Here is a 72,089-nt window from a genome sequence, read left to right on the forward strand (position 1 = left end):
ACTTATGTAAAAATCTAGATGACGAAGGAGAGTATGTCCCTATCACTATTGGGGAATTCTACAGCCTATCACCATGTAGCACTGATTCTAAGGAATATGAATTTGACTCCCTTTCAGAAGCAACTACAGATAAAGATATTGACCAAGTTTATGTCTATGAAAACCAACTCGAAGTGGGTGAAGCATCTAGGGTTATGTCGAATAGGTTTGATCCAACTAGTTTCCTTAAGTCTTTGGTTGATGACATTAGTACTCAAAGGCATTCGAACACACTTGTGGACGAATTTGCTCTAGGTCTTGAATTTCTGGTCCAAGCATTTAATGACTATATAGTGAATGCAATCGAACCTACCACTACTCTTTCACTCACATATCTTGAGCTTATAGATTGGAATCCTAATGCATCTAGTGAAGTCCCCATTTTCCAGTATGACTATGCTCTTGCCTGCTACCTAAACACTATCGAACCTATAATGTCTTCCACCAGTGAACATAACATCAACATGAATGAAGCTAACATCAAATATCTTAGTCATACAATTAAAAATAATAAGCATAGAAGGTCTGATGGTGAGAACCACATTTTGTTAGTGTCAAAACCCAAAAAAGTAAAAACAAAAGACATATCCAAGGGTGAAAACCTATTTGAGGCACCTGCAGATGAGATATTTGATGCACTTCCAAGTCACTTTTAAGAGAGATCATCCATGTTGATAGAGCTGACACAACCGATCAACCTAGGCACAGAAGAACATCCTCATATGATACATCTGGCACAGTCATTATCTCTAGGAGAAAGAGAAGAATTCATTTCCTTCTTCCGAGAAAAGAAGATAAATTTTTCTTGGACATATTTTGACATGCTAGGACTAGATCCTAATCTCATTATGCATCATTTATCCATCACACCAGGTATTAAACCAGTTAAAAAAAAACTTTGAAAAATGCATCCTCATGTTGCATTGCTCGTCAAAGCTGAACTGGAGAAGCTTATGAAAGCTAGATTCATATGTGCAATTGATTATGCTAAATGGATATCCAACATTGTTATGGTTTCCAAGCATGATAAATCTATCAGAGTTTGTACTAACTTCCATGATCTCAACTTAGCATGTCCTAAGGATGATTTTCCACTTCTGAACATTGATATGATAGTGGACATGAAAATAAGATATGAGATGTACTCACTCATGGATGGATTTTTTTGGCTATAATCAGATAAACATTGTGCCAGATGATCAAGAAAAGACTGCTTTTACATGTGCATGGGGAACCTTCTATTGGAACATAATGCCATTTGGCTTGAAAAATGCTGGTGCTACCTATTAGAGAGTGGTAACTACAATTTTCCATGACATGATGCACAAGACCATGGAGGACTATGTGGATGATACCTTGGTCAAAAGTGCAAAATACAATACTCGTTTGCAAGATTTGGGACTCATCCTAAATCACATGGAAAAGTTCAGTCTCAGGCTCAATCCTAAGAAATGTGTATTCAACGTTGCATCAGGGAAACTACTAGGATACATTGTGTCTACAAAAGGAATCGAGGTGGATCCGGAGAAGGTTCAAGCAATTATGGATATGCCTCCACCCTGTAACATCAGTCAGATGAGAGGTCTACAAGGAAGACTCCAATCTATTTGTAGGCTCATCTCATAGTTGGCAAATAGATCACAACCTCTTACAAAGACTTTACATAAGGGTGTGAAATTCAACTGGAGTCAGGATTGCGAGCAAAGCTTGACACAGATAAAACAATATCTTGCTAATCCACTAATCTTGATGCCTCCTATCTATGGAAAGCCTTTGATTTTGTATATTTCAACAACTGAAACATCTCTAGGAATCTTATTATTTTTTGAGTTGCACACTAATCTCTTATGAGAAGAATTACAACATGATTGAGAAAGCTTGCTTGGTAGTTGTCTTTGCTTCCCAAAAGTTGAGACACTACATGCTTTGCCACAGTACATGGCTAGTGGCTAAAATAGATCCACTAAAGTACTTCCTTAATAAGGCAGCTCTCATAGGACGATTAGCTAAGTGGGTTATGATACTCAGTTAGTTTGACATTTAGTATGTTAAACAAAAAGCTATCAACAAGGGACAAGCAATTGTGGATCAGCCAGTAGATACACCTATGTAAAGTCTTCTCTTAATGAGCATTGATTTCCTTGATGCGTCAATTCTGACACTCACACACCAAACGTGGGTGATATTCTTCGACGGGTCCTTCACACAACAGGGATCTGGTGTTGGATTACTCTTCATAATGCCAAAGAGATATTCATTACCCAAAGCATACAAGATTATGTTTCCTTGTAAAAACAACATTGTTGAATATGAGGCTTTGATTAATGGCATGAAGATTGCAGTCGAATGGAGAGTTGATTAGTTAGATATCTTTAAGGACTTCCAGCTCATAATCAACCAGGTTAATGATGTGTATCAAAGAAAGGATGAGAAATTGATCCCTTACAAACACATGGTTGATGACTTAAAGAAGTATTTTGTGCACATCACCTTCTAGCAAATAACAAAGTAGATGATGTAATGGCTACTTTGGCCTTCTTGCTACAAATGCCCAACAATGATCTCCAACTTGAGTTCTTGGTGGAAGCGTTACACTAGCTAGCCTATGATACCCCTGATTCTAGGATGATCTATTCTATTGTAGGACAAGACTCATCTTGCTACCATCACATTTACTCTTATCTCCATAACCAAACCATTATGGATGGTTTAACCCAGAATGAAAAACGTAACCTTATCCATAATGCTTCACGATATGTCATTATTACTGATGACTTGTATAGGAGAGGTCTCAATGGAACACTCCTTAGGTGTTTAAAACTTGAAGAGTCCAAACGTGCATTAATTAATTTTCATGAGGGCATTTCCAGATCCCACTCAAATGGCTTGACACTAGCTTGCAAACGCATTAGAACTGGTTACTATTGGCCTAAAATGGAGCAAGAGGCAATCAAGTATGCCAAGTCCTACAAGTAGTGCCAACTCCATGGGAATCTAATTCATGCTCTAGCCAGGGAGTTGATTCCATCTGCCACAATGTGGCCATTTCAACAATGGGCCTTCGACTTGGTGAGTTAGATTCACCCATCTTCTTCTAATGGACATAAGTTCATTATTATAGCTACAGACTACTTCACTAAATGGGTAGAGGCAGTACCCCTCACAATAGAAAATGGAAAAACTGTAGCTCTTTTTATCACAAATTACATCATATGTAGGTATGGTGTACCATGCTCCATCATTATTGACAATGGAGGATAGCTCAAAAACAAAGACCTCAAGGAACTATGCAAAAGATTCAAAATCACACAACATTGGTTTTCTATCTATTACCCCCCGGGTAATGGTCAGGCAGAGGCATCCAACAAGGTGATCCTTAAGATCCTCCATTGCACAGACAACAAATCTGGGACAGACTGGCACCTCCATATTAATCTATCTTTTTGGGCATACCGGACAAGCATTAGGACTCCAATGGGTACAATACCCTTTGCTTTGGTTTATGGAGCAGATGATGTGCTTCCAATAGAGGTTGAGATTCCTACTCTGAGAATCTCTATGAAAGGCCTTATTACTGATGAAGATTATCAAATAGCTTGGCTTCAAGAGCTAGTACTACTAGATGAATGTCGACAAGTGGTTCGTGATCATCTGCGAGCTTATCGACAATAAATGTCTAGAAGCTACAATAGGAAAGTTAAGCCACGTGACTTTGAACTGGGTGATCTCATCTTGAGAGGGAATCCTAAAAATCAACAACAACAATGAGTCCAAAAAGGGAAGTTTGAACCAAACTAGCTTGGTCCTTACATAATTACTGCAGTGTATGGATCTGGTGCTTACCAGCTTTCTACAGTTGAGGGAGAAGTGCTCAAGGAACCTATCAACACTCTCCACTTGAAGCGATTTTATAGCTGATATGATCTCAGAAGTTCTTTGTACATATCTAAATGTCCTAAAAAAAATCTAAAAATTGCAAATAGTCCTAAAAAATAAATCATTATCTTGGTGAAAACCTAGCAATAGGCACCTTGGTAATACCAAAAAATATTAAAAAGTTTCAAAAATACAATAAAAGAGAAAAGGGAGAAAAATACAAAAAAATTGAAAACAAGAAAGTGCCATTAGTGAAACCCTCGAAACAAGCATCATGGTAGCAAAAAAGAAGAAGAAAGCCTTGCTAAGAAGGTGAAAACCTGGCAAACAGGCGCCTCTTGTTCCCAATGCTCCATGTTGGAGCACATCTTCTAGCTCCTTGTATAGTTGCTTTCTTGCTTTAGTTTATTGCTTTTTTTGCTCATCTATCCATGGATTGAGTCTTGTCATAGCTCAGGGGCACTACTCCCCAATGTCCTAGAATCTCTTTTGCGACAGTCACCAGTTGTTTCAATTGCATCTACCTACTGTCGCTAGTGTCATGCTTTGTTGAGATTCTCCTCATAGAATCTCTTTCACGACAGCCACCAATTATTTCTGTTGTGTCTGCCTATTTTCACTAGTGTCACTCTTTGTCAAGATTCTCCTCATAGAATCTCTTTTACAACAGTCACCAGTTCTTTTAGCTATGTCTACCTACTGTCGCTAGTGTCACTCTTTGTTGAGATTCTCCTCATAGAATCTCTTTCATGACAGTCACCAATTGTCCTAACTATGTCTACCTACTATCGCTCGTGTCACTTTTTTGAGATTCCTTAATGGTAGATTTCTCTTGCGTTAGTCACCAGCCATTCTGGCTATGTTTGTCTATTGTCACTCGATCCTCTTTAGGTTCTTCACATTGAAGATTCCTCTTTGACCTCAGTCACGAGTCATTCTAGTTGTGTTTGTCTATTGTTGTCACTATACTAAAGAGATTTCTTTCATCTATGTTCTGGACATTGACATTTGACATCAATCCCAAAAACATGAACTCAAAATGACATACTTGTTTAGACATACTGAGCATTTTATTTATTTGTTTCATTTTCACTTCATCATGTCTCCTCGAGCAACTCGATGATGTCATTTTTGACTAGAGAAGCAAGGACTGGGGGCATGATCTTTTCTTTGCTTTCTGTTTGTGGTTTAGTTCTAATGATCTGAGGCATACATATAAATGGGGTGTCCACTATAAGAGCCTCTATCTTGTATTGGATGGCCGTGTGTACCTCGACTCCATTTATATGGATAAATCAATGAGGTTGGTTCTTCTCCTTGCTTGTTGGAGTGAACTCTTTATGCTATAGTAAATACTAATACTCGTCCTGCTAAGTGAATGTACAGGTCATTACGAGTATATATGACAACTTCTGTCTGAGGTTATGGACACAAGGACTGTTGTAGACAAAATACTTTCTGATTACTTAGCATAAGAGGGATCTCTCGTGTGTCTAGTGTGTTTGCTTGTAAGAAACATTCTAGTAATCCTAGTGTTTATGCTTTGATACTTATGTTCACTTGCTATATTAAAAGGAACAAATGTTCTGGTCACTCTGGCTTCTTGTGGCTCGAATGCTTACATTTAATCTTGACAAAACTATAACATATGTCCTATTCATATTCCTATGATTGCAATATCAGTGGGGATTGTATGACATCTGGGATTCACTATACACTCAGTGATGATAATTATCAAAGCTTGGTAACTAGACCTAAGGTTGCATCTAGTTTAAGATTGTATCTAGCATAGGGCTACATTGCATATTCTGCTTGCATAAGTTCGATCATTGATTTACTTGCATTCTTTGTGATGTGGGGTTGTAAGCTTCTTCAAAGTATCATGTTTCTTCATGACTGCACAAATGATTAGTTAATCACCCTCTTGGCTACTTTATCTACTTTTAATCTATTTTTGGGATCGAATTCAAAATCTGACACACTTAAACAACTCAAAATCACATTTTAAAATTTTGGGACTAGGATGATCGAATGCTTGTATAGTCCATTTTTTTTTGATACTTTGTGAATCTTGAAATCTTTTCAAATCACACTTTCTTCAAATTTTCCAAGATTTCTGGAAAAAGTCAAATCTGGTCAAACTTTGGTTAAAATTGGTCTATTTTTTTACACCTCAAAATCACTTCAAATTGGCTTCTATATTTCTTCTGATCGTTCTGATCTCTTCTATATTTCTTTTGATCTTTTCTATATTTCTTCTAATCTCTTCTATATTTCTTCTGATCATTCTAATCTCTTTTATATTTTTTTGGATCATTTTGATCTCTTCTATATTTCTTCTAATCATTTTAATCTTTTCTATATTTCTTCTGATCATTCTAATCTCTTCTATATTTCTTCTAATCATTCTGATCTTTTCTATATTTTTTTTTATTGTTCTGATCTCTTCTATATTTCTTCTGATTGTTTTGATCTCTTCCAAATTATTTTGATCATTCTGATCTCTTTTATGTTCTTATGAACCTCAGATTTCTTTAGTATCTTTTAACATACTATGCTACATCACATTTTGTGTGTCATCTTTCAATTTCACTCCTGAGGGGGCAAGATGATTACATCATTGAATTTGAAATTCAACTCAATCTAAATCTTATGTCCTCATCACTCGGGGCATCTTGTTCCCATCTTATGTTCTCACCACTAGGGGCATCTTGTTCCCCTCTATTTGGCATCATTTTTCATCTATCTCATCTTTTCATCAGTTGATCACATCTTATAACTTTTCTAGTCAAAGTTCAATAGATAGGTATTGGGACAGTCTAAACCTTGACTCCTGAGGATCAAGCCTCGTTCTAGGGATGATTCTATGACTCATGATTAGATCATGTTATCTTTTATGCTTAGGTATCTAAGTGTTCTATCTAGATCCTTAAAGCTTAAGCTTTGTTCTGGAGAAAACCTTTAAAATGCTTATTCAACTTAGGTATCTAGGTGTTCTATCTGGATCCCTTAAGATTAAGCTCCATTTTGGAGATAATCTTTAAAAACTTGTCAATTTAGGTATCTAGGTGTTCTATCTAGATCCCTTAAGGTTAAACTCCATTATGGAGATAATTTTTAAAAGCTTATTAATCTAGGTATCTAGGTGTTCTACCTAGATCCCTTAAGGTTAAGCTCCATTCTCGAGATAATCTTTAAAAGCTTGTCAATCTAGGTATCTAGGTGTTCTATCTAGATCCCTTAAGGTTAAACTCCGTTCTGGAGATAACCTTTAAAAGCTTATCAATTGGTCTTTGTATCGTCACTTTCAAAACCAATCTCATTTCTTGATCTATACTTCTGATTTCTTTGAATCAAATGTGTTATTTGCACATTCATTCAAAGAGGGGCAAAATGTAATACCTCAAAATTGGCTCATTACCATGATTACCAATTCTAGTATATTATGATCAATGTTTTTGATTAGATAAATAGGTTTTATAGGGATCCTGAAACCCAAGAGTTAATACAAATCAGGCTAAAAATAAGTGTTAGAAGCCCAACCACTAAAGAAACAAGTCTAAAGGCTGAAAGAGCACAAGGCCCAACCAAATAAACAAAGGCCAAACCAATAAGACAAAATGAAACAGTCAAAATCTAGAACAAAAAGCTAGCCAAAAAGGAAAATAATAGGAACTACTCCTCGATCTTTCTTTCCAGCTCTTGCATAACCTGTGCAGCCTCCTGTGCCATCTTGTTCTCCTCGGCCTCTTGCTGGTGAGTCCTGAGATCTTCCTGATCTAGAGTAGAAAGGGTGATACCAGTGGTATTATCTTCATCAGATCTGGCTTTACCCTTGTCTTTTCCTTCCACATCCCCCTGCATGCCTCTATCTTTAAGCCACTCAATTAAAGATAAAATGTTGTTATTGATCGAGTTGAGTAGTGAGATCGTCTGGCTCGACAGATTGTGATTATAATTTTCTAGATTGTGGATCCTCCTTTCTGCTAGGCTATGCCTATCATCGTAATTTGTCCCTTTCTCCAAGCCCTTAAGATTCCTGGATCCTTCCATTTGAACCACCTTCTCCTTAACCTCCTCTAGCTCGTGAAAAAGCCACTTGATTGACCTGAAATTATCAACCATGCTGTTGCAGGCATTGTTCAAGAGGTTCATCCTAGATTCTCTAGCATTATTAGAGATAGCCACTATCGTAGGGTTAATGAGCTCTTCAAGATGTGGTTCCTCTTGATTGCCCACTAGGATCTGGGGGTTCATCACTTCCCTGAAAATACCCATTTTTGAGGTCCTCACATTAAAATTTCTGCATGCTTTCCTCCTATCTTTGGCCAGCACCTCCCCACACTTAGCACCAAAACTATCCTGAGTCTGCTCCTTCAGATGGGCCTGGGGATGGATAGGGGAGAGAGGGATCGGGGAAGAGTCTAGGTCCTGATACAACCTCTCATCCTCCATGCCCACCCTCTTGTGTTTCTTCCCACCCTAGGAATCCATTTTTTCCTCCTGCCTTTCCTTTTCCTCATCTTCAAGCTCCATCACCTCCTCTTCATCATAGGTGTCCTGTTCCTCCTTCTCAGTCTTCTTCTAACCATGATCTCTAGGGCTAATTCTTCTAGGGATGATGGGGGAGGGAGACTTCTTAACATTTGGCGAAGCTTTTTTACCCGCGAAGGTAAGCCCTCCTTCTTCAGAACTAATGCTCTGAATATCATCTGAGTCAGAGGAATAGCTAGAGCTATCAATTTCCTCATTCCCAACCTGAAACGAGATGTTACTAATCATCTAAGCCTTGAAGTGCTCATAGATGAGTAGTAATAGCCCCTCATGTAGAGTAGGGTTAGCAGTGGGTTTCTTTTTGAAGCTTGACATCACCTTGCTCATAGAATTCAACAAATAGAAAGGGAAAGAAACTTTGCTATCATGACGAAAATGATTCAGAAGAAAAAAATGTTGGGTGCGAACACAATCAAACCTAGGGTCAAGAGTAATGTAATCAATGACAATGTGCATAACATACCTCCAAATCTTCATTATAGACTTTGGATCATAAAATGTATCACTTTTTTTTAGGGCATTCAACTCCTTAGGATTGTCGGCAAAGTCCTTCACAGCACTAGCCAAAAGCTTTTTATCCTTAAAGAACATAAAGCCCACCATTGGAATCTCTGTCACAGCCGAGATCATCTCCTCCATTATCAAAAAAACTATCCCATTCACCTTGACTGTACCATATTTCCACGAATTGACCATGCTGTCAGTCACATTTTGGTTGTAGCCATGCAACTTCGTGATATACCTTGAAATCTCGCCCTAAACCAACTTCTCCGAAACTTTCTCTTTGCTTTTCCATTTCTCCATTTTTCCCACCAGTTCTTTTTTGCACCTTTCTCCCACCATTTTTGTACTTTTCTCTCCCATAATTCTCATAAGCACAGCTCTCTGAAACCTCACCACCTGATAGGGTTCTCCATTTTTTTGACCGCAATTGAAGAAATAGTTCTTGTCTTTTCTCAGATTACGAATGCAACAAAAGACCCATGAAGCGTGCCGAATAAAATTTAATAATTCTCACTTCTTGCATTTACCAATGCAACCTTTATGAGTTGTACCCTTTCCCCTTAAGCCTTTCCTATTCATAATAGTAGTTTGATCTCCTCCATACTCCCTTGGATCTTACCTAGCTCAATCAGACTCTTAACATTCATCGAAAAACTCTTTCCCGATTGCCAAGTCATTTTTTGGTTAGATTGGACACCATTATTTGCAAACCAATCTACCATCGGGTTTGCTTCCCGAAAAACATGACTGACATGGACTCTTTCAAATTTAGCAAGAGTCTCACGTGTCTCATTAATAAGATTTGCAATCAACCAAGAATAATGAGATTTTCCATTTAAACTTTTAATAATATTATTCAAGTCCCCTTCAAGCCATAAATTGGTAACTCCAACTTCAAAAGCCAGTTTCACCAGATGACAGGCCGCACTTGCTTTCATGAAGTGATTAGTATGGAATCCAAGCAGGAGAGAGAAGGCCGCAACTCTGTCCCTGAATTCATTCCTAATAATGCTTCCATATCTCGAGGAGCTAGGATTTCCCTTCGAGGCCCTATCAAAATTGGCTTTATGCCATCCTTCTGGGGGGAAAAGCCAATTGGCTTCTTGTCTTTTTAACAGTCTTTCTTTTTCCTTCTCCATTTTCCTACTGTCCATTTCAATATCTCCCCCCTTCCTTACTAGGTAGTTTTCCTTTATATTTTTGTTAATCTTTTTCCTGAGGACAATGGCAAGTTCCTCTCTATCTCTGAAGATTCTATTTTTTCTCTCCTTCCATATGCTCCAGCAGAAGTGGGGTAAGATTAAGGTACCTAAATCCTGCAAAATAGGAGAATAGAACAAGGATTTTCATTCGCAGAAAAAATCCAAGAGATTATCTGGCATGCACCAGCTAATCCCTAAGTCTTGGGTTAGGAAGTCCCAGACCTCCCTAGAGAAGGTACAGTGAATGAACAAGTGATTGCTAGTTTCTAGCTGGTTCTTACATAAACTACATCTACTTGGCAGAAACTGACCTCTTTTTAATAGGTTTTCTTGAGTGAGAATTTTTTTCTATAAGGCCAACCAATAAAATATATTGATTTTTGGAGTGAGGCCTGGGATCCAAGCTTTTGACCAAGGAGGTCTCTCTTTAGAGCTCCAAAGAGCCATATACCCAGAAGCAACAGGATAATTACCATTGGAGTTGTCCCCCCAGATCATTTCATCCCTCTCATTGTTGAGAACAATTAAATTTAACATTAACATGATTGGGCTTAGATCTTCAGAGATTATAGATAGATCTATCCAACCCTGGTCATTCCTATAATTACAGACTTTCAGCCCAAAAAGTTGGATACAATGGTTTGCCCAAACATCATAGACTGGATTGTTTATTAGGGGGCCCTGAAAAAGCCAATTATCAGACAAGAACTAGATATCCTCCCCATTTCCCAATTTCCAAGAAACTTTGGCCTTTGCCAGGTCCCTAGCTTTAAGCAAACCATTCCAAATAGCAGAACCTTTAGGAATGTCCTCACTAAAGAGGGAGAACTGGATAGAAGGCCTCTTAATGTACTTGTTGACCAATGTGTCTCTCCATTCCCCAGTACTATTAAAGATATGCCATAATTGCTTTGCCAAAAGAGCCTTATTAAGATGAGAAAACTTCCTTATGCCAAGACCTCCATAGTGCTTAGGAAGGCAGACTTTGTCCTAGGCAACTAGTGGGTATCTTTTTTTCCCTTCAACACCTGACCATAAGAAATCCCTCTGAATTTTCTCCATCCTCTTTGCGAATTTAATTGCAATCACAAAGAGGCTTAAGGCGTACATTGGAAAAATCTGAAGGGTGGATTTAACCAGCTGACATTTTCCAGCTTGACTGAGGATAGCTCCTTTCCATCGTACAAGCTTTTTAATGAACCTATCCATAATGCCATTCCAGAAGGAGTCAGGAGGAGTTAGACCCAAAGGAATCCCAAGATAGGTAGAGGGAAAATTTCTCACATTATGACCTGGAATCCTAGAGATTTTTCTTTGTCTATCCTTTGGAGTGTTAGTAAAATATAAGGAGCTCTTATCCCAATTAATTAGTTGGCTCAACCCTCTGGAGTAGATATCCAGGACATCCTTCATGGCTTTTTCCTCTTGCATAGAAGCCTCTCCCCCCATGATAGTATCATCAACAAAGTGCTAATGTGAAAAAGGATCACTTTTGGAGGAAGGTTTTAACCCTTTGATTCTGCCTTCGTTCTTTTTTCTCTCAATAAGCCTTCCCATACATTCAGCCAGGATAATGAAGAGAATAGGTGAGAGAGGATCCTCCTGTTGCAGCTCTCTTGAGGGTTTGAAAAAATCTGAAGGGGCTCCATTAACCAACACAACAAGAGAGGAAGTAGTGACAAGCTAAGAAATTGGTTTGCAAACTTTGACATCAAAACCAAAAGCCTTGAGCGCCATATCAAGAAAAGTCCAGTCTACTCGATCATAGGCTTTAGAAAGGTCCAGTTTAAGCAGCATCCCTTCTCGTTTGCCAGCTTCCAAAGAGTGGATCACTTCATGCACCATCATGACCGAGTCTAAAATTTGTTTGCCCGGGACAAAACCTGTTTGTTGCTGCAAAATGATCAAAGGGAGGAGCTTGAGCAACCTAGAGGTAAGAACTTTTGAGATAATCTTATAAAAGGAATTGCACAAGCTAATAGGTCTAAACTTGTCAAAAGAGTTAGCCTCGGGCACCTTAGGGATGAGGACCAAAAAAGTGGAGTTAATCTCTTTAAGAATGCTCCTAGCTCCAAAGAATTCCTGAACCGCCTTCACCACATCTTCCATCGCCACCTGCCAATACATCTGAAAAAAGAAGATATTCTGATCAATGTTAAAGTCTTATTTCACTAGGCAATTCTTATTCTGATAATAACTATTTAACCTAGGTGTCAAATGTAGAAAATCCTAATTTGCATTAATCATATTATTTATTTAATTCCTAAATATCGACTCAAATTAGCTACATAAACCTATTAATTTAATTTAATTAATTATAAGTGTTCAACTTTAATTAAATTAAAGTTACCTCTTTAGCTAATATACAAAGGAATTAAATACATTTAATTTAATAAGATATCTCCTCTTTTTAATTATTGAATTTAATTATTCAATTAGTTAAAGTTATCCATTTATGAGGTCATATTCTATTTTATTAAATTAAATATTCACTCAAAAAATGGAACCAGTTAACTCCTTTTATCACTCAAAAAGGAACTAGTTAACTCCTTTTATCACTCAAAAAGGAACTAGTCAGCTCCTTTTATCACTCAAAAGGCAATCAGTCAGCTCCTTTTATCACTCAAAAAGGAGTCAGTCAACTCCTTTTATCACTCAAAGGCAACCAATTAACTCCCTTTTCATGAGGAAGCTACCTTTATGACTGGCTCTCCTCTTTAATCTTGATCATCCATTTTGGTTAATCTCGACTGTCAATCACCTCTTGGATTATATAAAAGAAGCTCTCCATCTCTCATTACAGAGGATGAATTTTGGAATTTGGTTGAATTTATGCTGAAATTCTTACTCACTTTGCTCACATTTGAATAGATTTATTTCTTTCATTGTAATATCATTTAGATTTTAAATATGTATCCATTTAGCATACTATGCTTCTTCATTTCTTAGATTAATAATTGCATTTCTCATCTAGATTAATTGCACTTTCATTTAGTTGCATAAATCCTTCGTTCTAGAGGTTTGGTTGCCTGTTTCTTGTTCTGAGAGCAAAGGCATAATCCTTCTAGTTAGAAGGCAATAGGTTGCTCTGTTAGACTTTTCAAATAAACAATAAAATGTTTATTTTGGGATGATCTCATAGGTAATGACCATGTTGAAGTGTATGTGAGCATCAGAGGCCCCCCAATTTTACATATACATTTCTGGTAGCCACCATGGGGCTCGAAAAATCATTTTTTCTAGCCTCATTTTCTATATTTTTTGCATTTTTTATTGTTCTGTTTGTACAAGTTTCTAGATTTTCACATGGAAAGTCTAATTTTCATGTGAAGACCTAGAGATCGCTAGACAATTAGCCTTTACATATGAAAGAGTTCTGAAAATGCATAGGAAGACATAGGTATGGTTGATCACCATTGGGCCCTATGAGGTGAAGCAAAAGCATGACATCACCACCTATGAGGTGGAGTGGGAGAAGTACTTGTTGGATGAATATTTGGTGCCCCACCCAATTTATATAATATCGAGATGATCCAACACGTTATGGGAAAGGAGTTCATCCCAGATGTTGTCATTAAAGATCACTGGTTGAACTATGTAGATGAGTACGAAGTTCGAATAAGGAACTATCATAGGATGAGTCTATCACTAGCAAAGATAGTATTGAACCTACACATACCTCTCAAGGTATGGAATAAGGATATCCCATATGTCTTGGATACCCTCTACAATAGAAACAAGATCTTTGAGTGTCCCATTATGAACACAGAGGTGAGTAGAGAGAAGAATGATGATACACATCATCGGGCTAGGTATGTCATTTAGATGAAAAAGCAATGGGTAAAGAAGCCTTACCACTTGGATGTGGTACCTAATGTCCCAACTTTGAAGGAACCTGCTAGACCATGAAAGGGAAAAGGTGGTGTAGGAGCATCCCGAGGAAAGCAATCATGCATGTTGGATTTGATTTGACCTTGGAGTTGGAGGACTTAGATGTAGAAGGTTTGATGCTCAATCACTATTAAGTAGTTCTTGAGTTTTAATGTTGGTCAAGGAGATCAACATACACTATGTTTCTTGGCTTATTCTACATTGCTCAGCATATGTGTTGCTCAGCCTATACTAGGTTCTTTGACTTGTTCTGCATTTCTTAGCTTATATTACATTGCTTGACATGTATCATTGCTTGATGATGCTTGGAGTTTTGCAGAAGGTGAACCAAAAGCTATTGAGCAGAGGAAGAGGATGAGTAAGGTTGCCTTTAATAATTGTTTTCATCATGGTGAAGGACATATAGCTTATGAATGATCCCAAAAGGCTAGTGATAGAAGAGTTGTTGTTGTGGATGAGGTTGAAGACTCGATCAATGAACCTAAGAGGGAAGGAGAGAACTTGTTGGCTCGACCAGTACTATTTGGTAAAAGGTTATTGGAACCTTGTCAAAGGAGTGATTTGTTCAAGACTTCTTGCAAGTTTTTTGGTAAAATCTGCAATGTGATTGTGGATGGTGGTAGTACAGATAACCTTATTGCTAAGGAGATGGTTCAAAAACTTGGTTTGAAGAGAGTGAGACATCCTTGTCTTTATAGAATTAGTTGGTTACAAGATGAGCATGCTTTGGAAGTAAGAGAACAATGTCTTGTTAATTTTCAAATTGGACAATATGTTGATCAGGTGTTATGTGATATTGTGGACATAAGTAGTTGTCACATATTACTTGGTAGACCTTGGCAGTATGATTGCAAAGTTGTGCATGATTGTGTCAAAAAATTATTTACAGTTAAGAAAGGTGACATGAAGTTTTCACTAATTCCTTTGCAAAATGAAGAACTCTATAGGAGGAACCTAAGCTTTGGGAGCCAAGTTGAGCTAAAGTATTCTAAGAGGGTTGGAGATCAACATGGAAAATAGACATGTGCAACACCAAGAAAGGATGTGTAAAAGAAGAGAAACCATGTGACTATTGCTAGAAAGGTTTGATAGAAGTGGAAGAAAGGGAAAAGTGTGCAAGTTGAAGATTTGGAGGATATATATGTGAAGAAATAGTTCAAGATCTATGTGTTGAATACCACAAGATGTTCTTGTAGCCTCTAAGAACATCTTTTTGCACCTGGGGTATCTAATGTAGGAGCATCCTGGGGAAGTTGGCAATCTTGTATGCTGGAGTTATTTTGACCTTGGAGTTGGGGGACTCCATTGTAGGAGGATTGATGCTCGGTCACTATGGAGTAGTTCTTGAGTTGTATTATTAGTTGAGGAGCTTAGCATACACTATGTTGCTCAACTTGTTCTGCATTGCCGGTATGTGTGTTTCTTGGGTTATACTGTGTTGTTTGGCTTATTCTATATTTCTTAGGTTAAATTAAATTGCTCAACATGTATTGTTACTCAATGATGCTTGGAATTTTCCTTACATTCATCAATTTGGCACATCATATAGAGTTCTTGCATATTGGATTAGCCGACTCGGTGTATTTAATATGTTTTGTGTATGATCATGATGTGGATTAATCATGAGGTTATGTGTGAAGCTATTTGGTGTTAAAAACTACAATTGAGATAATTGTTATGTTGTCATTGATGTCAAACCTCATTGGTAGGGAAATTTCTATTTGAGAAGAGTGCCATATCAAGATGATTGATGAAGAGGATTTGAGAAGGACATAACAAATGGACCTAGAAGAAAGGTTGAGTTATAAATAATTGTAATGGGCACTTGATCAGTTGGAGCTTAACAAGATAATATGACTGTTTAGTCATAACCTAAGTGGAGAAGACAATTATATTGAAGCCTGGAAGAAGTGATCAAAGAAAGACCAAATACATTGGCTTGACTGAGCAAAATAATAGAAGATTAAGGAACTAGAAGTTTATGCCAAGTGATGCTAGAGTTGATTGAGTGATAGTAAAAGAAAACAAATTATAGTGTTGACCGAGCATTAGTATTGACTGAGTGTCAGATAGTATGTTGAACATAATAGTTAGTATTGATCAAGTGTCAATACCTAGTGTGGGCGAGGGACAATATTTAATAGATTATGAGGAAATCTTGATTTCCAGCAGATACAATTGAATTCTTGGAATATGGAAAGTGTGTTGAAGATAAGGATGGATGATGTAGAGAATTTAATTCAAGGGAAACCATGCTTGAACATTTATATGCATGAATTCAAGGAGAATTTTGTAGAAGTTTCTAGAAGAGAAAAGAGGAGACAAAATGATGGAAGGATTCAATAAATCTAACCAAACCCTTTGATCTACGGTGATGTTTAAGTGGAAAAAGATTAGAGTTACCTATTTAAGGAGATACAAGGGCTAAAATTTAAGAGGTTAGCAAAGATGGTGAAATCCTTAACAAGGTTGAAGTAGTTGTTGATTCTTTTGATTGACGAACTTGAGCACAAGGCTAAACAACAAAGTGTTGCAGTGAAGAGTGATTGCTTGAAGGATTTCGAAGTGAGTCAGTGATGGAGATGTTAATGGATGCCAATCATTTGTTCAACTATTAAATCAAATTGTGATATGTATTTACAAAGTGATTTGTATTTGTTAGATCAACCCATCATTACTTTCTAACCATTATATCAGTATTGAAATCCTTTAATCAAGTTTGACCTAACAATCATATGTAAGTCCTTAATCAAGGTGACATTATAATGGATTGTTCTTAAGCCCTCTAACAAGGATACTTCTAATAGAGTGATTAAATAATTTAACAAGGTCGCATTTAACAACATATTTTCTAACCTCTAATAGGGTTGGCTCCTAATAGAGCTCACTGCAGAAGAGTTAAAAATTGGTGACATGTTACTGGTGGTTTTTCCCAATTGGGTTTCTATGTTAAATCCTAGCGTCATACTTATGTGGATATTATCTGAGATATATATTTTACATTCTGCAAGTTTTTTTACTATTAGAATAGTAGACTACAAGTTTATTTTACTAATTATTTGTTATAGAGATTGAGTTACTAGATGTTTAGATCTAAAGTATTTGAAGTGATTAAAAGTTGAATTGGTACATTTGGACCCAAGCATGGCTAATTCATCCCACCCCCTCCCCCTCGCTCCCCACCCCCCCCCCCCCCCTTCTCAATTATTCTAACAATTAGTGTTAGAGCATTGGTGCTTGTAGAGAACATTTTGGAGGTACTTGAAGCTAAAGATCAAGATATACAAAAAAGAAGGTGTCAAGATTGAACAAATAGAACTTCCTTGCATGATAGAGTTTAATGAAGTTGCATTTGGTAGGAATTGGAGATGGTGCAATACATTATGCATATACAGAGATACCAAGACCGTTGACAACTCAACAAATGAAAGAGAAGCAAGAACACAATTAGGCTATGTTGGAGATTACATCAGCCCTAGGCTATAACAATTTTGATGACATAAAAGAATGAACTAATGCTAAGAAAATGTGGGATATATTTCAAACTATCTATGGAGGAGACACAAACGTTTGGAGAGAAAATTTAGAAAGCTTGAGAGGCAAATTTGATGAAATGAGAATGATAGAAGGTGAGACCATTACTCAATACCATGGATGAATCAAAGAAGAGGTAAATGCTATAAGAGGATCAAATAGAAATATTGATTACCTAAAACTATGATCAACAAGGTACTGAGAACCCTACTTCCTATTTATGTTATTAAAGTATCTGCAATACAAGAACTTAGATGCACCCCTGGTAACAATCTGACTTTGGAAGGATTGCTTGGTAGGCTTACTGCTTTTGAATTGTAAAACTTTGATAATTTTACTCCAACTACTATTGAATCAACTCAATTGGCTCTTAGCAAGAAAGGAAAAGGAAAATGTGTGAATAGTGAAAGTGATGTTTTTGATGATGACCTTGATGCGATTGAAGCATTGATGGCTTGGAGACTTCCAAGAGGCAAAGGAAAATACAAAGGTAAACTTCATATAATATGTTTTTCACATAACAAAGTTGGTCATATTGATGCAAGATGTCCTAATAGAGAATACAAGGATGAGAGAAGGGAAGGCAAGTACAAAGGTAGAAGAGATGACATAAACAATAGGAGAAACAAGGATTACAAAGACAAAGGAAATAAATATTGTTACATTGTAGAAGAAGAAATTGACAATGAGTCTAATAGTAATGATCAAGAAGTTGTTTATGTTGTTATGTAAGAAGATTATGAGAAAGATGAGAACATTGCATTAATTTCACATGTGAGTAAGGGTGATAGATGGATAATTGATAGTGGTTTATCACATCACATTACTGGTGATAAAAGTAAGTTTGAAACTATGCAACAATACAAAGGTAGTTGTGTTAAGTTTGGTAATGATGTACCATGTCTTGTGAAAGGTAAATGAATAACATAATTGACTGATAAGATCAAGTATGATAATGTTTATTGTGTTGAAGGAATTAACTATAATTTGTTGAGTGTTCACAGATGAACAAATAAGGATATAGAGTTAAATTTCATCAAAGGAAGCCCAAGATATTTGATGCTACTGGTGAACTAATTGGTAGTGAAGAACAAACAAGAGGTAACTTGTTCTGTCTATATTTATCTGATGATACATGCTTGTTTGCACAATATAATGATATATGGTAATGGGAGAAGAGATTGTGCCATGTGAACTTTGATAATTTGGTAAGCATTAATAAGATGAAAAGAGTAAGAGGATTACCAAGATTGAAGAAACCTGATTATGCTTTGTGTGAACAATGTCAATTGGGAAAAATGACAAATTCTAGATTCAAGAGCAAAACCTACACATCTAATAATATTTTGGAATTGGTTCATACTGACCTTTATGGACCTATTGGAGTACAAAGTTACTTTGGAGATAAATATTTCATTATATTTGTTGATGACTATTCTAGAATAATGATTGTAATATTTCTTAAATAAAAATTTGATGCTTTTCAATTGATTAAGTGGTATTTGACAAGAGTTGAAAAGGAAATCTAGGTAAAAGTTTGTAGTGTTTGAGTTATGATATAGGAGGATAGTTTATCTATAATGAATTCAACATATTATATAATGATAGAGGAGTTATAAGGCAGATGTTAGAACCTAGGACCCCTCCCCAAAATGGAATAGGTTAAAGGAGGAACAAATCCATCATGGATTGTGCTAGAACACTGATGATGGAGAAGAATGTGTCATAGAAGTACTAGAGAGAAGTTGTAAGTACAATAGTCTATACTTTGAATCAAGTATAAGTCAAGAAAGGTATAAAGAATATGTCCTTTGAGTTATGGTATGGGTATGCACACAATGTGAAATATTTTTAAGTCTTTGGAAGTAAATGTTATATACTAAAGGAAAATAGAAATGGAAAACTTGATGCTAAAAGTGATGAAGACATATTCCTAGGATATTCTACTAAGATCAAAGCTTATAAGTGTTTGAACTATAATACCGACAAAGTTGTGGAAAGTGCACATGTGAAACTTGATGAATATGCTGAAAGAAATGAAGTTGAATGCAAGACATAACTTGAAGACTACAACACATTCATATATGTTAGTGAAGGTGTTCTCTGTGCCTTACCTAAACCAAAGAATAAGGTTATCAAGCAACAACAAACTGTGAATATTGAGCCACAATAGTAGGCTACTGAGCAACATACCATAGGTGCCGAGCATTAGTAGAATGATATTGAGATACATGAAGAAGATGCCAAACACCAAGAAGACAATGTCGAACAAGCAAAACCTTAACTAGAACCAGAAGCATAAATACAAAATGAACTTGAAATCAATTTTCAAGATGGACTTATACAAGAAGAAAGAAGAAAAGAACCTACACTATCAGAGTATGTGAGAAGACACCATGCACCTAAACAAATCATTGGAAACAAAGACTCTGGAGGTATGACAAGGAAAAGACTTAGAAGTGATACACATTTACTTTGTGAGTTTAAGCCTAAACCAATGAAAGATGATTTTGACAATGAAGATAGGATTCAAGAAATGAGTGAAGAAATTGAACAAATAGAGAAGAACAAAATGTGGTCACTGTACACTCAAATTGTGCACTTCTCTAAACCATTCTATCTGAAGTATCCCATTGATTGAGAAGCTTGGATGGTGGCCTAGAGCTCCCTAGTCATGGAGTGCAAAGAGATACAATGAGAAATAAGGTGACTCTCAGATAAGCCTAAGGAATGTAATCCTTGTGAATAAACTATGAAATGGGAGATTTTAAGACAAGAGAAAGAATTCTAGTGTCCAAGAATTTCCATGGAATGCAATGCAAAAATGCAACTAGCTAAATGAGATGCAAAGAATGCAACTAAACTAGAAACATGATAGTGTTACAAATCTTTCTAATTAAACTATGTGAGCTATTCTATTGCAAAAAATAAACAAGTTAATGCACTATGAAACTAAGCTAGCATGCTTATGCAAGAATGAGAGAAAAGATAGAAGTTCTCCACAAATGTTCCAAGAAACCTGTAGAAAAATGTGTAGCATGACAGTAAATTGAATTCAGATCCTTAGATGAGGAGAGAGCTCTCCCTTTTAAAGATGTACATATCATAGAGATTGAGGTCTAGAGGCACATGATCAAGGGTGGGGGTTGAATTTTAGCATTATCCATGTACGCAATCATTTCCTCCAATTAGAGGGAGTTGAATTTTGTGTCTTCATGTGAGACAAAAAGTCTTTTATTTTAATTTGAAAATAAGAGAAAATGATTTGTGTGCAACTTAGGATAATGGGAGAAAGGGGTCTTTTATTTAATTAAAGGGGACATGTTCCTTTTAATTAAATATGAACTTAGGAAATAGTGGTCATACTATAGGATCAAAATAAATTAATTTTTAAAGATATGATCTAGGTAAATAATCAAATAATTTAGTCATAATGCTGAGAAGGGGCTAATAGTCTAGGTGACCATTTTGGGCGATTACATTTTCCCCTCATTGACTAATGTGTGATCAATATGGGAACACATTACATCATAGAATGAAGAGACCAAGTAGGAAAAAGTAGATAAAGAGATTTAATTTCAGAGAATGAAATGCAGAGTGAGATAGCAAATCCTGAATGCACAACATGGTAGCAACAATAATGAGCACTTAGGAGAGAAAGATGATATCAGAACTCAAGAAGAGTACTAACATCAAGCAAAGTAGATAGATTAAGAGAAAATGGAAAGGTCAAGCATATGGTCTTGAGAAATAGATAGCCACAATAGAAAAGCAATTTGTAGTGATAATAGAATATTCCTCCCCCCTTAGGATCAAAATTGAAATAAGGTATAAGGGATGTAGAAATGAGAAATGATATGATCAAATCAAGATAAATCAAGGTTCATGACGATAGATGAGTGATTTAAACCTAAGAGTGGCCACAAAGAAGTGATTGAATGCCCCAGTGTGACTAAAGTTGATCCAGAAGGAAAAACCATTAGAATTAGGTCAAATCTAGGAGAAAGATGATGTGGAAGAAAAATGAAATGAAATGAAGTGGGTAAGAATTGTACAAATGAAGAGACGATGATGCCCCGATGAGATTTGAAGATTAGGCCTCAAAGGGTTAGGTAATTATATATAATAAAGGGGAAATTTTAAAATGAGATTTTGACCATCAAGATGAACTTAGATTTCAATTTTGATTTTGAAAATGGGTCCAAGATGTCAAAATCAAGTAGGGGTGCTATTATCATGCAATTCTGAGGAGTTAAAAAATTAGGTCAAAATGGGGTCAGAAGGCTATATAAGGGGTCCAAGTTTCATTTTCAATTCATTTATCTTTTGTGAATTTGAGAGCTTTTGAGTGCTTCAAGAGAGATAGCGATGACTTAGGTAGGGATTCTAACATAGGCATCAATTTAAGCATAGCCGATTGCACAACCGAATTCCACAATATAGTGCTCTAGTATGTCATCAATTTTTTTGAACTTTAGTCATTTTTTGCATGTTTTTGGCACATTTTAATTTTTAATATTTTTTTTGTGAAATGTCGTGCGGTACTTTAAAAGTATCGCATGCTTGTTATGGAAACTATTGTGCGATACTTCTGACAATGAAAAAGTATCACACAGATGTTTGGGGAAGTATCATATGAGGACTACCCATTAGTTGTGTGATACCATGCAAGGTACCACACAAGCACAAAGTATCACATTTATACAATACAAAGTATCAAATGATACTAGATTAGCCAAAAGTATCACACACATATTATAGAAAGTATTGCACAAATGTATTTTGAGCAATTTCACATGTTTTGTAGCAAGATTTTGGTCATGTTGATTTGGATTTCTCATTTCCTCAGGTATTTAGATCCACCATGGTCAATATTGATGTACTTTTCTAATTGTTTTGTAGATAGTATTTCTTACATTGATCATCATAGCCCCCAAGGTGGTGGGGCTGTGAGTAGTGCATTATCTAGATGATACTGATAGAGTGGTACTTGATAGCATGAGATTTAATTGGTTGTTACAGATGCCCCATATTCAAAAAAACCATGACCTACTCAAAGTGTTGGCAGAGAAATGGCATAGTGAGCATAACACTTTTCATTTGTCCACTAGAGAAGCCATGATCACACTAGAGGATGTGTATCACATCCTTCGGGTACTATGTCATGGGGACTCAATAAGTAGATATGCTTTGAGGTTTTTTTATTTTGCTTCATGGTTTCCATACTATGAGTGTTGGCATGAGCTTTGGTGTGTCACATGTGTATTATGATAAGACCTCGACAAAGGGGAGGACAATAGTACACAATCTTTTTTAGGATGTCACCATCCTAGATAGACACTTGAGTTGGGAGCAGTTGATAGAGGAGTATGGGGATCAATATCCCATAGCTTTTCTTGTATGTTCTTTGGTAGCTTAGGCCTTAGTGACAAATAGGAGCCAAAAGGGCTTCCCTTTAGGCTGGGGCAAATTGGTATTAGACATAATTGGATGACTAGGGCAGATGGCATGGGGATCGACTATCCTTGTGGACATATTTCACAAGCTACATGAGATCGTGTACTATGAGGGGAGGATATTGGGATGTGGTGCAATGTTGGCCTAGATATGGGCATTGGAACATATAGTGGTGGTCTGGTCATGAGTACAATCTTAAGAGAGGAGATATCCTTTCATCTACAGACATACTAGTTTCATCTCCCAGTCTCACAATGGGGATGTGACATAATACTAAAGATTATTCGTGGAGGCCATACATGAAGTGTGTGAGATGGGTTGATGCCGATGATGAGCTAGGATACATTTTTTGCAATAGATTGCTACTCAACAAACATTCTAAGATTGTAGAGCATTTTGTCATCAACCATGTATGGAGGCAGATTGGGTGGAGGTAGGGGGTGTCTATAAAGACCAATAATTATGTTGGATGTAGGGAAGAGGAGAGATGGGGGTGTTTTCCCATGTTAGATTACCAGACAATCCCATAGGATCTGTGGCTCTACAATGAGAGGTGTGGGAGTATCTTCCCAATGTAGCAGATGCTAGAGTGGAGTCAATATGTGCATATGAGATGCAAAGGCACTCCTTCCATCATTTTAATATTCCAAATGCATTACCTTAGGATGTGGAGCAAGGAGGAGATGGCAGAGGGAGAGGTGTCAGGAGGAGGTAGGTAGGGAGTAGCTCTAGAGGAGCATAAAGTAGCCAAACACAGTCACAGAATCAAGATAAGATGGAGGAGGCTGAGGAGGAGAAGGGGAACATGGAAGAGGAATATAAGGAGGAGGAGAGACTTGTCAGATGTTAAATGGTGGAGAGGGAAGAGCCAAGGCAAGAGAAACCTTTTAGGGGAGGTGGAGAGGATCCTTGAGATGCTCAGATTTGGGCTATAGAGATGGAGGTACAATAACTGAGGATGACCATTACAGTCAGAGACTAGAAGCTAGTTGACATGAGGGTAGAGGCCAATAGGTAGGAGAGATCCTTTCACAAGGATCTAGTAGAGGCTTGATGAGAGGCAGAGAGACAAGGAGTTAGAGCGACATATTATCACAAAGTCCATATAGCTATGGTTCTAGCAGGTGTCTCTTTATTCAATGAAAGAAGGCATATCTGATTAGCTTCTAGCTAGGACACATGCACCTCTCCTTAGTCACATCCTACTTATGAGGGAGGGAGTAAGTATTAGGTTTAGGGATAGGTCTAGGCTAGTGTCCTTATGACATTTTGATGATGTATTTTGAGATAGTTATCCAGATTTTGGATCTCACATGTATATGTATTTTGATTCATCTTTATATATGAGATACTAAATTCAATATCGTTTGTATGTTTATCTATTTTCTTGCTCATGTGATGGATTTGTATGGATGTTTCAACACTTTCTATTATGTTTCCATGTGATATTTCTCATACATGCTCATGTTTATGTAGGCTCATAGATATGCTTAGCTCTCATATTATGATGCAGAATAATGTTTTTTAGATGTGATACTTGGATAGATTAGATACGATAATGAGATTAACCCCTTGTGATGACACAAATGGAATAAGCGTTGAGTGGACATGGTCGATGAGGAGTGAAAGACATGATCAAGAGGGATTGAGAAAATATGGATGCAGTTAGCTAACATGTCCGTGAAAGATGAAGAGAGAGAGATCTCTTTATGCAAGATACAAGACTAAGCTAGAATGATCCTTAAAATGCAAAATAGTATGCAAAAGGTTTAATTGTAAGGGACACATAACTTTGAGAATTTAATTTCATCATCAAGCTTTATTAGGGACATTAGAATATTGTACAATGCTCACTAGTATAACTATGAGAATATGAATATGATCTATATTGGGTAGGTATGTGGGAATCCAACCTAAGCATCATAGACATGCAGGTCTAGATGAATAATGTAGTTAGACTCCCTAATTTCAATGTAGTGAGATTACACCTATATCAAGGCATAAGTGTCAGGATAACCCTTGAATGTGGTCTTGCAAAAAAAAAAACTAAGGATGATACATTGTAGATCCAAAATGTCAAGTAGGACAAGCATGAATACTCACGACACATTAGATGCAAAAAGTATACCCACAAGAAAAAAAAAGTAAAACATGCCCCATACCCCCTATCTTCTAGTCCAAGAAATCCTTGAGAGACTATTAGGGAGGGAATACTTAGCAAAGAAATTGTCATAGACAACACATAGAGAAATAAAGTTCATCAAGTCTTAGCAAGTTTATTGTTTCAGTGTGTGTGTTTAAGTCACATGACCATTTCTTTAGGATGTAGATTGTTGGTGAGAAATATCACACCATTCTAAACTGTAGGTGAGGTATCCAAAAAGTGTTAATAAACACTCGATATCAAGGGAAAGTATTGATAAACATTATTGGACAAGTTGCCAAAGAAACACCAACGCACACAGAGGCCCTGATAAGATAAGCAATTTTTTAAGAACTTTTTATAATTTTTTTGAATTTTTTGAATTTTTTGGTGATACATGAAAGAACCTATTGCTAGATTTTCACTAGGATAATCATGTTTTTAGGACATTTTTCATTTTTAGGTTTTTTTCAGCATCATGTATGATTTATTTGGAATTTTTTTAGTATCATAAAGTATGTACAAATAGCTGATCCATAAGAGCCTTAGGCATAGAACTTCTTCAAATGGAGAATGTTGATAGGCTTAGAAAGATGTCCTCCCTCAACTGTAGAAAGTTGATAAGCACCAGATCTAAATGTAGTAGTAACAATGTAGGGACCCAACTAGTATGGCTCAAACTTACCATTTTATTCTATGTTATGTTGGTTCTTTGGGTTTTCTCAAAGAACACGCTCACCCACTTGGAATTCACAAGGATGAACTCTTTTATTATAGTTGGTAGAGATTCTCTTATGATAAGCTTGCATGTGGTTAAAAGTGGCTTTTCAACATTTATCTAAAGTTTCCAACTCATGAAATTGCATAGACTTATGTCCTCATCATTGATTAATCCATATAAAGGTACTCACAAAGATGGAATCTCAATTTCTAGGGGAAGGAAAACTTCAAAATCATATATTAGTGAAAAATGCATAGCCCCAATAGGAGTTTGTACGGTCGTTCTATAGGCCCATAGTGCCAGATTAATTTAGAATTGTCAGTCCCTTCCTAACTTGTGAACTGTTCTATGTAAGATCTTCAAAAATGTCTTGTTTGAGGCCTTAGCTTGGCCATTATCTCAAGGATAATATATGGAGGACCAAAGTTGCTTGATTTTGAACTTTTTGCATAGTTATTTTAGGTCCTTATTTTTAAACTGCCCCCATTGTGAGTAACTATGGAAGAATGGATACCATAGCAACAAAAGATGTGATTCAATATGAATAGGGCAATATGTTTGCCTATTGTAGTGGATAGTGAAACAAATTCAACCCATTTTGTAAAATACTTAGTTGTTGTGATTATGAACTTATGCCTGCTAGACAAAATGGGGGGGATCTTACCAACTAGATCAAAGGTCCATTGCTAGAAAGGCCAACGTGTGATGGAAGGAATGAGTTCATGCCTAGGAGCATGAATCAAGTTACTATATAACTGACATTTTTTACATGACTTAACATATTTGACAACATCGACCTACATATTGGTCAATAGTAACCCACCGTAAGCAATTTTCAAGCAAGTGCAAGGCCATTAGAATGTGACCTGCAAATGTTGTCATGGACTTCACTAATGCCTTTTTGGACTCATCCATCTCTGAAGACCTAAGGAGTGCAATACTCCTAAATTGGCACATTGGCTTTCTGAACCAATTTTGGTGCATCAATCTCACATCTATTTGTTGATCAATTAAGTCCTATTGTACAAGGCATTTCTGATTCTTGTCATCTTTACTCGACCTAAGTATCAGATGCAGAAAATCACTAATATGTATTAATCACATACTTTATTTAATTCCTAAATATTGATTGAAATTAGCTAAATTAATCTCCTAAATGAATTAATTTAATTATAAGTTCTAAGTACTTTAATTTAATTTAATCCACCCTCTTTAGCTAATACACATAAAAAAGGAAATAAAATGCATTGATTTAATTAAATATATATCATAAGTGCTGAAACTATTTATTTAATTAGTTAGAATATTCTATTATGAGGTTTTGTTTGAATGAATCAATATTCTTTCCTAATTCATCTTATATGAAAAAATAATTAAATATATTGATTAAATCAAATATACTCATCATAATTGTTGAGACTAATTATTTAATTAATTAGAAAAATAATTATGAGCACATATTTGAATGGATCAATGTTATCTCTTATTTCATCTCATTCAACTCCATAAAAAATGGAGGACTCAATCTCACCTTCAATTTGAACTGTACACTCAGTTTAATCTTGATTGTTGATCGTATCTAAGATTCTATAAAAGAAACCTCCAACCTCTCATTTGAGAGGATGCATGTGGAGTATCGAATCACTGTTAGATTGATCACTCAAGCACTTTGCATTCAAATCTCCTTTGCTTTTACATGTTCATCATTTAGACTAAAATGCATTCATTTAGCTTAACTTACTCTTCATTATTCTTAGATTAATTTGAAATTCATTTAGATTAATTTAGAATGTTTGTATTAAAAAACATAGATTAGATTGCATTTACATTCATAAATCCTTCGTACTAGTTTGGTTTGGTTACTGAACTCTCAATTCTAAGAGTGAATAGTAAAACCCCATCTAGTTAGAAGGCAACCGATCACCTTATGCAGGCATGCCGAAGGAATAATCTCATATTCATTTTGGGATGTTATTGAAAAATAATGATCATGTTGAAGTGTGTGTCAAATTAGAGGCCCATATTTAACACTCCCATTTCTAGCACCCACTATGGGGCAGAAAAATCAATTTTATAGCCTCATATTTTATTCATTTTTGACATTATGATTTTTGTCCATACAAAATGGAAATTCCTCAAGTGCCAAAAAGTTTTCTCGTGCAAGAAAACTAGAAGTTTACAACTGTCTATGCACTTCCTCACATGGAATAGTGTATGCTCACATGAAGAAAGTAATTTCTTGTACAACACAAAGCAAATCCTCATGTAGTGAGCTACAAAGTCTCGTGCGAGACTTGACTGTAAAATATGGAAACTTTGCAATTTAAAGTCTGTCAATCATCAATTTTTATCTAACTTTTGTTTCTGAAGCATCTGTTTTATGATTTTTTATTTTTGAAGCAGCTTAATAGTGGTTTGTAGGATGATTGTCAAAGATACCTTGAAGTAAACATATAAACAGTACTAATATTTTGATTGCAGTATGTTAGTCAAAGATTCACTTGTTAAAGAAAAAATTCAAACCTACTCAAACAAAATGTCTATTTTAATGTTTTTCAATACACATAGTTTAATAGGGCTTGTGAACTTCTTAGGGCTCTAGAAAAAGGAATATGGGAGTATGCACTTTTCTACTTAGAAGTGATGCCCAAGAGTAAATTAGAAACCTAGATGCCTTTGGAATATGGTACCTGAGGGAGGCAAGAAATGTAGTGGTTCTCCCAAAAAAATCTTTTTATGAAGAGATGATGCTCTTTTCCTTTTAGGAAAATCAAAATCTTGGAAAGAAACAAGTTGGGATTGATAAGCTAGTTTGGAAATGAATATGTTCTATGTGTTTGGGTAAGGTGACAAGTTATATGAGTATGCTCTTTTCCCTTTGGGAAAATAAGAAAATTGGACCCTTGAATTTGAGCTACAGTCTAAGTCAACCTTTAGAGGGCTTGCCAGAGCGATCCAACCTATAGAAATGACCCAAGTGAGCATGCACCTAATGTTGGTGATTCCACCTCATGCTAATAAAGAAGCTTTGTAGAGTCAAAACTCCAAATCCATGTTGATTTCTTCATCTTGATTTTGATATCACATATCAAGAGGAGGCTTTGTTTGTTGCACTAGGAAATGCCACCCCTAGCCTTGCTAATCAAATATGTGCACTTTTAGGTGTCAGTGTGGGTTGTTGGCCTAAACCTCATTCATGAGGCCACTAGGGATTAATGTGAACAAAAGTCTATTAAAAACTTTTTAGTCAATTGCTACCTAGTTCACCTTCGAAAGGGGGCATACTCTTTGTGCAAGGAGGGGGGAGAATCTCTCTCGTAGATTCTCACCATAGGCATGTAATTGGATGTTGGAAGGTGGTATACACCCTTGAACCCTACCACAAGGGCGCTCATTGAGTGTATATGTTATTGAGTTCTTGGAATACACCCAAAACACAGGCACCCTCTAGTGGGGTAACATGACTGTGTGAGGTGAATGCATGCACATAAGTTGTGAGACAAAGGTTTTGCTACCTCTACCATTTTTGGTTATAGGGATAAAAGAGCGTCTTTTTCAAATCTAAATTTTTTCCAAATTGTCTAAACAAAAAGTTCAAGACTTCCCTGTCCCTTTGATTTTCTTTGTCCTCGATTGGATTGTTTACGACTACTGCTTGTATTTCCTTGTCTAAATATCAACTATCTACTTGCAATAAAAATGTTGTCCAAATCTAAAAATGATGTCCACATCTAATTGAAAACTACAAACACTGTTAGTACTCATTCTAGAAACTATCAGAACTTATTAGAATCTTTTAAAATTCAATCAAAACATGTTAGTCTGTCCTTTACTCACCTACACTTTTGCACTATTTTGTGCGAGTCAAGACCAATAGGTATGTTAGTTTGCATTCCTCGCGTGGTACTCTATATTTCCTCACACGAGAGGCTAAGTTTCCTTGTGCAACCATATACTCAAACATTGCCAACTGGTATAAAATTGGTCAAAAACATTGTTTCAACTGAAAAACTATCATTTCATCGCATGGTTCGACATACAACTTCTGTAAGAAAACACTTGGAAAATTATTGTTTTATTTCCTTGCACAGGTCTCTATACTTCCTCAGATGGTTCTTCTAGAATCCTCACATGATCTTTGGTCATCAAACTATCAAACTTTGTTCAAATTTGGTCTGTTAGAGGTCTTTCTCACCTAGTTCACAATATTTACTTGCATCATTGTCATTTCATTGCACGAGTCTATCAAGATTTGTCCAAAAATTGTGAGCTATTATGAGCTCCCTCATCAAAACTTGATCCAAATCTGGTCTTTGATTGAAAACATTAAGTCATTCCTCTGTCTGCAATAGTCTATTACTAAGACATCTTGCTTAGTTTATCACTTGTGATCTACAAATGAACTAGTCTCTTTACTTTGTTGTCCCATTTGCTCTCTTGTATTTGTCATATCTTGTGTCATGATATTCAAAAATCTTGGTTGTTCTAGCCATTTCTCTAACTACTCATACCTAGGTATACAACACGCTTACTAAATACTTACTTACTTTGAGACAATGTTCTGGAGTGATCCTTGTTCAAACTTTATCATAAGTCATTGTCTATGACTATTGCAACTAGGAGTGGAAACATGTTTCCTCCCTATAGGCATAGATGAGGTAGAGATAGGGATAGAAATCATGAGGTTGTTCCTAGGTCTACATATAGTTTGAGTATAGTGAAGGGTCCTCGTGATCTCTTTCACCTATAAGTTCACCTAGTGCTCGAAGAGTCTTTCCCATAAATTTACAACAAGTTAGGAATATTTTATTCCAAGAACATTCAAACATTGAAAAGGCACCTAAATCTTTAAACAAAATAGTTAAGCTTCTATTTGAAACACCTATACAACCTAAACAATTAAAAACTTCTACACCCCTAGAATAAAAAATCTAGATCAAGAACTGAGTGAAAACAACAGGTGACAAAACAAAGAGGACTTCTAAAGAAATGAAAGGATGAAGGATCCTTACACCTATATGAATGATTATGGGGATTTTGAAGAGATACCCCTAGAATACATAGAGAAATATTGCAATGATAAAAACTTCTAGAAAATGATGGAAATCTTACTCCATGATGAGAAAGAGAAATATTTCCTCAAAATCGCTCAAGAAAGAGAAAAAATACCTCAACACTTCAATTTTGAAACAATTGTCAAACAAGAAGAGGAAATTGAAACATCCAAGTTAAAAAAATAACTCCAGGCGATGCAAGATAAATTGGACCAAATGTTGAAAGATAAAGATAAACCAACTAAGCAATACATGTTAGACACTATTTGTCCATTTCCTTTTGAAAAGGACATGTACATGCATCCTTTTCCTAGAGGAGTTGAATTACCTAAATATGATAAATACTTAGGAACATCTGATCCTTAAGATCACTTGAAGGAGTTTGGTACTTTGTCTATAGAATTCATGCACAACCAAACATATCTTGTGTGTTTGTTTTGATAGAGTCTTGGTCGTCAAGCCATGGAATGGTTTTCAAGGTTACCTACTAGAATTAAAACATTTGATGAGATTGCTAATATGTTCATTCAGTAGTATTCACACAATATCCAACATCCAACCAACATACAAGATCTATGTAACCTTAAACAAAGAATTGGAGAACCTTTCCTAAATTTTCTCCAAAGATGATGACAATTGTATACCAAATACTCATGTAAAATCCTTGGAACTAAAAAACTTGATATCTTCATGGATAATCTTTTACCTATTTTTGGGTACAAAATACAACTTCAAGGTCCACATACCTTCAAAGACATGATTACACAAGGTATCTGAATAGAAGAGTTCATAGTAAAGAAAGGTGAATTAACCCTTCAAAAAGACATCAAACAAGGGTCTACCTCTAGCAAAGATAAATCCAAGTATGTTAATAAAAACTTAGAGGTAGTACATGATGAAGTGGTGGATAATATCACTCCCAAGCCTTCTAAGGTGGCTTTTGATCTCACGAAATAACATCAATGCATCTAAAACCACTGAAAAATCTACTTCAGATAACAAGACATTTGGAAACAAAGCAAAGAACTCATCTTGAGTTTCTTGAACCAAACATGAATACAGACCTCTGGGTGAACCTCTAGATGTGGTCTATAAAAAATTACTTTAACATCAGATTATTACTCCACTTGATAATTCTCATTCTTATGAGCCACAACCATGACCCACATGGTGGATTGAGAATGCATATTGTGAATACCATAAAAACAAGGGTTACAAAACAAACAACTCTATTAATCTACGTCATAAGGTTCAAGACCTCATTGATGATGGTAAAATAGTTGTGGGTGGACATAATAGGAATTCATATCACAAAGCTTTTAAGGAACCATTTCCACATTATGACAATGCAAAAAGCTCTAAATAGAAATATAATAACAAGGTCAACTATACATATACCAATGATGATAATGTAATCAACATGGTTGTTCCTTTAGATTGTGAACATTGTGATGTTATCACAATTAAAGAAAAATATGACAATACAAAATCTAAGACTCTATTTGTCTTAAAAGGTGCTACATCTCTTAAGATCTGATCAAGAACAATTACAACCTTGTGCCAATTTTTTTACACGTTCTCGTGCTAAGATAATAGTTAATGGCCATGCACCTTATGCTCTCAAGGTAGATCAACCTAAACACAAACATATTGCTGGTCCATCTGGTAAAAATATGATAATCACAACATCCTCCATAGCTACAAACTATAGTATCCTTGAATAATTCCAATGAGAAAATGCTTAAATAACAATCTTTGAACTATTTATAATCTTTCCTACTCATAGGCAAATTCTTGACAAAGCTCTCACTGAGCCAAGTGTACCTCAAAATCTCTATCTTGGTAGGTTTTAATCAATGGTAGGTCACTTGACCTCACCTCATTATTTGTCCTTTTTTGAAGAGGATGATAATTCATTGAGTCATCCTCATAATCAATAGTTTCATATTGAAGTCATGATACATCAAAAACATATTCATCGTATACTTATAGATAATGGAGCTGGTCTTAATCTCTATTTTTCATCTTTGCTCAAACAATTAGGTTATGCTAAAGAGTCTATCGATCCTCCTCACAAAATAACCATCAAACCATAGGATGGATTATAACATAAATCCTTAGGTCTTGTTGTGTTACCTCTCCAAGATGGTCCTATAGAAAGAGATGTTACCTATTAGGCCCTTGCTATTAGGAAGACTACGATTTCATGAAATGTTAGAAATACCTTCAAAACACCATCAATGTGTCAAGTTTTCATTCCAAGGATAAGAAGTTACTATACCTTCTAATACTAGTTACACATGTAACATTCTCAAGTCTATTGACACTTTTGTTCCTAATAATAGAGAGTCTACAAAAAATCATGGCAACAGGCTCAAAGAAATGGAGAAGACTCTCAAGGTAACAAAAATAGGAATGGTTGAATATCACATTGAACCAATTTTGTCTTTGACATCTCTTCCTAAATCTTCTCATCATTATGGGAGACCATTGGAAGCAAAGATATCTTTTTAAATATCACCTAAGACTATATTCAATGGTGCCTTTGTAAAGGCCACTCTACCTCTAGAAGATGAAAATAAAAATAGAGACATCGCTGCATGGTTATACAAAGAAGAAGTCCCAACTAATCTCATATACTAGTCTTGTGAGATAACTCAAGAAAAGTATGGACTAGGTCTTAAACTGATAAAATGCCTTCATTACAAATGCAATAGTTTGATCGGCTGTAATAACAATGGACTGATTGATCCAATTAAGGTAACATCTAGAAGGCCTCATGACACAACAAGCTTAGGCTTCAAGAGAGTTCCCTTTCACCCAGGGATCAATAAATTTGTATCAAAATCTGATAGTTCATTTGAACATGAGTCAAAAAATAAGTTTGATAATCAAGCAAAAAACTCTGATGATGAGGATACTTTTCCTTATCCTATTTTGTTAGATCTTGCTATGTTCTTTGTAGAACCAAAACACTTTATGCCATGTGTGAATACTGCTCAAGCCAAGAGTCATTCCTCTAACAATACTACCAAAAATTTCAATAGAAATAGGGCATGTCCAATCATACTATCATTGTTGAATGACTTTGTAAAAATCAAGATTATAATGAAAGTGGAGAATAGTTACCCATAATTGTTGGGGAATTCTACAATCTAACTCTATGTAGCATAGAATCTTTAGAATATGAATATGATTCTATTTTAGAGGAAACTTTTGATAAGGATTTAGATCAAGTTCACATGTATGAAAATCAACTCAAAATAGGAAAGAAATCTAGGGTTTTGTCATACGAGTCTCATCCTACTAATGTTGATGGGTCTTTAATTAATGTTGTTATAACTAAAAGGCATTCGAACATACCTTTGGATGAAATCACTTTAGATATTGAATTACTTGTCCATGCATTTGATGACTATACTATGAACATCATCAAACCTACCACTTCTCTTTTGCTCAATTATCTTGAGTTAATATATTGTAATTCCAATACTACATCTAGTGAAGTCCCTATGTTCCAAAATGACTACGCTCTTGCCTACTATCTCCAAATTGTTGAACCAATAATGTCTTCCACTAGTGAACAAAGTGTTAATCTAGCTAAAGTTGACATCAATCTCAGTCATACAATTAAAGAAAAAAATAGATGTTCCAATGGTGAAAACCACATTGTGGCAGTATCATAACCAAAAATAGTATAAACAAAAGATGTATCCAAAGGTGAAAAACTCTTCAAGGCACCCAAGGATGAGATATTTGATGCACTTTCAAGTCACTTTCAAGAGAGATTGTTAGTGTTGATAGAACCAACACAACCAATAATCTAGAAACTGAGGAACACCCTCATATTATACATCTTGCACAATCTTTATTTGAAGAGGAAAAGAGGAATTTGTTGCTTTCTTCTAGGAGAGAAACATCAATTTTTCATGGACTTACTTTGATATTCTAGGCTTAGATCCTAATCTCATAATGTATCATTTTTTCTATCACACCAAGGGTGAAACCTATCAAACAAAAACTAAGGAAAATACATCCTCATGTGGCACTACTTGTTAAAGATGAACTTGAAAAGCTCTTGACAATTGGTTTCATCCGTGCTATTCATTATGTTGAATGGATCTCAAACATAGCCCCAGTCTAAAAACATGACAAGTCTATCAGAGTTTGTACTAATTTTCAAGATCTAAACAAAGCATGTCCCAAGGATGAGTTTCCACTACCCAACATTGATACAATAGTGGACACGACAATGGGATATGAAATGTACTCGCTCATGGATAGTTTTTTTGCTTATAATCAAATTAAAATTACACTAGAAGACCAGGAAAAAATTGCTTTCAGTTGTGCAAGGGGTACTTTTTGCTAGAATGTAATGTTATTTAGTTTGACAAATGTTGGTGCTACATATCAATGAGTTGTTACAATAATCTTCCATGACATGATGCATAAAATGATGGAAGACTATGTTGGTGATACCTTGATCAAAATTATGAAGCAAAACACTTATCTTTAAGGCCTAGAACCTATCCTAGATTGTATGGAGAAATTTAGTCTCAGATTAATTTCTAAGAAATGTGTTTTTGGTGTCACATCAGAAAAGCTACTTGGTTACATTGTATATGCAAAAGGAATTGATATGGACCTAGAAAAGGTTCAAGCTATAATTGAAATTCCTCCACCTCATAACATAAGTCAAATGAGGGGTCTTTTGATAATAATAATTCAATTGTATATTATCTTTGATGTTACACAAAATGTCATGTCTTTACCAGTCAATGTCTATCAAGCTCACTCAGGCGATGAGGATAGTTTCTAGTGTCTACCAAGCATTCCATTGATAATCAAGTTCAAAGAAAATATCTATTGAGTTCACTTGGACACCAAAGGAGTTTTTAGGAAGACAATGTCTTCTGAGTTCACTCAGGCACCAAAGAGAAGTTAGAAAAGAACCACTATTAATCAAGCTCACTTGGTTACTAAAGGAATTCAATTCAGGATATAGTGTTGACCAAGTTCACACAATTAACAAAGAAAATATGAAGAAAGTCTTTTCTGAGTTAGTGTTGACTGAGTTGGGTCAGCTAATGAAGGATTTTCTTGAATCAATATATTTAGTTGGATATATTTATTTGTTAAGTTTAACTGACTTAAGGGATGAATATTGAACATTTGCAAATGTATTCAAGTTGACTTGACTAGATAAAAGATATAAGTATAAGATCAAGTTGTGGGATTGAAAATGAGAAGCATGGTATTGAAAAGATAAACCAATGAAGCAAACTAGAAGGATAATGAATTATCTTGAGTTGACTGAGCTGCAAATCTTTATCTAATCAAGAAGGATCAAGTATTCAAGCTAGAACAAAGATCTAAAATCAACAATCCGGTCATATCATTATTACTCTTCAATAATTGTAGCAGTGTATCAAATCTCTTAATAGAGTTAGCTTAACAAGTATTTTCCAAATCCTCTAACAATGTGCATTTCTAGATTGAAGTGTCTAAATACCTCTAACAAGGCCACTCCTAATAAGGTGCTTAAATCCTTTAATAGGGTCACACCTAGTAGTGTATTTTGTAGCCTTTAACAGGGTTGGCTCCTAATAGGGCTCATTTTAGAAGAGTGAAAAATATAACTAGTTACAATTGGTGGTTTTACCAAATTGAGTTTCCACGTTAAATCCTGGTGTCATATGTGTTCATGTTATTTGCTTTATGTTTCTACAACTAAGTTAATTATGGTTAATAATAGTAAACATCTTATGAAGCATTTATTCTAGTAATTTTTGAGTAATAAAGATTCTTAGTGTTTGTTGAGTGATTTAGTGCTAATTGAGTTACAACAATATTTTTACTTTTGAAAAAGTTTGGTTTTGATTTGTATTGATATCTAAGGGATCTGGGATTTGTTTTTGTGGTAATTGATTCATCCCTCCCCTCTTAGTTACTCATCTTATATTTCCAACAATTGGTATCAGAGCTTTTGATGCTTGTAGAGAAGGTTTCAAGGATCTAAGATAAAGATCAAGATATCTTACAAAAGGGAGATCCCTAAGCTAAACAAAGATAACTTCAAGGCATGGTAGGAACTCATGAGATTGCATTTGGAAACCATTGGAGACTCAGGCCTAAAGTACCTAGATGCTAAGTATGTGGCACCTTCTAGAACTATGACTTTTGAAGAAATTACAAAAAAGAAGAATCATAACATTATGATGATTGTATTGCTTCAACTCTTAGCTATGCTAAATTTGATGAAGTCAAATATTCATTAATAGAAATTGCCAAAAGAGTTCTACAATAGCTAATCTAGGAGGAAAATACTTAGGAAATAAATGGGGTGGTTGTGGGTATGCATATACTCTCATCAATGTACACTCCTTAAATAGAAATATATCACCCCAATTGTGATCTAATTTCATTTTCTCATCTAGAAAGGAAGGTCTAAGTAATGTTTTCAATTTATATTGGCCTAAGTACTCACTTAATTCTTCATATGCATTCTTCCCAATTACAAAATCTCCTACCTTAAAAATTCTACAAACAAATGTAGGTTTGTGTAGAGAAGGAGGAATCATTTCTTTGTTCATTAATAGAAATTACCAAAAGAATTCTACAATAGCTAATCTCCTACCTTAAAACTTCTACAAAAAAATGCAGGTTTGTGCAGAGAAGGAGGAATCATTTCTTTGTTCATTAATAGAAATTGCCAAAAGAATTCTCCAATAGCTAATCTAGGAGGAAGATACTCAGGAAATAAATGGGGTGGTTATGGGCATGCATATACTCTCATCAATATACACTCCTTAAACATAAATATATCACCCCAATTGTGATCTAATTTCATTTTCTCATCTAGAAAGACTTTGATATTGCACATGAGATGTGGATCAAGTTGAAAGCCATATATGGAGGTGATGAAAATATAAGGAGAGCTAAGGCAAAAGGTCTCAAAGGTCAATTTAATCAAATAAGGATGAGAGAAGATGGGAACATTGCAAAATATAGTGATAGAATCAAAGCCAATGAGTGTGCAATCAGAGTCTCAAGAGGAAAGATAGAAGATGAGACAATGGTAAGAAAGGTTCTTAGAATACTTCTTCCTATATATGCTATAAAGAAATGATTCCTCCTTCTCTACACAAACTTGCATTTGTTTGTAGAAGTTTTAAGGTAGGAGATTTTGTAATTGTGAAGAATGAATATGTTTGTAGAAGTTTTAAGGTAGGAGATTTAGTATTCTAAGATCCTTTCTTACCATTGTCTCATCTTCTATCTTTCCTCTTGAGGCTTTGATTGCACACACATTGGATTTGATTCTATCACTATATTTTGCAATGTTCTCATCTTCTCTCATTCTCATTTGATCAAATTAACCTTTGAGACTTTCTGCCTTAGCTCTCCTTACATTTTCATCACCTCCATAGATGGCTTTCAACTTGATCCACATCTCATGTGCAATATCACAGTCTTTGTAGACCTTCATTTCTTTGTTCATTAATAGAAATTTCCAAAAGAATTCTAAAATAGCTAATCTAGGAGCAAGATGATTCCTCCTTCTCTGCACAAACTTGCATTTGTTTGTAGAAGTTTTAAGGTAGGAGATTTTGTAATTGGGAAGAATGCATCTATTTAAGGAGTATAAATTGATGGGAGTATATGCATGCCCACAACCACCTCATTTATTTCCTAAGTATCTTCCTCCTAGATTAGCTATTGTAGAATTCTTTTGGAAATTTCTTTGACCCATGAGACTTTCTGCCTTAGCTATCCTTACATTTTCATCACCTCCATAGATGACTTTCAACTTGATCCACATCTCATGTGTAATATCATAGTCTTTGTAGACCTTCCTTTCTAGATGAGAAAATTAAATTAGATCACAATTGGTACAAAATCTCCTACCTTAAAACTTCTACAAACAAATGTAGGTTTGTGCAGAGAAGGAGGAATCATTTCTTTGTTGCATATATAGGAGGAATCATCTCCTACTATGGGCTCTGATTGCATGCACATTGGCTTTGATTCTATCACTATATTTTGCAATGTTCTCATCTTCTCTCATCCTCATTTGATCAAATTGACCTCTAAGACTTTTTGCCTTAGCTCTCCTTAAATTTTCATCACCTCCATAAATGGCTTTCAACTTGATCCACATCTCATGTGCAATATCATAGTTTTTGTAGACCTTCCTTTCTAGATGAGAAAATGAAATTAGATCACAATTGGGGTGATATATTTCTATTTAAGGAGTGTACATTGATGAAAGTATATGCATTCCCATAGCCACCCCATTTATTTCCTAAGTATCTTCCTCCTAGATTAGCTATTGTAGAATTCTTTTGGCAAATTCTATTAATGAACAAAGAAATGATTCCTCCTTCTTTGCACAAACTTGCATTTGTGTGTAGAAGTTTTAAGGTAGGAGATTTTGTAATTGGGAAGAATTCATATGAAGAATTAAGTGAGTACTTAGGCCAATAAATTTATATATCAATATACACTCCTTAAATAGAAATATATCACCCCAATTATGATCTAATTTCATTTTCTCATCTAGAAAGGAAGGTCTACAAAGATTGTGATATTGCACATGAGATGTGGATCAAGTTGAAAGCCATATATGGAGGTGATGAAAATGTAAGGAGAGCTTAAGCAGAAAGTCTCAGAGGTCAATTTGATCAAATGAGGATGAGAGAAGATGAGAACATTGCAAAATATAGTGATAGAATCAAAGCCAATGTGTGTGCAATCAGAGCTTCAAGAGGAAAGATAGAAGATGAGACAATGGTAAGAAAATTTCTTAGAATACTTCTTCCTATATATGCAATTAAAGTTTTAGCAATTCAAGAGATGAGATACAATCCCAAGAATGATATAACATTGGATGCAATAGTGGGAAGTTGACAACATTTGAGTTAGATAACTATGACAACTATGTTCCTAACTCTAGCAACCTTGAGTCTACATTTCAAGCCAAGTTATTGCTCAAGAAGAGAGCCACAAAATCTAGAAGGCAATTAGATAGTAAGGATGAAGTTGGTTTTGATGAAGATCTTGAAATCATTGATGCTTTACTTGCAAGAAGATTTCCCAAGGGCAAAGGGAAGTATAACAGAAAAATTCCTTTGATCAATTTTTCTTGTGAAGAAGTTGGTCACATTGCTACAGGGTGTCCAAATAGAGAAGGAAAATAAAAAAAGAAGAATGACAAGTACAAGGGAAAGAAGGACTTCAAAAGCTACAAAGACTACAAAGAAAAAGGTAAGAAATCTTGTTACAATGCTAAAGATTCTAATATTAATGAAGAAGAAGATGAAGTGGTTTGTAATATTCCAATATCCCTTGATCCTTAGTAATAGGTTTGTGCATGTGTCTATCTAAAGACTTCCCAAATACAATCTACCACATGCAACAGGAAGGCCTAGATTGGTTGTATGGTACCTTATTAGTTTGTTGTGAAGGTCATACTATGGGCATGATGGGGGAGTAATAAATAGACCGGTTATACATGGTGGTAAGTGGACCATATGGTAGACAGGGAAGCAATGTATGGCTGGCAGAGAGTATAGTAGTTGTATGGCCATATGGGAGGGGCCTATTGGCTGTAGGGTAGGCAAATGATAGTTTGTATGGTGAACTTGCTTACTAACTTGGCTATATGAAAGGGTAGTTGGCCATATAGTAAAGGAGGAAACAACACAGGAATGTTTGAGAGCTGTATGAATAGGTCTGGGAGAAAAAAATTGATTAAGCCACCAGTTGTGAATGCAATCTAAACTAAGAATCCAAATTCATTAGATAGAACTAAACAATAATGGAGATTAGAACACAAATGACCTTCAATTAATATTTGCCAAGAGATGGTGCTCTAATTCTCCAAATCTAAGTGAAGTGTTACAGGCGACAAGATAGGGTGGGGGTTAAATCCCACCAAAATTAGACAAACCAAATAGGGAAGGTCTTTCACTTCCAAAATGGCAGACAACAGAGAACTCCAATAGGAATTCGCAATACAAAGAAAATAATCCAAAAATGCATATCTATGACTACCTAAAAGTTGTGCTTAAATAACTATTGAGAAAACTTTCTAAGGGTGTACAAACATAGCCAGAAACTACACTTACCTATGGAAACAAAACTAAAATGGGTGCTAGATATTTTACATCAATCGACCCATTAACAAAGATTAGATTAATAATCTCTTCTATGACAGGGATATTACAATCCTCCCATTCCAAATTTTTCTTGTCCTCAAGCAAACACAATAATAGATGTTGTAGAATGTGCTCGCCTTCCCAAGTTCCATCATCTAGTGGAAAGTGTTTCTAGCATACAAAATATTCCTTTACCATTTGGTTCAGCAGGGTCTTCTCATGTACTCCAATAATTCCAGTTGGCTCCAATATGAGCGTTCCTTCTTCATTGAATGATAGAATGTTTGTAGCTACTGTGACATTCTATCCCATGGTTTTCATCTGGCAGGAAACATGAAAAGAATTATAAATACAACTCCCCTCTAGAAGTTTTAGCTCATAGGTGACTTCATCGATATGACAAACTACATGATAAGGGCCATAAAACCATGGATTCAATTTCTTTTTTCCCTGTTCTTTCCATGAGGATTGTTAGTATAGCTAGAGCCTAAGGTAGACCAAGTCTCATACTTCAGAACTCCTCTCTATTCAGTGTCTGTCGACATACATCTTTTGTTGATTCTGTGCCCATTGTAATTTTTCCTTCAAGTATCCTAACATGTCTCATCCCTCCTGAAGCTAGTTCCTCACCCTTGGTGCACAACTCTTTCCTAGAACTATGTCGATGAAGGAAAGGGGTTCATACCTATATAGAGCTTTGAATGGTGCCATCCTGATGGACATGTGGTACATAGTATTGTAACAATATTCTCTTAGGCATATCCATTGGACCCATGCCCATTGATCTGCTAAAACATAGTTCCAAAGGTGACCTTCAAGCCACTTGTTCACAATCTCCATTTGTCCATTTTTTTGAGGGTGGTAAAAAGTACTTGGTGATAATCTGTCCCTGCTAACTAAATTTTTTTTGTCCAAAAGATATTGATAAATCGCCCATCCTGATCACTAACAATGTTTCAGGGTAATCCGTGCAGATGAAAGACTTCTCTAAAAAATAGATCACCAACTTGTGTGGCCTAAAATATGATGACATGGTGAAGAAATGTGCCTACTTTTTCATTCTATCAACCACCACAAAGATACAATCCTTTCCATTCACCTTGAGAAGTCCAGTTATGAAATCCATCAAGATACTTTCCCACTTCTGTTCTGGAATTGGTAGAGGTTGTAGTAACCCGATGAGTAGAGTATGTTTGGATTTGTTTTGCTGGCAGACTGCATACTCTCTTACTTATTTTAATATGTCTCCTTTAAGACCTTTCCATAAAAACCTCTCCCTGAGATGTCTATAAGTTTTGAGGAAGCCTGGGTGTCTGACCAAGGGTGAGTCATGTATCTCCTTCAAGGTTTTTCTGCTTCAATTTGGATTTTGACACTAAATATATTTGATTCTTATAGTTAATGATGTCATCCAACACTTTTTATTGATCATCCTAGGTGTTACCATCCATTAGCTCATAGGAAAATGTATTTTTGGAATACTCTACCAACAAATGTGCTTTCTAGTTAGCTGAAATCTGGGTTAGTAAGAAGATGGTGGGTTTTATGGACAAAGCATCTGTAACCACATTATTTTTTCCTTTCATATATTCAATGTCAAAATTAAAATCTTGAACCTTGCTTACCCATTTTTTTTGCCTCTTGTTCAAGTCCTATTGCTCCAAAAAAATCTCAAACTATTGTGATGTGTACGAACGATAAACTTGGTACCCCTTAGATACTATCGAAACTTGGTTAGTGCATGTATGATGGCCAAAATCTCTTTGTCATAAATGAAATATAAGCATTATGTTTGCGTAAGCTTCCTGCTCTCATAGGCTATGGGGTGTCTATCTTGCGTCAGTACCACATCAATGCTTTCTTTAGATGTGTCACACTCCAGAATGAACAATCGACTGAAATCAGGTAATGCAAGTACATGACAAGTACTCATTGCCTCTTTCAACTTATCAAAAGTGAGTTACACCTTTTAATTCCACTACAAAGGACCCTTCCTTGTCAGATCCATTAAGGGTGAACTAGGCTAAGAGAATCCTTTAACGAACCTCTAGTAATAACTGCACAGTCCAAAAAATCCTCACAGTTCTGTGAGTGATTTTAGGGGAGGCCAATCAAGGATAGCTTGAATCTTCTTGAACTCCATATTTACTAACAACATGCCCTAGGTACAATATTTCTATCATACTAAATTTACACTTGCTTCATGAACAAAGATTGGTCCTTCATGATCCCTAGGACTTCATCTAGATGCTTTAGGTACTCTTCCCATGTGATGCTATAAATAAGATCATCAAAAGATACCAGTAAGTACTTATGAAATTTTTTGTTGCATATGCAATTCAGGCATGATTGGAATGTAGAAGGTGCATTCATTAATCTGAACAACATGAATAAGAACTCATAATGCTCGTAGCGAAAACAAAAGGCTGTCTTTTCTACATCTTCCTCCCTCATGCATATCTGATGGTATATAAAATGGAGATCTATTTCCAAAAAATAAATTGCACCATGTAATTCATCCAACAACTCATCTATCCTTGGAATGGGATATCTATTCTTTATTGTTTTTTTTTCAATGCACGTTATTCCACACACATGCACATCATCTTGTCCTTTTTGACCAACACCACTGATGATGTGAAGGGGCTAGAATTGGGACAAATAGATCTTTTCTCTAGCAGTTCTTGAATTTTCTTTTCAATCTCATCTTTGAATTTCTTGGGATGGTGGTAGGATCTGGTTATGACTGGCTTGGCTCTTACTTCTAACTTGATAGTATGTTTAAACCCTCTATGAGGTGGTATGCTAGGAGGAATGTTTATAAAAACTTTATCATGTTCACTTAAAATATTCTAGAGATCACCATCCTAGGGAGGTGTCCATTGCCCTTTTATAGGTTATGCTAAGACAAAATAATGTGTAGCCCAAGCAACATCATCATGCCAAAAAATTGCCTCCATCTGATATGCAGAAACTTCCTTCGGACCCTCATTTGACATTCCATGGAGAACAACCTTCTTTCCATCAACAACAAAAGTGAAGTCCATCTGTTTGAAACTCTAGGTGTAGTCATCAAGTGTCTCCATCCACTGTATACCCAGAATAACCTCCATATCATCAAGGTCCATTATGAAGAAATCCTTAGTTACCATGTGATTTTCCATTGTGATACTTAGCTAAGGAACAGGGTGTGTGCAGGGTAGAACAGTCCTTCTGGCAACCTTGACCTAGAATCCTATGTGCATCTCTATAGGTAGACCTCTTCACTTTACCAGAGATGAGTTTATGAATTTTAGAGTGGCTCTACTATATAGCATTACCATAACCCTTTGTCCTTGAAGGGTTTCCTATACACAAAATACTGTGCACCTCAGGCTACTGCCTAGGGTAATAGTTCCTCCGTGCCATACAAATGTTGCAATTCTTTCCGTATGGTTCAAACTAATCATTTTGGTGTCCTTGTGGGGTTGTTGTCTTTGGAGGGTATATCTTCCTATTTTTCCTCATCATTAGACATGACCTTAATGTAGACTATTTTTCCTTTCTTGAGGCATCTATTCCCAGGTTCCCATGGCCCTTTGTAGTTGAAACATAGTTTCTTCCTTCAAAGCTTCTATCTATTAGCTTTGTCCAATGATGGTTTTGTTGGTGGAGGTTTGTTATCTTTGTCCCTTAGAAACACCAATGATTTAGAATGTGAGTAACTTCATGAGGATGACATCGTTAATAATGCCATACTCCTTGCCTTCTTAATGGCCTCCAACAAGGTGGTAAGATTGAACTCTTTTACCCAACCATTCAATGATTCTGTCAGTTTCTCCATGAAGAGTACTATTTTTCTTCTTCTAGAATTATTCGTGACCAAAATAGAGAGTTTCTAAAATTTTGCAATGTATTGGTCAACCAATCTAGTTTGCCTCAGTTGTGCCAAATCTTTGAAATTGAGTTCCAAATTTTTACTATCAAATCAAACTATCAATCTCTCAATGAATTTCACATAGGTATTTATTTAATCATGACCTAGTGTGATGGTGTCGTGATGCCACCATTCATGTGCAACTCCCTCCAAGTGTAATGCCACAAATTTAATTGCTTCATCTTCTAGCATATGATTAAGCTAGAAGCAAGTATTGACCTTCATTACCCACACTTGTATAGATATGGATTTAGATCTATCAAATGGAGACAAATTTACTTTACTCAACTTCCTTCTGAGATCATCGTTAAAATATCCTTGGTCTCTACCTCCCAAATATCTCATTCTCAGATTTGTGTCATCTTTATAGGATATATCTTCCTTTGAATTCACATTCTTCTAGTCTTAGCTCAACTATTCTTGCATTTCTTCAAAGGTCAGCTACTTCCCTCCATGTGGTACCTTTATATGTGGGGGAAAGATAGCATGGAAGGTCAAGAGTATGCTGGATGAGGGTTTTCTTTACTCGACACAAAGTCCACACTATGACCATTTTGTTCACCGAATATTTTATCGTCTGCCAACTTTTGGAGAGTTTCTTCCATGAGACATTGAGTATCACTGATCTATGCCCAATTCCTCACAGGTTCTCTCAGTGGTGCCATGAGATTGACAACTGTGGGTTCTAGTTTTGTAGTCATTCCATCAATGGAATGGGTTCTTCTTCTTTTCTGACTATACATTCTCATTCACTATCTACAGGTTGGCAGGATCAAAGCTCTTATACTATTGTAATGTTCCAATATCCCCTTGATCCTTAATAACAGGTTCGTGTATGTGTGTGTTTGAAGACTACCTGAATACAATCTACCACATGTGATAGGAAGACCTCTATAGGTGATTAAGTACCTTATTGGTTTGTTGTGGAGGTCGTACGGTGTACAAGATGGGAAAATAATAAATAGACTAGTCATATGTGGTGGTAAGTGGATCATATGGTAGACAAATGATAGCCTATATGACGAACTTTCTTACCAACTTGGTTGTACAAAAGGGTAGCTGCTCATATGGTAAAGGAGGAAATAACATGAGAATGTTTAAGAGCTGTATAAATAGGTGTGAGAGTGGAAAATTGATTAAGCCACCAGTTGTGAATGCAATCTAAACTTAGTAATCCAAATTCATTAGATAAAACCAAATAATAATGGAGATTAGAACACAAATGGACTTCAATTAATATTTTTCAAGAGATGGTGCTCCAATTTTCCAGATCTAAGTAAAGTGTTGCAGGCATTAGAATAGGGTAAGGGTTAAATCCCACTTAAACTAGACAAACCAAATAGGGAAGGTCTTTCACTTTGGAAATGGAAAATGATAGAGAACTCTAACAAGAATTCGCAGAATAGAGAAAATAATCCAAAAATGCATACCTACAAATACCTACAAGCTATGCTTAAATACCCCTCAGGAAAACGTTCTAAGGCTATACAAAGATAGTTGATGACTACACTTACCTATAGAAAAAAAACTAAAATGGGTCCAAGATATTCTACATCAATTGGCCCATTAACAAAGATTGGATAAATAATCTATTTTATGATGGGGATATTACATGGTCTAAATTCTTGTTAAGGAGGAATTCGATGATGAGAATGATAAGATGACACTTATCTCACATATTAGTAAGAATGATACATGGATTATCGATAGTGATTGTTCTCACCATATGACTAGTGACAAATCTAAATTTCAGAGCTTGGTACATTATGATGGTGGAAGTGTTAGATTTGGAAATGATGAACTATGTTATGTGAAAGGTAAAGGTTATATTACACTAACCAATGATCTTAGATGTGATAATGCATATTGGGTTGAAGGACTTAAGAATAATCTACTCAGTGTGGCTCAATTGAATAACAATGGATTCAAGGTAGAATTCATGAATGGAAAGGCCAATTTACTAGATGGGAAATGAAATCTAGTTGGGACTAGTAAGAAAAAAAAGGTAATCTATTCTACCTAGATCTTAATGGAACTTCATGTTTCATTATTCATGTAGAAGAAAGATGGTTATGACATAAGATGTTATGTCATGTGAATTTTGACAACCTAGTAAACATAAGCAAGAACAAGAGGGTTAGAGGTATTCCAAGCCTAAAGAAACTTGACATGGGCATGTGCAAGAATTGTCAAATTGGTAAGATGAGAAAAATAAGTTTTAAAAGCAAGAACTATCATTATAAAGAAGTGCTAGAGCTGGTTCATATAGACCTTTGTGGACCTATTGGCACAAAAATCTACACAAGAGATAAATGCTTTATTTTATTTGTTGATGATTATTCAAGAATGATGACTGTTATGTATTCAAAGGATAAATTAGAAGCTTTTCAAAAGTTCAAATGTTATCTGGTTAGAGTGGAGAAAGAAATAGGAAAGAAACTAAAATGTTTAAGATCAGACAGGTGAGGAGAATTCATTTCTAATGAATTCAATGAATTCTGCAATAAAAGAGGTATCAAAAGACAAGTGTTTGCACCTGACAGACCTCAGCAAAATGACATTGCTGAAAGAAGAAATAGATCAATCATGGATTGTGCAAGCACCCTAATGATAAAGAAGAATGTTATCAAATACTAGAAGGAAGCAATCAACACTATAGTTCATACCTTGAATCGAGTTTAGTTGATGAAGGATTCAAATCAAAAACCTTTTGAATTATGGTATGGCTACAAACCTAATGTGTATCACTTCAAAGTATTTGGTAGTAAATTTTTATGTTATATTCTAAAGGAGTCTAGAAAATGAAAATTTGATGTGAAAAGTGATGAAGGCATATTTCTGGGATATTCTAATAAGAGCAAAGCATATAAATCTCTGAATCTATCTACTCATAAAGTTATAAAAAGTGCACATGTGAAGATTGATGAGTTTGCAAAAAAGAGAGAAGAAAAAAGCAATAAGGAACCTGAAGACTACATAAACTTTGTTTACTCTAAGCCTGATACTATACCTAATGTTCAAGCAAGTGACAATCAACAACCTTCACTACTTGAGTCCCCAAAATCTCTAGTTCAACCCGAGTTGCAGTAAGTGCAACTTGAGTCATCAGAAGGACCCAAGTCATTAGAAGGACCCAAGTTTCAGCAAGAGGAAACTAAGTCACAATCTAATGGACCCAAGTCACAGAAAATGGGACATGAGCATGATTCAAAAGATCATGGTGAATCTAATGATTTCAGAAAGAAAGAGCCTAGACTTGTTGGATATGTCAAAAGGCATCTTGCACTAAGCAAATCATTAGAGATCAGTCAATTGGTACAATGTCAAGAAAAAAATTAAAAGGTACATGTTTGCTTACTAAATTTGAACTTAGATTTGTAGAAGATGCATTAGAGATTAAAATTTGGATTGAAGCAATGAATGAAGAAATTGATCAAATTGAAAGGAATAAGACCTAGACTCTTGTTCCTAGACCCAAGGATAAGAATGTAATTGGCACAAAATGGTATTCAAAAATAAGTTGAATGAGAACAAAGAAGTTTCAAGAAATGAGGCAAGGCTAGTTTGCAAGGGCTATGCTCAAGAGGAAGGTATTGACTATGGAGAAACATTTTCTTGTGTTGCTAGACTTGAAGGTGTTAGAACACTCATTGCATATGCAAAACATAAAGGATTCAAATTATATTAGATGGATTTGAAATCAAAATTCCTAAATGGAATCTTAGAAAAGGAAGTATGCATTGAGCAACCAGAAGGTTTTGTTGATCCTAGCAAAAGGGACATGGTTTGCAGACTACAAAAAGCTTTCTATGGTATCAAACAAGCCCCCAGATCCTAGTATGAGGGATTGCACAAGTATCTCATAAAGATTGGTTTTCAAAGAAATAATGACAATAACAACCTATACATCAAAGAAGGACCAGATAAGAAGATTGTGTTGGTAGAAATCTTCGTGGATGATACATTATTTACTAGAAATGATGATTTGTGCAAATATTTCTTTGAGGAAATGACTAAGGAATTTGAAATGTCAATGTTTGGAGAGATCAAATTCTTTGTTGGCTTACAGATTCAATAGAAGAAGGATGGTATCTATATTACTTAATTAAAGTACATCAAGGAGATACTGAAGAAGTTTGGAATGGAGGATTCTAGACTAGTTGGAATGCCTATGTCTACTGGACATAAGCTTTCCAGAGATGATGATTCAAAAGAGGTTGATCAGACTACATACAAATAAATGATTGGAAAAATTTAGTATGTGGTACATACAAGACCTGATTAAAATCAACAATTGGAATGGTGGCAATATTCTTTACTAATCCAATAGAAAATCATATGATGCCAATCAAAATAATCATGAGTTATCTAAAGGGTACTAAAAATTATGGTTTGTGGTGTAAGAAAGGAGACAACTTTGAATTGAAAGCATCTGTTGATGTTGATTGGGTATGAAGCATTAATGATAGAAAGATCACTAGTGGTGGAGCATTATTTCTTGGAAAGAGGCTAGTATCTTGGACAAGAAAGAAGTGAAACTATATCTCTCAGCCAATAGAAGAAGAACAATATGTTGCTACAACAATCAATTGTTCAAATATTGTTTGGTTCAAACAACTATTGACAGGTATGAAGGAAGAAATCAAGGATCCAGTTGTTGTTTTTTGTGATAACACCAGTGCAATTAATATTTCCAAGAATCTTGTAATGCATACCAAAACCAAGCATAATGAAATTAAGTTTAATTTATTAAGAGAATTAGTGCAAGATAAGGAGGTAAGATTGGAATATGTGAATACAAAAGCTCACTAATCAGATTTTAGTGATGCATCAACCAAGCATGTTGAAGATTAGTCAAATTGATGCAGTATTGTAAATGGTAGATTGCATATGAATAAGTACATTAGGTACATGGAAATCCATTAAATACTATATTTGGCATAAGATGTCAAAGAGGGAGAGTTTAGTCATACATCAGAGAAATTTTATGTCTGATAGGGAGAGTTTACTATCATATATCAGAGATATTCTTTATATATGTTAGGGATGTCAAAGAGGAAGAATGAACTTGAGTTGATATCAAAGAGATAGAGTTTGACATTGCAGTCATAAGAATCAAAGATTGATGTCAAAGGGAGTTCACACTGATAGAGGGCGTTCTCATGGATGAGAATCAGAATGAAACTAAGGATATTATCCTTACTTTTATTTTTCTCTAAAATTTCATTGTATTATGACATGTTCTGTTTCCATCAATGCCAAAGAGGGAGATTATTGATAATAATTGTTTAATTGTATATTGTCTTTGATGTTACATAAAATTTCAAGTCTTTACCAATCAATGTCTACAGAGCTCACTTGGGTGATGGAGATAGTTTCTAGTGTCTGTCGAGCATTCTAGAGAAGATCAAGTTCAAAGATAGTATTTGTTGGGTTGACTTGGGCACTAAAGGAAGTTTGTAGGAAGATAGTTTCTATTAAGTTCACTCGAGCACCAAAGAGAAGTTGGCAAGGAACTAGTGTTAACTGAGCTCACTCGCTTACCAAAGGAATTCGGTTAAGGATGTAGTATTAACCGAATTCACTCGGTTAAAAAAAGAAATATGAAGAAAGTCTTTTCTAAGTTAGTGTTGACTAAGCTGGCTTAGCTAACGAAGGATTTTCTTGAATCAACATATTTAGTTGGATGGATTTATTTGTTAAGTGTAGCCGACTTAAGGGATGAATATTGAATATTTGTAAGTGTATTCAAGTTGACTGGACTAGGAAAAAGAGATAAGTATAAGGTCAAGTTATGGGATTGAAAATAAGAAGCATGGGATTGAAAAGATAAACTAAGGAAGTGAATTGGAAGGATAATAGAGTATCTTGAGTTGACCAAGCTGAAAAGTTTTATCTGATCAAGGAGGATCAAGTATTCAAGCTAGAATAGAGATAAAAAATTAGCAATATAGTTGCATCAACAATCAGGTCATATCATTGTTACTCTCTAATAATTGTAGTAGTGTATTAAATCTCTTAACAGAGTTAGCTTAATAACTATTTTCCAAATCCTCTAACAAGTTGGCATTTCTAGATTGATGTATCTAAAGACCTCTAACAAAGCAACTCCTAATAGGGTGATTAAATCCTTTAATAGGGTTATACCTAATCATTTTTTTTGCAACCTTTAATAGGGCTAGCTCCTAATAGGGCTCACTTTAGAAGAGTAAAAATAGTAACTAGTTGCAATTGATGGTTTTTCCCAAATTAGGTTTCCATGTTAAATCTTGGTGTCATATATGTTCATGTTATTTTCTTTTTGTTTTTGCAACTAAGTTAATTGTGGTTAATAAAATTAAACATCTTAAGAAGAATTTATTTTAGTAATTTCTAAGTAAGAGAGATTCTTAGTGTATGCTGAGTGATTCAGTGCTAACCGAGTTACAACAATAGTTTCAGTTTCAACAGAGTTTGGTTTTTATTTGTATTGACATCTAAGGGATCTGGGATTTATTTTTGTGGTAACTGATTCACCCCTCACCTCTTAGTTACTCCTCTTATATTTCCAATAGTGTCTACATGGATGACTTCAATCTATTCATAGATTCATCTCCTAGTTAGCAGATAAGTCACAACTTTTTACTAAGACTTTGCATAAAGGTGTGAAATATGACTAGAATAAGGATTTTGATCAAATCTTAGTGCTAATTAAATATTATCTTGCTAATCCACCAATACTGATGCCTCCTATTTGTGTGAATCCTCTCATTTTATACATCTTTGCAATAGACTCATCTTTAGGTATCTTGCTATCTCAAGAAGACAACAACAAGAAGGAATAAGTTGTTTTTTATCTTAGTCATACATTGATCTTCTACGAGATGAACTACAACATTATTGAGAAAGCTTTCTTGGTAGTTGTTGCTTGCCAAAAGTTGCCAAAAGTTGAGACACTACATGCTCACTCATACTACATGACTGATTGCAAAAATTGATCCATTGAAGTATTTCCTTAGCATGGTTACTCTGACAGGAAGGCTATCTAAATGGGTCATGATCTTGAGTGAGTATGATATTAAATATGTCAAAAGGAAAGCTATTAAAGGAAAATAAATTTCCAATCAACTAGTAGAAGCACGAAACCAATGCAAAGCCTTCTACCATTGAAATTGAATTCCCTGATGAATCTATTTTATTGTTAACACATCAAACATGGGTGATGCTCTTTGATGGTTCCTTCACACAACATGGATCTAGTGCTGGAATTTTATTTATAACACCAAACAAAATTATTTACATAAGGAATACAAGATTATTTTTCCTTGTACAAATAATATTGCAAAATATGAAGCCTCAATCAATGGTGTGAAAATTGTAGTTGAATGGAGGGTAGATGAACTGAATATCTTTGGTGGTTTTTAGTTAGTAATCAATCAAGTCAATGATGTTTATCAGAAAAATGATGAGAATTTGACACCTTACAAAAGAATGGTTGATGATTTGAAAAATTACTTTGCACATGTAACTTTTCAACAAATTCCCCAAGCAGAAATAAGGTGGCCAATGCAATGGCCACTCTCGCTTCCATGCCACAAATGCTAGAAAATGACTTTCAACACAAGTTCCTGGTGGAGATGTTATCTTACCTTGCTTATGATTCACTTAAATCTTGAATGATCTATTCTTTCATAAGACACAAATTATCTCATTACCATCATATCTACTCTTACCTACATGACCATATTGTTCTAGACAATCTAACCCGAAATGAAAAATGCCACCTAATCTGGAATGCTTCATGGTATGTCATCATTGCTAACGAATTGTTTACAAGAGGTCTAGATAGAACATTCCTTAGCTATTTAGAACCTAATGAGTTGAAAAATGTATTAATAGATGTATACGAAGGTATTTGTGGATCCCACTCAAATGGCTTGAAACTAGCTCACAAACTTATTAGAGCTAGTTATTATTGGCACGATATGGAGAAAGAAGTAGTTAAATACACCAAGTCTTGAAAATAATTCCAACTCCAAGTAAATATAATTCATGCTCCAGCCATAGACCTAATTCATTTGATCATGCTTTGGACATTTTAACAACAAGACTTTGATCTAGTGGGTCAAATTCATCCATCTTCTTTGAATGGACACAAGCTCAATATCATAGCTATAGACTGCTTCACAAAATGGGTAGAATAAATCCCTCTTTTTGAGGCTAATGGAAAAATTGTAGCTCTATTCATTCTTAATTACATCATATTCAAGTATAGTGTACCATCCTCTATCATTACTGACAATGGGGGATAGTTTAAAAATAATAATCTAAAGGAACTATGTTCAAATATTAAAATCATGCGACATAGGTCTTCCATCTATTATCCCTAGGGTAATGGACAAGCAAAAGCCTCCAATAAGGCTATTCTTAAGATCCTACATTGCACAGTCAACAAATCTAGAAGGGACTGACACCTTCAGATCAATATGGTTTTATGGGCTTACAAAATAAGTATCAGAACTCCTATGGGAATATTTCCCTTTGCTTTGGTATATGGAGTGGATTTTGTGCTTCCTATTGAGGTCAAGATTCCTACTTTGTAAATATCTCTGAAAGGCCTCATTACTAATGATGATCACAAAATATCTCAGCTACAAGAGCTAGAACTACTAGATGAACATCAACAAGTGGTGTTTGATAATCTACGAGCTTATCAAAAGGGAATATTCCTTCATCTAAAATGGTTCTATAGTTGACATGCTTTTGAAGCTCTTTGTACATACTTAAATGTCCTAAAAAAATCTATTATTTTGGTGAAAACCTAGCAATAGGGACCTTGGTAATACCAAAAATATTAAAAAATACAATTTTTTTTTTACAAAATTCAAAAATACAAAAAAATTGAAAAAATAAGAAAACGTGCGATTGATGAAAACCTGGAAAATAGGCATCCTGGTAGAAAAAATAGAATATCTTCCAAGAAGGTGAAAACCTAGTAAACAAGAACCTCTTTTTCAAATGCTACATCTTGTAGTGCATCTTCTAGCTCCTACATATTTTCTTTCTTGCTTTAGTTTGTTTCTTGTGCTCATACATATGCTCTCAGTTACATTCATGACTTTGCTCAATATATACATGGATTGAATTTGGTTATAAATCTTGGGGAAAACACCCTATGATTTTTTATAAAATTTCTTTAGTGTCAGTCACCATTTGTTCTAGTTGTGTTTGCCTACTGCACTTACTTTACTATTGAGATTTCTCTTGTAGAAAATCTCTTTAGCATCAATCACTAGTTGTTCTAGCTATGTCTTCCTACTATCACTTACTTTACTGTTGATATTCCTCTAGCAAAAATTCTCTTTAGTGTTAGTCACCATTTGTTCTAGCAGTGTCTTCCTATTATCTCTTACTTTACTACTAAGATTCCTCTCACAGAAAATCTCTTTAGTGTTAGTCACCAATTGTTCTAGATGTATTTGCCTACTCTGGCTTACTTTACTACCGAGATTGCTCTTGAAGAAAATATCTTTAGCATCAATCATTAATTTTTCTAGCTTTGTCTACCTATTGTCACTTACTTTACTATTGAGATTCCTCTCGAATAAAATTTCTTTCGCATCAGTCAATAGTTGTCCTAGTTTTGTCTATCTACTGTCGCTTAGTCTCTTGTTGAGAATCTTCTCAATAAAGATTTCTCTTTGATGTTAGTCATTAGTTGTCCTAATTGAGTCTATCTATCATTGTCCTCTTAATGAAGAGATTTATTACATATATTTTGAACATTGACACTTGACATCAATCCAATGAAACTAAAATTGAAATAGAAATGTTGACACTATTTGAGCTATACTGAGCTTTTTCTTTGTCATTCCCTTTTGAGCAACTCAAGGATGTCTATTTTGACTAGATGCAAGGACTGGGGGGCATGATATTTTCTTTGTTTTTAGCTTGATGATTTAGTTTTGATGATCTGAAGCATACATATAAAAGGAGTGTCCACTACAAGAGCCACTATCTCATGTTGGATGGCCATGTGTAGCTCAAATCATTTTATATGAACACTTTAGTGACATTGGTTCTCCTCCTTAACTATTTGAGTTAATTCTCTATGCTATAGTAAAATAATAATACTAATCCTAATAAGTGAATGTATGGGTCACTACGAGTATACTTAGCACACTTCTATCTTAGGTTACAACCACAAGGGTCATTGTAGATAGAATACTTACTAATTACTTAGCATAAGAAGGACCTCTCATGTGTATGGTGTGTTTATGACACAAGAAATTTTTTGGTCATCCTAGAATTTATGTTTTGATGCAAATGTTCACTTGATACATCAAAAGGGACAAATGTTATGGTCATTTTGGTTACTTGTGCCTTAATGCTTACATCTAATGCTGACAAAACTAAGATACATATCATATTCTAGTGCACAACACCTAAAAAAATGTTTATTTTTTTTGATGTAAATAAGGTCTAGGGATTGATCAAATGATCTCCCTAAGACCATCCACCCTTGTAATGGATACAAGACACCATGGTGCAATTATAAGCCTAGGTATCATTTGGTCCAATAAGGTGGATTTTGATTTATTTCATATTTTTTTAGGGTAGTTTAAGTGTTTAGAGCATTGGGAGAACCTATAGGGGTGGCTGGAATTCAATTTCTAGGAAAATGTGGTCACAAAGCAAAAATTGCAAAAAGTTGCTTAGCAACTTTTGCAATTTGTTGACAACTTTTTGAAAAAAACCAGTCCCAACAGCTATAACTACCATAAGGTGGTTTTTCCCACTTCAAATGGCCTATAAAGGCTCTAGAAATCTGAAGGAGGAGTTATGTATGAAGAAAATCATTTTACTTGCTCTTTTGATCAATAAAATCTGCTATTCCAGTACAATTTTCTCTGATTTTTCCATACAGTACGACATCTAATGATTGGAGGGTGAAAAATTTGCATTGATTGTTTAGCCCTATTTATTTGTGAGATTTTGGTTTTGGTTCCAAGTTTGTATCAATCATAACATTCAAGTTATTCAATTTCTTTGGTCACTGCCTTGTGAAACCCTTAAAATCAAGGTTTGGTCAAAGGAATGGCCCTAACTTGAATCTCCACCATTGGAGTTTGTTCCAATTTGGCATGGAGCAAGTTAGGGGTATGCTCTTTCATATTTTACAAGTTTTGGAATAGGAGGTTGTAGCAATGAATTATAAGAGCAAGCCCTAGGTCAAATATTCCTTATGTATTTGACCTTATTTTGCTATAATTTGGGTGGATAATGAGAAGGAAGGAGGTTGAGGACTTGGTGTAAGAACAAAATATCCTTGTTTGAGTTAGGAGAACATCTTGGTGGTAGAGGTTTGATTTTATGAACCCATCCCCTATCATTTGCCTTGTAAACCACACCTAAAGTAGCTAATTAGGCCTATGTGGTAGGTATTGGTTAAGGCATGTTGGAGTGGAGTGAAACCTTGAAACTTTGGATTTTGTCAACACTTTGAAAAGGGTATTCAAAACTGCATTTTTTTTGCTAGGTCCTTTGGAAGGTTTTGGAGTTATTGGTGGAAAACTGAATTAGGAGACCTAATAGGCTAGAAGGTCAAATCCAACATCTTGCATTGTGGGTTGTTGGGAGTGGATCTATTGAATGGTTTACCTTATTTGGGTTTTTTAAAGCCTTGGTTAGTGATAGGAAGGCCAAGAACATCAAAATCCCCATTTTACCATTTTGGTGTAGTAAGCCTTGTTTGCACTAGGTTGGGTGTAGTTGGGTTTTGTGTCTTGCTTGAGGAGTTAGAACTAGAACCCTGTTGGAGAGTTTGTCTAATCAGAGTATTCTCTATGGGAAGTGAACTAAGCCATTGAACAATCCTTTGTGAAGGTTGGTGGTTGTGTAGAAGTTTGGAGTAACTTTTGCTTCCTTTTTGCTTACTCTACATCAAGTGGTATCAGAACCACTTTGATTTGCTGAGACACAATGTCTGAGAGAGGAGAAGAACCTAAAAGGGGATCCCCTTGAGGATCACCAATATAGAACTAGCCAAATTAGTTAAGGAATAGATGGATGAAAGTAGAGTAGTTCGGGAAGAGAATAGGACTATGAAGAGGGAGTTGGAAAGGCTCAAGAATAAAATGAGGAAGGGAAGTGATGATGAATCAGAACCAAAGGAGATAGAAGGGAATGAAGAACAAGAGAATATTCCTACAGATTAGAGGCCCTTCCTTGTTGCATTGGAGAGGGTTGGAAGAAAGGAGAAGGGGACTTACCCACTTTTCATGGTAAGTTGGACCTTGATGAATGTATGGATTGGATTGAGGCCTTAGAAAATCATTTTGAATGTGACAAGACCCCTAAAAATCAGAAGGTTAGGATTGCCAAGGCCAAACTCAAAGGCCCTACCTTGAGTTGGTGGAACTTTTTGCAAAATGAAAGATTGGATGAGAATAAGGAGAAGATTTCTACTTGGAAGAAAATGAAGGCAGAAATTAGAAAGTAGTTCATACCTGAAGACTATGAGGTGTTGGTACACAAAAGGTTGCAAAATCTTAGACAAAGGGACTTGGATGTCAGCACCTACACTCAAGCATTCTACAATTTGACCCTTAGAGCCAAGGTGTATGAGACTGAGAAGCAAAAACTTGCAAGGTATGTAAATGGTTTAAAGTATAGCATTCAAGATGAATTAATATTGATTACTTTAGGTTTAATACATCATTTTTTTAATATGGCTTTAAAAATTGAAGAGAAACATAAGAGAAAAGGGGATACAAGTAGCAGGAGTAGAGGAAACAACAATAGGGGCAGAGGTAGGTTCCGTGGAAGGGGATCCTTCAATAAAAGTCAAGAGGAGTCTAGTGGTTCAAATGCTAAAGGGGATTCTATAAATAGAGGAACATTTAGGGGTAGAAGATCCAATGGTAGAGGAAGGTCTAGTGGAAGGGGACCTACTATGTTCACGGGTAAGTGCTTCACTTGTAATCAAGTAGGACATCAGTCCTTTAGATGCCCTGAAAAGAATAAGCAAGGGGATAGGAGGATCCAATTAACCCAAGAGGAGGATAGTCAGAGTGTTACTTCATACCAATATACCACTTCTAGACCTGCACTTTTAGAACATGGTGAGTCCTTGATGATGCAAAGAACTATGATCAGAGCCCCTATAACTGCAGAACTACCTCAAAGGAAGTCACTGTTTAAAACCTTATGCAAACTTAATAACAAAGTTTGTAGGGTTATAGTAGATTTTGGTTCCTTTGATAATGTTGCCTCTAAGGAGATGGTAGATAAGTTGAAACTTACTACAAGACCTCACCCTTACCCATATAAGGTGTCATGGTTGAAAAAGGACAAACAAACACTCATAAATGATCAAGCGTGGGTGCAATTTAAGATAGGAGAATATAATGACAGAGTTCTATGTGATGTGGTAGAAATGGATGCATGCCATTTGCTTCTTGGGAGGCCATAGCAATATGACATGTTTGCTAAACATGATGGCAAGACAAATGTGTATACTATAACCAAGGATGGGGTTGAATACACTATGCCACCTTTGCCTGATGATGGGAACCCTGCTACAAGTGGGGTGATGTTGGTAGGTAAGAAAGAATTTATGAGGATTACTAAAGAGAAGGATGTAATCACCTAAAAATGGTCATCTAGACTATTAGCCCCCTTTTCAACATTTTGGCTAAATTAATTTAATCACTCACCTAAGCCAAATTGCTAATAATCAATTTGTTTGATTATAACGCATAGTTTGACTATGCTATCCTAAGTTCATTATTTGATTAAAAGAACATGTCCCCTTTTAATTAAATAAAAGACCCCATTCTTCTAACCCACTTAAAGTGCACACATAAAGTTCTTTTTCTATTTTGCAATTAAAAGAAAAGGCTTTGTGACTTTTGTCTTATATGACAAGTTAACTTATATTCTATTGATTGACTTGTGTGTGCACATGGATCACTCCTCTTTTTTAATTCCACTGTTGATCATCCACCATCTTCATCTTGATCTCTACCATCCATACATCTTTAAAAGGGAGAGAGCTTTCCACCTCAATCCATCTTTTGAACATTGTTATGTTGCAGATTTTCTAACAGGTTTTCTTTGGAGCTTTGTGGATAACTTCTCTTCCTTGTCTACATTCTGTCATCCATGGCATTTTAGCTTAGATTCATGTTGCATGTTAGTTTAGCTTCTATTTTGCAATAATCTCTCACATAGCTTAATATTTGGATTGTAACACTCTCATCCATGCTTAGAATAGCTTCACTTTTCATATTCATTCTAGTTTAATCTTTATTTGCATTACATCCTTGAGGAACTCCTTGGGACATTTGCATTCTTGCATCTTGTCTTTAGAACCTCCCATTGCATGGTTTACTAGCAAGAAGAGTATCTCTAAGGCTCATCTGAGAGCCTTTTTATTCTTGAAATATACTCTCTTGCACTCCATGGATAGGGATCTCTAAGCCGGCATCCAAGCATTCCAAACTCATGGAATCGTTTGGATAGAAGGGTTTAGAGTGTCACACATTTCGAGTGTACATTTTTGGCGCCCACCGTGAGGCTTGAATCAAGTTTCTAGCTCCATTTGCTTTTATTTTTCATCTCTGATTTTTTACAGCAGCATATTGGATCGAATCAAATGCTTTTGTAGAATTATCACTTTGGTTTTAAGGCCAACCCATAAGTAAATTGGTTTGAAGGCCAAAAACTTAGTTGGTTTAAAGATTTGATCATATCTTTTAAACCGCTTGTATTTTGGTTCTGAATTTTTTTTTTGCAAGTTGGGTATATTCTCAAAATGTCTCAGTCCGATTTGTAGAGCATTTTGACATAATTTTCGGGAGTTATGAGTTTTTCTTTATTTTTCATAAAAAGTCATTTTTGATCACAAATCAGCAAATTTTTTTTAAAAACTTACATTTTTAGAAAGAGTTTTCAATTCTAATGGGGGTTCTTTCTTTGTGTTTTGAATTTTGAGGTCGTATTAAAGATCAAAAATTCAATTTGATAAATTTGACCTATTTTGACAAAATTGATCTCTAGAACGCAAATGAAGAGATTTTTTAAAATTTCTTGCATTTTTGGAAAGCTCTCTGATTTTTAACAAGGGTCTTTTCTTTTCATTTTCATTTTTGGATACAAAATCATAGTAAAAAAGTCCAATCTTGTTGACTAGGTCAAAATCAAAGAGTAAAAATGAGAGCATTTGTGATTAACTTGCACTTTCTTTGCATGCACTTGGTTGGAAGATAAATTGGATTTTTGAGACAACTCACCACTTTTTATTGCAAATTTTTATGTTATTTCATACTAACATTTGGTGCTAACAAGTTGTGATTACAGGTTGCCATCCTTATGGAAAAAAATTTGAAACATTGCATAAAAAGAACGCATGTCAAAGCTTCAAATGCGCAAGGGCTACTAACAATTTTTTGCAGGGTTGCCCAACGCATAAAAACCCAATTTTGTTTGTTCTTTACTTTTAAATGTGCGACATATACTAGTTGTTTATTTTTAGGCACATTAAAACTTACAATTGAGATCTTTTGGTGATAGGAGAGTATGCTCTTCACCCTTGTGGTGAATCAGAAATCTTGACTTACCATTTGATTTTAAGAGTAAGAGGCAACTAAATCTTTTTGGTGTGTTTGGGAGAAAATGGTTGGAATAGGAGAGTATGCTCTTCACCCTTGTGGTGAACCAAAAATCTTGACTTCCAAAAGTTGATCCACTTTGTGTAGTTAGAATCTTTTAGAGGGCCTGCTCTCAGACAACCTAAGAGGAACGACCCAAGTGGGGACAAGTCGATTACCTGGCTCTTCCAACCCACTATAAACTCAAGGCTACCAAGAACACAAAACTTTGGTAGACGTAGTGTTTGTCTTCGCCTAGTGTGATTGCTTATGGGATTTTGACCATAGGGAGATCACTAGGCAAGAATGCTTAAGGTACTCTTGTGATCGTGAGATCGGTTACTCATCGCAAGGTGAGGTGTCCCATAATTGGGAGCAAGAGGAACACTATGAACGGAAGCCCGATCTAAACATCCTAAGTTAGTAACTACCCTTTTTAGCCGCTCAACTTCTTGGTGCAAGGATTGATCCTAGTGGACTATCCGGATCACCCCAAGATTTACACTCACCATATGTGTTCCCTTGGTTATGCTTATGGCATTTCCATGACAAAGCCAATATCTCTTGTGGGAAACCACTTGGTGTGAGGCGAAGGAGCATCAAGCATGGGCCAAGTTATTGAGTAATGAACCATGACTTCTAGGTAGATATTGCTTGATGTGTTCTTGAATGTGCTAGACCTGTGAAAATCTTTTGAACATACACATGACGATAATTCTAAGAAATTCTTTTGAGACATCACATATGCTTGTATCATGTAAGGTTGCTTTGTCCCTTGCTTGATTTTTTGAAGACTACTCCATTTGTCACTATCTTGCTTGGAAAGAAATTGCTTTTAAACATCAAACTTGCTATGCTATCAACTATTGTCAAACTTTGTCAACCAAGTCAAAACATCAAATGCAAACATTTTCTTGTGTTGCTTGCTAAGGGGAGTCTCATCATTTGACTTTGATTTTCTATGTCTCTAGTTCTTGAACATGCTTAAAGTGGCTCTTTGGTCTTAGCGCTCTTGGTCTTTCTATCTTCATGGTCTATGTCCACTTGCTAGTTATATTTTTGCTAAAATGGTTGCCTTGATTTCTTGACTACACGCTTGGGTTGGAGAGTTGTTCACTTGTCACCCTGCTTGCTCTATCTATTTGGCTATTTGGGCATCATGCCTAGCTATTGACTTGAGTCATTCATGTCGTAAGTTTCTTGGACATATTGTTTGACAAGTCACTTTAATCTCTCTCTACTATCTTGGCAAGTGAACACTCTACCTCCTATAGTTTCAACATCAAGTTATCTTCTAGACTATTTTATGCTTGGCTTTGCATCTAAAACTATGGGATCTAAACCTTGTGCTACCAAACTTCAACCGAATCTAGATGATCATGATATCTTCCATGTCACTAAAGAGTTTCAAGATCTATATGCACAATACAAAGAACTAGAAGAGACAAATGATCTTTCTTACCTTCATCTCTCTAAGCGCATGAGAGAAATGAAGTCTAAACTTGAGAAAAGGTTAGAGGAAAAGATTGCATCACTACATGAATCTTCCTTAAGGTCTTTACATGCATGTGAGTCACCTTCTTTGAGGTCATCCTCTTCTTCTAGGTCTACATGCTCTACTTCAAGACATCAAATGTCTTCATCTTCTAGATCTAAAGACCTCTTTAGAGAACAAGCAAGTGATACCTTCTTTGAGCCTATCCTAAAATTTCACGATGGACCTATCTTTGAACAAGATAATGATGAATACATGGATACATACCATTCACTTGAGAAAGAAAAAAAGGACTCTAGACATAATTCTAATAGAACTTTTTCTCCCTTGGAAGATTCTTATGATGACACTTTGCAAAAACTTCTTAGCAATAAGATCATCATGTTACCAAAGTCTAGCTCATATGGAAACCCATTCTTGGATATCTATTGTGCTTATCATCAACATAATGAGCATAGTACTTCAGATTGCATTGAGCTAAAACATAAAATCCAAGATCTTATTGATAATGGAATTATTGATACCTTTAATGATTCATGCGATGAGGATACTTTTCTTGAGCAAGATTACATTAATGAACCTATGTCTAGTAGCAGCTCTATTACATCTTCCACTTCTTCCAACACTCGTGCATCTCCCAACACTTCAAATCTTCCCAACATGCCTCCATCAAATAAAGAACTTAATACTTTCCACATAGACTACGTGTATCCTCAAGGGCTACCTCTAAAAGAAACTCAAGCTAACCTTCACTTGGCTGCAAACCTTTTCCATGCTACTAATCCTAAACATCCTCAACCTTCATGCACTACTATGCCTAATCCAAGCACTACTCCATTCACTCTTCATTTTCCCTTGTCCTTAGAAGTGGCTCCATGTCAAGAGGGCTCTCAAAATGAAAAAGCTATAAATGTTAAGAAAGATCAAGATCAAACACCCTTTCATCTCCTTCAAAATTTCACCCCTCCGTATCCTATTTCTTTTCCATCTCCTAAGTATGATGAAGAAACCACTTCCAATATCTCCCTTGAGCTTACTGAAAATTATGAGAAAAGTTCTCTTCATATGCTATCCAAGGCTACTTGTCAAGATCAAAGCATCCCCTCATGTTCTACTTCTCCATATCCACTTCAAAATTGTGCTCAAGCTTCAAGTGCTACTATTAAAAATGGTGTTCCTATCAAAGGTACTCATGAGTCTATTGATGGCTTTGACCATGTTGCTCATTTTAAAGATGTTGATATCCCTTCCCACTATCCCTTTGCATCTTCTAAATCTATCCTTGGTCCTTATCCATCTAAGCTAAAGCATTCAAACCTTCCATCCATTTTGGGGCCTTATGTTCCTCCATCTCCTACATTCACTCATAGCTCATTCCCTAGCTCTCCTATATTACCTCAAGATCAAAAAAGACACTCATCCTTGATGACTTTTCACCCATCTATCCATCTAAACCAGTCATATCATCCTTATTCATCAACAAATCCCAAGTCCTTTGGAAGTGAGAATAAACATAAGAATCCATTGAAAAATGAAGATCACTATGTCCCATCTAATCGACATGTGAATGCTAAGAAGGAAAATGCACAGAAGAGACCACAAAGGTCCACTATTAAGAGAGCTAAATCAAAGAAAATGTGGGTTCCTAAATCCATCATTGAAGAAATGCACTCTCAAGCACCCAAAGAACAAGGAAAATCTAAAGCTATGTGGATTCCCAAGTCTCTTTTAAAAGACTTGAATATTGAAAATATTTCAAAGTTGACATTCAAGCTTCCAAAGGCTTCCATTCCATCTTCTTCCAAAAATCTTTCTAAAAATATTCCAAAGCCTTCCACTCCACTTTTTTCCAAATCTCTTCTACCACCTCATACATCTAAATCTCAAGCTATTTCATCCATGATTCCTCCATTGTTTCAATACCCTTCAAGGTGTGTGTCAATGTTGATCTTGTCCAATATTTTAGCTACCCACATGAAATCCTCTAAAGCTTACACCTCCTTTCTATACATGAACTCTTATCCTCCATATATTCTTCCTACTACCATTTCCCTTTCATCACCCTATCAACATCTTTGAGCATACCTTTTTATGGTCTTGGCTTATCATGACTTATCTTTTCTATTGTAGCACTATCTACATTCAAACAGCTTGAGCTCTTTCTAAAAATTCAAAAAAAGAAAAAAATAAAAAAAAATAAAAAAAAATGAAAAAAATGAAAATGTGCCTTAGTGAAAACCACATCTTGTGGCACCTTGGTAGCAAAAGTAAAGAGAAATAAATTTATCCTACGGTGAAAACTACTTCTTGTGGCACCTTAGATAAGTACCATGATGAAAACCTAGCAAACAGGCATCATGAGTAATTCTTCCATCATCCATCTATCCCTTCTTCTCTCTTTGATCTTGACAATATTGAGCTATTTTTGCATATTGGCTATCTTATCCATGAGATTTCCTATTGTGCTCTTCCATTCCCTCGTAGCCTCCATCTAGCTTCATTCTTATTACTCTATCCCATTGCTATCTTGTCTAGTGGACCCCTTGGTCTTGAGCATAATAAATGAAACTTGGTTCTCATAGGTCTCTTGACATGTCTACTCTTTTGGACTACACGATTTCATGCTATCTTACTCATTAGCTTTCATCGCTTATCTTATATGCTATCACACTTGTTGGCTTCATTGCTTATCCTACATGCTATCTTTCTCATTACTTCCATTGCTTATCCAAAATATGCTTCATATGACTATTTCACCTCTTTCCCTAGCTTGGGTACTCTTGAGGATTTAGTCCTTGAGGATCACTTTCACTTGCTTCATACTCTTTTTTCATCCATCTTTGCTTATCCACTGGCTCGTTGCTCCATCGTGTCCTATACCTTGCTAGACATTGAGAGAAAATGATGTGATCTTGCTTGAGAACTAGTGATCTCTAAACCTTCTAAAAAATCCAAAAAATCATATATGATGCTGAAAAAATCCTAAAAATTAGAAAATGTCCTGAAAAAAAGATCTTCTCAGTGAAAACCTAGCAATAGGTACTTTGATGTATCACCAATTTTTTTTTTTGTTTTTTGAAAAAAGTCCTGAAAAAAATCTATCAAGTGGTGAAAACCTGGAAACAGGCGCTACTTGAAACCCTTGCACCTATGTCTATCAATCTCAATCATCCACTTCGCTACACATTTCCTAGCTTGGAATTGTTTCTTGTCCTCATCTTGGGGGCATAGCTACTTAGCCTATTAAGGTATTCTTGTGCATTAGGGTTCCTTTGACAACTCACAAAACAGTGTTTCTCAACACTTCCCCCACCTTGACATCTAGTGTTTTTCAACACTTTTTAGATAGTTTACCTACGGTCTCCGATGTCGCGATATTTCTCACTATCAGAATCAAGTCTGGAAGAAATGGCCAAGTGACTTACACACATGCACTTTAACACTTAAATGACTGAGCTATGCTGATATTTATCTACTTTGTGTGCTGTCTATGATGATTTCTTTGCCATGTGTTCCCTCCCTAATAGTCTTTCAAGGATGTCATTGACTAGAAGACTGGGGGCATGGGACATATCTTCTTGATTTCTACTTGTGGGTATACTTTGTTTGTCTATAGTGTTGTAAGCATTTATGCTAGTACTATTTAACACATTGACTTACAAATGTATCATCCTTGACTATTTTGCAAGACCGCACTCAGGGTTTATCCTGGCGCTTATGCCTTGATACAGGTGTAATCTTGCTAAATTAAACTTAGGGAATCTAATCATGTAGTTATCTTGACTTACATGTCTCTGATGCTTAGATTGGATTTCCACATACCTATCTAATATCGATCATATTCATATCCTCATAGTTATACTAGTGATGGTTGTATGATCTCATGATGTCCCTAATAAATGCTCAATGATGAAATTAAGAGTCTAAATGTTATGCACTTATTGCTAGTAAACCACTTTGCATATTATCTTGCATTTTAGGTTCATTTTCTAGATTAGTCTTGCATTCTTTCATATGGGGAGAGCTCCCTCTTCATCTTTTTTGTGGACATATCAGCTAACTCCTTTCATATATTTCTTTACTTTCTTCTTGTTCATGTCTTTTCACCTTCTTAATCTTTCACTTCATCTCTTTTCTATCTTATCATCACATTATATAAAGTTTTGACCTCTTAAATAATTTTGACGTCCTAGATTCATTTTCGGGATCAAAATCCAAATTCAAGTTAATCTTGATGGTCAAAATTGTCTTTTAAAATTCTACTTTCTTCTGAGCAGTTAGTTGACCTTTTGAGGTCTAATCTCTGAATCATCACTGGGGCATCTTCATTTCTTCATGTATTCATCATTTCTATGCTTTATATCTACTTAAATTCACTATTTCATGTCTAAAATCACCTTTCTACTCATTTTGACCTTATTTTTATGCTATATCCTTCAAGGTCAACTCTAGTCAAACTGGGGCATTTTATCAATTTTTTTATATAGTCATTCTTGGGTTCTAATCATCTATCTGTCATCTTGGACATTGCTATATTCTAATTTTCTCATTTCTAGCCAGTTTTTGCATCCCCTTACCTTATTTCAATTTCAATCCCGAGGGGGTAGAAATACTCTATCACTGCTTAGGAGCATTTGTTTGATCTTCTCACTTGCTCTCACTCTATCTGCTTTTCTAAGTGTTAGTATTCTTCTTGAATTCTAACATCATCTCTTTCTAGTGTTCAGTACTACTGCTATCAGGCCGTGCATTCAGGACTTGCTATCTATTTCTGCATTTCACTCTTCGAAATTAGACATCTATATCTATCATCGCCTACTTGGCTTCAATTTTCTTTGACATAATGTGTTCCCAGATCGATCATGCATTAGTCAAAGAGGGGCAAATTTAATCACCTGAAAATGGTCATCTAGACTATTAGCCCCCTTTTCAACATTTTGGCTAAATTAATTTAATCACTTACCTAAGCCAAATTGCTAATAATCAATTTGTTTGATTATAACCTATAGTTTGACTATGCTATCCTAAGTTCATTATTTGATTAAAAGAACATGTCCCCTTTTAATTAAATAAAAGACCCCATTCTTCTAACCCACTTAAAGTGCACACATAAAGTCCTTTTTCTATTTTGCAATTAAAAGAAAAGGATTTGTGACTTTTGTCTTATATGAAAAGTTAACTTATATTCTATTGGTTGACTTGTGTGTGCACATGGATCACTCCTCTTTTTGAATTCCACCGTTGATCATCCACCATCTTCATCTTGATCTCTACCGTCCATACATCTTTAAAAAGGAGAGAGCTTTCCCCCTCAATCCATCTTTTGAACATTGTTATGCTGCAGATTTTCTAACAGGTTTTCTTTGGAGCTTTGTGGAGAACTTCTCTTCCTTGTCTACATTCTCTCATCCATGGCATTTTAGCTTATATTCATGTTGCATGTTAGTTTAGCTTCTATTTTGCAATAATCTCTCACATAGCTTAATATTTGGATTGTAACACTCTCATCCATGCTTAGAATAGCTTCACTTTTCATATTTATTCTAGTTTAATCTTTATTTGCATTACATCCTTGAGGAACTCCTTGGGACATTTGCATTCTTGCATCTTGTCTTTAGAACCTCCCATTGCATGGTTTACTAGTAAGAAGAGTATCTCTAAGGCTCATCTGAGAGCCTTTTTATTCTTGAAATATACTCTCTTGCACTCCATGGATAGGGAGCTCTAAGCCGGCATCCAAGCATTCCAAACTCATGGAATCGTTTGGATAGAAGGGTTTAGAGTGTGACACATTTTGAGTGTACAAAGGACACACCTTGCTATGCATTGGTAGTTAGACCTAAAAAACATTCCATCAAGAAATCACAAGATCCACCCAAGGTTGTCAATATTGGGCCCAAGGAGGTAAGAGATTTGTTGGAGAAGTATAGGGGGATAGTTGCAGGCAGCCAACTAGAGACCTTGCCACTTGAAAGAGACATCAGTCATTGTATAGACTTCATCCTAGGGGCTACACTTCTAAACAAGGCAGCCTATAAGATGAGCCCAAAGAAGAATGAAGAAATAGCAAAGCAAATTGAATAGTTGTTGGCTAAGGGGTTCATTAGGAAAAGTATAAGCCCATGTATAGTCCCTGCAGTCCTGGCCCCTAAAAAGGATGGTAGTTGGAGATTGTGTATAGATTCCAGAGCAAATAATAGGATAACCATTAGATATAGGTTTCCTATGCCAAGAATAGAAGACCTCTTGGACTGTTTGGGGAAGGCAAGTATCTATTCAAAGGTGGACCTCAAGAGTGGATATCATCAAATTAGATTAGGGGTGGAAATGAGTGGAAAACAACATTTAAGACCTCAGAAGGCTTATATGAGTGGCTTGTGATGCCTTTTGGCTTATCTAATGCACCTAGTACCTTTATGAGACTAATGAATGAAGTCCTAAAACCTTTCTTGAACAAATTTTTTGTAGTGTACTTAGATGATATCTTGATATTCAACAAGGGCAGGGATGAACATTTAAGGCATCTAGATTTGGTTTTAAATAGGCTTCTTGAAGAGAAACTAATGATAAACTTGGAGAAAGGTTCATTTTTGCAAACAAAACTGATCTTCTTGGGGTTTGTGATATTAAGAGGAGAATTAAAAATGGATCTTTCTAAGGTTGAAGCCATCCTTAACTAGCCACCACCCACCATTGCATCTGAGGTAAAGAGTTTTCATGGTATGTGTAGCTTTTATAGAAAATTTATAAGAAATTTTAGTGGTGTGTGTGCTCCAATGATAAATACCATGAGGGGAGGAAGGAAATGTGTGTTCTCTTGGACCAAGGAGGCTAATGACTCTTTTGAAAGCTTGAAAAGAAAAATTCCAGACCAACCTATTTTGGTCCTCCCTGACTTTTATAAGTTGTTCACAATGGAGTGTGATGCTAGCAACAAGGCAATTGGAGGTGTTCTAAGCCAAGAGGGTAGGCCTGTGGCCTTTTTTAGTGAAAAACTTAATGAGGCTAAACAAAAATATTCAACATATGATCTTGAACTCTATGCTATGGTGCAGTCCCTTAGGAAATGGAGGCATTACTTATTTCCTAAAGAATTTGTCATATATACTGATAATCATACGTTAAGCTTCTTGAATAGGCAAGAAAAGTTAAACCATAGACATATGAAGTGGATAGAATTTCTAGAAGCTTATACCTTTACTATTAAGCATAAAAAGGGAGAAACTAACAAGGTTGTTGATGCACTTAGCAGGAGATATTTGACAATTCAAGAGGTTCAGTTGGAGAGCATTGGCATCCATACAATGAAAGACATGTATGAGCAAGATAAGGATTTCAAAGAGGCATACCAAGTTTTCAAATCCATAGGAGAAAGGTATCATACTAAATTTGGTGAGTACATTCTTTAAGAAGGCCTTTTATTCAAGGGTGGTCAACTTTGTGTTCCCAAGGGATCCATTAGGGAAAATATTATAAAGGAAAAATGTTGTGGCAGTCTAGCAGGGCATTTTGGAGTGGATAAAACTCTAGAGCAGGTTAGGAGATTTTATTTTTGGCCAAAATTGTAGATTGATGTTAGGAGATATGTAGAAGAATGTCTGATTTTTCAACAAGCAAAGGGAGGCACATCAAATGTAGGGCTCTATACCCCACTTCAAATACCTCACAAACCTTGGGATTCAGTGAGTATGGACTTTGTTTTTGGTCTATAAAGGACTAAATCAGGTTATGATAACATCTTTTTAGTTGTGGACAAGTTTTCTAAGACGACCCATTTCATTGCTTGCAAGACCACTCATGATGCCTCCCATGTAGCAAGTTTGTTCTTCAAAGAAGTTGTTAGGCTTCATGGTTTGCCATTGTGCATTATATCTGATATGGACCCTAAGTTTTTGGGGCATTTTTGGAGGACCTTGTGGAGAAAGTTAGGAACCAACTTGTGTTTTTCATCTGCCTATCATCCTCAATCTGATGGGTAGACTAAGGTAGTCAATAGGACCTTAGGAAACATGCTAAGGTGTCTTTCCAAACAACATGGAGTCTCATGGGATTATGTCTTACCCCAGGAAGAGTTTTCCTTTAATGATTCCATTAATAGGAGTGTTGGCCTAACTCCTCTTCAAATTGTTTATGGCACTCACCCTAGGGGTACCTTGGAACTCATAGATGTTAAAGAAATGGAAAGGAGATGTACATAGGCTGAGGATTTTGTAGAGGTTATGAAAGAAGTCCATTAGCAGGTACAAGATAGATTGCAAGATACTTCCACCAAGTACAAGTAGTAGGAAAATAAAAGGAGAAAAGAACTTCAGTTCAAGGTGGGGGACATGGTAATGGTCCATCTCAATAAGGCAAGACTTCCAAAGAAATTGCACACAAAACTGCAAATGAAGAAGATTGGCCCATTTAAGATAGTTAAGAAGTGTGGCAACAATTCCTACCAAATTGATTTACCCTATAATATTAATTTGTCTCCCATTTTTAATGTTTCTGACCTGTATGCTTTCAAGGGTATTGTTTCAAATGATGTGGATGCAGGTACACTTGTAGATTTCAAGGAAGAGTTGAAGAAGACCATCCCACCAATGCCTAAACCCATGGTGGAAGCCATTTTGGGCAAGAGAATCAGTAAGGAAACTAGGAGGAAGACATACTATGAGTACCTTGTATAGTGGAAGGGGCAAACAATAGCAAATGCAACTTGGATGACAAAGAAAGCTCTTAAGGCTTATGGCTTTGATCTTCCACTCCACAACACTCCAAAGACTGGAGTTTCTTTTATGCAGGGGAGAATAGTATAGAGCACCTAAACAAATGTTTAATTTTTTTGATGTAAATAAGGTCTAGGGATTGATCAAATGATCTCCCTAAGACCATCCACCCTTGTAATGGATACAAGACCCCATGGTGCAATTATAAGCCTGGGTATCATTTGGTCCAATAAGGTGGATTTTTTGATTTATTTCATGTTTGTTAGGGTAGTTTAAGTGTTTAGAGCATTGGGAGAACCTATAGGGATGGTTGGAATCAATTTATAGGAAAATGTGGTCACAAAGCAAAAATTGCAATTTGTTGACAACTTTTTGAAAAAACCAGTCCGAATGGCTATAACTGCCATAAGGTGGTTCTACCTGCTCCAAATAGCCCATAAAGGCTCTATACATATGAAGGAGGAGTTATGTATCCCTTAAAATCCTGGGTTTATTCGAGGATATCTTTTCCCTATGATTAGAGGGTGAAAAATTTGCATTTATGATTAGAGGATGAGGAGTTATTGCTCTATACATTTGAATATCCTGGGTTTATTCGAGGATATCTTTTCCCTATGGCTCAAGAGCAGGATGATCTTGCATCTCCTCATCACTCACACCCTACTATGGAGGCTAGTCCTCCACCCTCTACCTTTGAGCATCACCTCTAATAGAACCTAAGGTTCTCATCTCTCCACGAGCTCTCCTCTACCCAAACCCACAACCCCCAACACTTGGATCCACTCTCATCTATCATGGAGGGATCAAAACCTATGTAGTATGTTGTCTTGGACCCTACTACTATGGTACCTAAACTGACTACATTGGTACTGTCATCCTTATTGGATATGTGAATTGAGGGAAGGGATGACTCACAAAATGCTCTCTATACTCAGGAGTCATCCCTCCATCTACTACTACTAGCATGTAGTCCCAGAGGGTCAGTGTGATACTGTGTATATTGATCATAGACCTATCCATATCCAATCTCATTAACCACCCCTTCTTCACCTCCTTGGTAAAGTGGGAGTATGCATAGTACTCCTATGAAATATCTCATGGTTGGTCCTAGTACCTCCACACATGTGTTAGTGGAAATTACTCAATATCATGAATCAAGTAACCAATCAATGGTTGAGAGGTAAACATATAATTGAATTG

This window comes from Cupressus sempervirens, chromosome 11, assembly GCF_028749045.1.
Source record: "Cupressus sempervirens isolate cs-2001-9-10 chromosome 11, ASM2874904v1, whole genome shotgun sequence".
NCBI classification, from domain to species: domain Eukaryota; kingdom Viridiplantae; phylum Streptophyta; class Pinopsida; order Cupressales; family Cupressaceae; genus Cupressus; species Cupressus sempervirens.